Raw genomic sequence first — 72089 nt, 5'->3', positions numbered from 1 at the left:
ACAGCCGGACGTTTAGTTCAGCTCTCTGGTGTGAGTAAGAGTCTTGCTTGCAGCTCTGTACGCCGCCGCCCTCTCTCCCCGGTGGACATACACACTCATTCATGCACCACTTTCTGCTCCTGCAACTACCCCCCTTTATGCTGCTGCTTTGCAATGTACAGTTCCTCTACCTGCCTAAACAAACACAACAAAATGAAATGTCTGAAGCCCCAGCAGTCACCCTGCGAAGATGGAATGCTTTTTTTTTTTTATATACATCGGAAAACAAAATCACTACGTGGATGTAAATGAACTGACAACTTTAAGATTCTTACTAAAGGTGGAGCAGAAATGTAAAAGTTTGACCTGAGGTCGGCTTGTCAGGCTCAGCTCGACAATTTCAGATCTTTCGTATTAATAGTTTACATGCAATGATTCATAATAGAGTTCTTTTGGCGTTATGTTTAAACCCCCAGCCATTAGACAGCAGTGGTGTAATCGATCTTCAAGCATATGATGTAGCGCAGCACATAGCAACGAAAACTGGGGCAGAAAGTAGCGTATACCATGAGTTTTCTATTTTGTTTAAATTCCCTGATATAGCCTTGCTTACAGATTTGCAATATATTGAAAGCAGAGACTGTATCTCTGGATGTAGTTTCTAGGTCCAAAAAGAGACGCTTATGTGGAAGTGCCTTAATGTGCAATACAACCAAAGGCCACTAGGGGCGGGCTCCAAAAAGCCTCTCGCTCTATAGACTTCCATTCAAAAAGCATCAACTTCTCTCCACCATAAGGTAATTTTTTTCTACAAGTCACTATGGTGTCATTTGCTAAATTCATTCCTTTTGATCAGTGTTCTGGAGGTCCTTCAGAAAATAATTCCATAATTAATTAGATATTTGGCATCAAAAAGCATCATGTTTAGGGGGGGGGGTGCCTGGTTTGATTAACTTGCTGAGTGTGCAGTCAGGTTTCCCCTATAGGTATGGAGTGCATAGTGTCCTCAAGTTATCAGTCAGACTGAATCAGATCAACCTCTTGCTCCTGCCAAGTTCATTCAAATACAGTCACTTCTGCCTTAAAAAAGATAAGATGTTCGACAGCTAAGTGGAGGCCTAAAAACGGCAGCTCACAAACCAACGCGGGATTGTGATACGTATTGTGCTTCCAAATTTTCTTGAGCAAGAGACGGAGCACAGAACAACAGCTCAACAGCAGAACTGGGTGATTTCTCATAACAGCCCATGTTGATCCACTTAAGACAGATATCTCCTCCACATCCCTGCTGTGGGCAATATCTCCAGTGTTTCCGTTTGCAGTTGGAATATTATTACTGTTTATCTCCAGCACAACTGTAATTAATCACAGCGATTACGGGAGCAGATCTGTGTCTAGGAATTGAAGATTAACGGATGAAAACTGTGTTATGAAGTTATAAATTCATCTCTGCAGTGAAGTGTGTGTGTGTGTGTGTGTGTGTGTGTGTGTGTGTGTGTGTGTGTGTGTGTGTGTGTGTGTGTGTGTGTGTGTGTGTGTGTGTGTGTGTGTGTGTGTGTGTGTGAGTGTGTGTTTTAGTGCAGCGTGTTGAAATGCCTCCACAGTTACAACACACACACACTCAAACACAAAGAAGAGCGGTGACGAGCAGATGAGGACCCTTGTTGTATTCATGATTGTTCATGGAAATGTAATAAAGGATGCCACCGGTTACTCTTACGTAACCACCCAGCCGGCCCTGATGCTAAGTCGTCGCCACGGCAACGGGAATTAGCTAAGCTTTTCTGTCTCTCTCTCCCCCCCTACCTCTGCCTTTTTCTCTGTTTTATTATCCCCTGTCCTCACCTTTGTTCTCTCCTTACTTTTAATTCAACCTAAATGAGCTTCACTGAAATGAAGTATGAAAGTAGACTCTCGCCCCTCTCTTCCTCCTCTCCAACTCTGCTGCTTTCCTGACATCCAAATGTTGTCTCTCCTCCTCACCCTCTCCTCCCCCATTTCTCATTCCCCTGGGTGTCTTTCATCTTCTCTCTCGCTCTCTCCCACATCCGCCCACCGTGTCTCTCCACCACTCATTCCTCGTCCTCCTCTCTCACTGTCTGATCCCCTCCCTGTCAATCCATCCGTCTTTGAACAAAAGCTTAATTAACAGATTAATTATTTCTAACAGTCTCTCTCTCTCTGCCCCATCACTGTCGATACATTTAAGGCTGAACGCTAAATATTTTCTCCGCGTGATTTTTTTTTTCATTCTTTCTCCACTTCCATCCCTTCTTCCTCTCCCTCTGTCTCACACTTCCACCCACCATCCCCTCTGGTTTGTTGTCTTGCTATTAGTCTCTGCAGGAGCTCTAATCTCTCTGAGTAGACTCCCTCGTTCCTCTTTCCCTTTACCAATACATCAATCTTGGACAAGTTAATATATAAGAAATGATTTTCCTCCTTTTCCTTTTTTTGTGCTGCTCTGTGCCCCCCAGACTTCTGTCAATCCCAAGTCTCTCTAACTGTGGGCTGATTATCATTCAATTTAATTTCTCATTTTCTTGCAGCCGTTCATGCGACCTTTACCTTCGAGCTTCAAGAAGTAGATGTCTGATGGCAGAGTGTGCGAGCAGTACTGAACGGGATGTATTGTTGGTATGTATGCACATTGGGAGGAATAACTAAGTCCTTTTTTCCCCCCACTTTTCTCCCACTGCTCGTCTTTGACTGACTGCGCTGATTTACTTCAATACTCTTGTTCCTTTTTGCTCTTTTTAATTCGGAAGTTTGCTCTGCTCGCCGCTGCTCTCTGCTCCTTTACAGAAAACTAGGCATCAGAGAATTTTTTTTTAAAAAGCAGGGAAAAGCAGATTGTGTGTCCAGTATAGTGTGAAATTTCAAGAAAGACAGCAAATAGAGCCTTTTTAGGGAAATGTATAAAATCCAAATACAACTGATCTAGCGCATTTACAAAGCTTATAATGTTCAGTTTTTGTTTAAACTTTATGTGTGTTTATTACTGAGGTCACAACAAGCAGCAACTAACATTATATTGGTTTGAAAACAGCCATTATGAAGCCTCGAGTTCGGATTTTGAATGTTGCTATCTAGCTAGTTTGGAGGGGTTTGCAGACGAGTTTGACCATATTTGGGCGATGTGACTCGATCTAATTGGAAACCCGATAATACCAAGTCCCGACCACCTGACTGCACCACAGGTCTGTCGATCAAACAGACACGCCCCCAAAACCACAGCTTTTTTATGCTTTTTTTTTTTTTCTCAACGATGGGATTATTTTTAGATCAACTGCCAGAAAACTAATAAGAATGAGTGACTTTAGTGAATGACACTGTTATGACTTGTGGAAAAAAATTACTGACTTCGTATTGCTTTTTGAAGCCCTCTAGTGGCACTCGGTGGTATTGCATTTTAAGACACTCCACATCGGCCTCATTTTCCAGACCCAGAAGCTATGCATCCACTTTTATATACAGTCTATGGGTCACAGTTAGTTGTGGTGTTGTACACTGCTGCATCATATTGAAATATTCTGCCCCGGTTGTGCTTGTAAATGAGGCTAGAGAATGAAGCAGATCCACGTCACATCCTTAATAATAAACACAGCTGAATTAATACATTTCTGTCAGTTTCAATTATACTCACCATTATTCTTGTTGCTGGATAATTAACAAGGTGGTGATGGAGACATTTATAAATAATATATTGTACTTATAAATGATAAAATAGGAACAAAGCTACAATAATCTAAATTCCAGAAGATCAAAGAATGAAGGATTGTCTCCTGATAGCTTCATGATGACAAAAACTCCTCTTTAGGGATATTTTTACATAAAGGAACAAGTCTGCACCAGTTTCGAACGGTAAAGAGGTTTTCACGGTCGTTAGCCTGCATGGCCTTCTTCAGCAGCTAGAAGGTGTTACAGCATTATTGGCAAAATGACACTAAAGAAAAGTCTCAGTGAGCGACCTTCTTACAGTCTGTCAACAGATATGTCTAGTAGACAGTCTCACCATCTCTAAGTAGTGATATATGTGGGGAATCTACATTCAAACATACAGAGAGGAAAAATATGATTACTGTTTTTTTTCCTTTCTTTCGTGGAGTTAAATTGTTGATAACAAGAAAAACAAAAGGTCAACACAAGACATTTCCAAGCTGCAATGTCTTCACCTTCATACACCAGCATTAGTAACAAAGCTATTTAAACCTCTGACGTTTCACAAAAAAAAAAACTGATGTTCACTGCCTGGGAGATGTATTTACGGCTTAATAGCCATACTGAAATAAAGAGAAAACCACAAGAGCTGTGATCGGTCCGTGCAGGCAACAATAAATATGCAGTGAGATGTCGTAAAATGTGGATTTTTTTTTTTTTTTTTTTTTTTTAATTAACAGCTTAAAAAAGTCTGTCTAAAACCAGAGAAACCAAGGCACAAAATCTTCACCACTACAACAATGTACACAATAATATAACAGGACAGACAGTAAGCCAACATCCTTCAGTGATACATTTATACTTTAACACCTTTTTGAAAACTCTTTGGAGAAAGCTGAAGAAACTAAGGCTCCGTAATCTCCATTTTCTCTGAAATAAAAAAAAAAAATTATGTAATGTAAACACGTTGTGTTTAATTGCAAATTTTGTTGTGGTGACTTAACAGTCAACAAGTTAAATTCAATGTTTAACTACAGATCAATTCCTCTGCTGAAAGCATCTGCAGAGAAACCACCATAAACACCTTGACACAGAGGCATGAATCTATCTGAAGCCCCTGAGGCATCCACTGGCAGCAGTACTGGAGGTATTTGGAGTCGGTGAGGTTGGCGTTTCCTCCCCCACTTCAATCCCCTTTCTGTGCATCAATAGTCATCAATATCTTAATGAGTCCAAGTGATTTTAGGTAAATGTCACACACCTTACATAATGCCAGAAGCTCAGAATCTCATTAACAAATCCCCGGTAACTATGGCAATGAGCATCATCGGCGACCCCCAGTGTAACTTATGCTAAAAAGGCCAAGAGGTTGCTATGACAACTGGAAGGAAAACAAGAGAGAGATGTGGGAAGAAAGTTGGAGCTGGTTTCTTGAAGCCTGCGTGAATTCACAGAAACACCTCGAGGCACAGCAACAAAATAACACTAACGGATACAAACTGATGCACGAAAAAAAGAAAAAAAGAAAAAAAAGTCGCAATTAACGAGTTAGCTCCTTACTTCCAGTCCCTCTCAATCCTCATCAGTCTGTGCTCCAGGGCCATCCCTCAGCATGAGTACACCCTCGCTCTCACACACAGGAGGACTTCAGTGACAGCCTGGCTGCAACTTGTTACAGCACATTCACATGAATGCTGATTAACAATAATATGTGACGAGATTATTCTGCTGCGAAACAACCTGCTCGCTCAGACTCTGGAGCATAAAACTTATCTGTTTTCATCTCTCTGTCTTCTCTTTTTATCCCTCTAATAACAGTTTAATGCACTTTATCATATTTACTCAACCAGGCTGGTTTTGTCTGGACGTATCATGGACCATCCAGGAGGCTGCATATTCCCTGTGGCCCATATGTGCCTGAACATCTGACAAGCCTCCTGCCAACCAAGTGTGCTAATTGGGAGATAAAGTAGTGAGGGAAGTGTGTCCCGCTATGTTTTAATAATGGACTGTGAGGGTACAAGGTATTATCTGTTAGAAACCACCAGATCATTAATTGTAACACCCATCAAATGAATGAAACTCTTCATTATGGCAACTTCAGCCTGCTCGAATATGAATCCAAACACGTGTTGTATTGAAATGACTGAAGAGGAAAGTGATTCGCTGCAGAGGAGCACATAAACCAGGCGAGATGCCTCTAATGGAAACAGATGATATTAAATGGAGTGACGTACATTATTTATGGATGGAAAAGAGGATTTAGAAAATGGATGGTTGGATGTACACTAATTGATTAGGTCTCAAATTAAAAGGGTACATGGATAATAGAGAGGTCATATGAAGTGAAAAATCATTAAAGTGTTATTAACATTTATTACCTTTCCTTGTCTTTTTATCTATTCCATAAATTTAACTGCATGCATACTTGACAAAGACGTAGACAGATGCATGTATGAACTGATGACTATGGGACAGCAGCAAATCACTTGCCATTGTTGATTACCCCGCCAATTGTTTCTTTCTAAAACAGAAAATGTGCAGAGCACTTATTCTCAAAATGGTATATTTTCTAATTGTTTTTTCAAGTCAAAAGATATTTAAAGATACTCAATTTTAACAAAGCATATTAAAAACAGACAAACGCAGCAAATCCTCACATGAAAATCTGGAAGCGGCAACTGATTTGTACTTTGTTTAAAAAAAAAAAAGAAACTATTCACAAAATACTTGATTACTTTTTTGATGAAAGTCTTATTGATGAATCAATTGTCTAGATAAACAAATGGAAAAGACAATCTGTAACCCTCCCTGCAGTTCACCATCACCCTAAATAGCAATTATGGATGGCTAAAGTTTGCAAAAAGGAAAATAAAGAACTTCTAAAACAGTTAATGTGGAAAAACACATGCAAATCTTGTTGTCTGTCATCCAAAGAACTCAAAATACTTTTATTTGCTTTCTTTGAAACCTCATCTTTATCCAATTACAATAACAGAGATAACATGCAAGAGGTGCAGAGTAAACATTCAATTTATTAAACAATGACGGACTCTGTTTAGTCCAGTAAATGTGCATTTGTTAAACTATTTGGAAAAGAATCATTCAAACACACAAACGAACCTGTAACATAACTCAGGTCAGAGACGCTCAAGAACTGTCCCATCTAAAGACGCATATGTATTCATAACACTCTACATTCCCAACAAAAACAAAGTCAATTTCTTGTTATTTGTCAATAGGGTCGTTTTATTTCTGTTTCCTACCAATTATAAAGCCTATAAAGTACCATCAGAGACAGACAGAGAGAGCAGAGCAGAATCAATGAAACACAGAATCCGTTCCCACAGTGATGACGACACACACACACAATCACCCACCACACACACACACGCACGCACTCACACACACACACACACACACACACACACACACACACACACACACACACACACACACACACACACACACACACACACACACACACACACACACACACACACACACACACACACACAACTAATCTTATCAAAGTAGATGCTGCACAGACAAAGATGAGGCAGAATGTCTGATTCTGAATCTTGGCAACAAAAACATAAACTACTGAAAAAACAAAAATCTGGAGGCTGGCATCAAAGTAGGACGGTATAAAAACCTGAGAAAACACACAATGTGTTTGATATTAACAGTGAACACAAGATCTCCCCCCAAATCCTGCTTCTTTACTGTCGCAACAGTCTGTCTCTATTCATTCATTATGTTCCGCAAAAGTTTTAACAGTTTCTAATTAATACAAGTTTGGCCCTGTTATTGTGCTTGTGCACATTCCCTGCAGTTTCATATCTACGAGCAGTGTGTGAGCTGCAGTGCACGAGAGATAATGAGAGAAGAACCAACTGACAGAAGGGCTTGTTAGCTTGACAGAAAATGCTAGTGCTGTAAAATATAAAAAAATTAAAAAAAATCCTTCTGTTTGATTTCTCCCGGACTGCAGGAAGCTTACAAAATGATCCAAAATTCCTTCTGGGCATCAGGGGACCAATGTAGTTGGATCTGGAGGAAATCTTTTACCAGAGTTACGTCTGCTCAGAGGAGATTTTAAACGTCCTCTTTTCACTTTTCATCAGTCAGGTCTCATAAATAATGGGCAGTTTATTTCTTTTGTGTATTCTGTTTGTTATTCTGTTTCTCCCATTTATTTTCTCACTCACTTACTGACTGAATGAAAGATGACATTTTCAAATATAAGCTTATACATAAAACAGATTTCAGGAAAACACATAAACCCAGCAGATAAACTTGAATGTGTTATGTTGACTTCAAAGCAGCTTCCCTCTCTCGGGCCTCCACAAACAGAGAAAAAAAAAAAAATCTATGCACCGATTAATCACAGATTTGTCTAAGTGTTTACACATGTGTAAACACTTAGACAAAGAACAACTTCAAGATCTACAAACACACATTTGGTGTGTGTGTGTGTGTGTGTGTGTGTGTGTGTGTGTGTGTGTGTGTGTGTGTGTGTGTGTGTGTGTGTGTGTGTGTGTGTGTGTGTGTGTGTGTGTGTGAATTTTCCAGAAATAGCACCCCCGTGCCACAGTCAATCACAAAACAATCAGTTAGGCACATGAACACACACACACACACACACACACACACACACGCACACACACACACACACACACACGCACAAGCACGCGCACACACACGCACACGCATACACACACACACACACACACGCACGCACACACGCACACACACACACACACACACATACCTCTTCTCCAAAAATGAGCCCGTTATCTCCTGATCAATCAGAGAAACAACAAAGCTAATCAATCCTATTGATCCTGCTAACAGCATTACTTAATTAGCCAGATCTTCTCACCGGCTGCAGCCAAATTACGCCTGTGATTTTATCACATGAAGCCGCCTTTCCCTCCCGTGAGACGAGACTGGCGGTGTGTTTAAATGAGTCTCCGCCTGACAGGAGTGCCGATGCTGAGATCTGAGTCAACGAGTGTCAAACTGCACCGAGGTCAGAGATACTTCCTGCTTTGCCAAGTAGGAGCAGAGATGTGTTGGCTTCAAATATAAAGCAGCAGTGTGTTGGAGGCTCCTCTGGTGAAGATACCCAACAGGGACTCAACAGCAAACATGACCTGCTTTTGGTTTAAAGCCAGCCTGTTACAAAGTAAACATTTTTGATTTGAACAGTGCCAGCTGCATTTCGATATAAACATTACGATGGTCTGCCTGTTAGTTGGTTGGGAAGAAGAAACGGAAGCTAAACTTGGAAACAAATTTTCCCAGATTACTGTTGTGTATTTGAACTATTTACCACCCACACCCAGATGATGTTTTGCAAATAATTCAGACGGTAAAAAAATACAATCATTACTTGTGTAGCTCCAGTTCTGTGATGCATCTCCCTGATAGCACTGCAGTCTGCAGATGTCAAAGCAACAACAAACTAAAATTTGAAAAACCTCATATAGAAACTAACCTTTACTAATTTTAGAAGAAGCTACTGGACTCAAAAAGAAGAATTAAAACAGTCAAGCACATACACATTCTTTGCAGTCAAATATGGCAGTTCTGTGTTTGTAGCTTGTTTTCACCGTCGCCAGGTGGCCAAAAGAATCTGTTGCTGCAAGTTTAATATGGAGCAAAGTGTCACACGATGGTTTGGTATCGAAGCTTCTGTGTTAAACTGACTTGTCTGTCCTCATTTTGTTGGATCAATAAAGTCAAGGTTGATGCTGTCAGTTCTGTTTTAAAGCGATCGATACCGCCACCAAAGAATGAACAGAAAACAACAAAAGAAACGAGACAGCAGGGAGGTAAGAGAAATAAGAAACCTAGTTTCAACGGGAGAAGGGAACAGCTGCAAAAGTGTGTGCACGCGTTGACGAGGGTTTTATGACAGTGAGCTCAAAAGTCAAAGGTTCAATGATCAAAACATGACTCGAAGGGCCCAAAGCACACACACTCACAGCATGGTAAGCACACAGATTGTATGGTAAACATGAAATTGATAAGGAGAAATATCTTTCCCCATTTTCATGTTTGGAGGACACTGAAGCTCGCTGTAACTCCACACACCATCTCCCTCTTACAAAAACACACACACACACACACACACACACACACACACACACACACACACACACACACACACACACACACACACACACACACACACACACACACACACACAGAGGGTCTGGCCAGTCCAGATAATCTTCTTACCAATCACAAGGTTTGAGTGTTGAAACAGATCAAAGTTCACACCGTCAACAGTTGGTGGCGTTTCCTCCAGTGAGAGAGTCATGACCCAAACAGACAGAAACAAAAAGACAAGAGAAACTTTTTTTCTCTGGACTTCGGCGGTCATTTCTCCCTGTGGAATTATAATCTTCAGCTTCCCTTTGAAATATCTCTCCAACGTCAGGAGTAAAAATCTCGGTGTGACACGCTGACACTGATTGAATTTTAGAAGTTCCTTTTAAGTCTTTCAGTTATGTGACTGCCATCACAGAAGCACTACAATTTCCACTACTGGAGACAATACAACATCAGGAAGGACGACTGTCAGGATAACTATGTCGTAGTCATTGATAATATTTGGCAGCCATTGGAAACTCATTTCCACCTGAGGTCCTTCAAATCTGCATCTTAAGGAACTTGAAAACTGTAAGTAGATATTGTGTATCTGTAGTATCTAAACCATGTGATGCATAATGTATTTTCTAATAATAAAAGGTTTGATTCTTGTTTGGTAAAGGTACTTGTTTATCACCAGTTTTCTACAAGAGCACTCTCCTCTCTTTCTATTTGCTTTATTCCCTCTACATTTTCTTTGCCTTGAGTTTTGTGTCAACAGAGTTCAGTGTGTGCAAAACAGCTCTGATTTCTAGCAGTTTGTGGCAGGAACTATGGTATCATCTATGTAAATACTTGCTAGTTTGGATAATTCTGTCTCACTGCAGACAGGCAGTAAAAGAAACACATTAATAATAAAACCACCAAAACAATGGTTATGTGTCCCTTGAACTTGACTGTCTTTAAATTGTGCCTGGGGATATGGTTAGTGAAAATGAATATATTTTTTGAACCCATTATATCAAAATCAGTGTCAAAATGCATTTTATATTGAGTTCAACTTCAAAAGTAGAGGCTACAGTATCAAGGATGCGTCAATCTGAGAGGCAAACATGAGAAGATTGCAGCATGTCAGTACAAAGCTAAATCTGCACATCATTAGCTGTTAAAGTTACAATTCACCGCCGTCTCAATTTAAATCACATGCTTATCTAAACCTGGGAATCTTAATCATTTGTGGAAAAAAAATGTTCATCCACTTCCAAAAGAAGCAGTGTGTCGGATTTAGTGGCATCTAGTGGTGAGGTGGCTGCGAAAATCAAGAAAAATGCCTTTGGTTTATCCCTTCTGGGCTACCGTAGAGACGTGGTAAAACATGGCAGGCTCCCCATGTACATATTACGGGCTCATTCTAACATGATGAAAACACAACAATTCTTAGTTTCTGGTGATTATACACCATTGAAAACATAATTATAAATATTGTATTTCATATGCCAATAGATCCCCTAAACCAGGGGTGTCAAACTCATTTTAGTTAAGGGGCCACATACTGCCTGCCCACTTTGATCTCAAGTGGGCCAGACCAGTAAAATCATAGCATAATAACGCATACATAACGACAATATTTCTCTATGTTTAAATCATTGGTGAAGGTTTTTGGATGATAAACCCCTATTTTAAGGTATTTCTACAATAAACTAGAAACATAAAGACCAAAAACTCAGACATCAGCCCACTGTTTATCTGCCTGGGCTCTCCTCTGCAGATTCCCTCGCTTTGTGACGCGTTTGACGTCAAACGCGTCACAAAGCGAGCAGCGAGCGCTTCTGCCTCCGGAGCAGACGTCGCATTTACGCTGTTTTTGAAGCAATTACTGGATCGATTTAAAAAAAAATTACTAAATGTTTGTACTCATAAACCTCCATATTCTCATAGAAATGCAATTTATGTCTTTCTGTAATTTTCACACTAAGCAAAGTCATCCGGCGGGCCGAGCTGGACCCCCTGGCGGGCCGAGCTGGAGCCCCTGGTGGGCCGGATCCGGCCCGCGGGCCGTATGTTTGACACCCCTGCCCTAAACCCTCCACACTGGACCTTCAACTTATTGTGAAAACATTGAAATTAGTCACAAAAATGATTTATTTTCCATCTGCTCTTGCTACTACTCTCATCTCCTGTCTGACACATCTCGGGTATGATACTGTCACATCTGTCCTGACGGGCCTCTTGTCTTTAAGGGGTTTCCCCCCCGCCTAGGACTATGGAGGTGCTGAGCGGTCCCTGGGCTGATCTGGCTCTGCTGCTGCGACAGACCTTCGCACAGTCAGACAGAGAGCCAGACAGCTTTCCTCCGGTCTGGCTGTTCGGCCTGCTGCTGTTCCTGTCGGTCTCTCTGCTGCTGCTGCAGCTGATCATCTACCTCAGCTGGAAACTCAGACAGGGTGGGCATCTTATTAACTTTTCATTTCCAGACTGCTTGCTACAATATAATTGCTATGCTGACATGTCGGTAAACTTTAGTCAGATGCCTTTTTTTTTTTTTTTTAGGGCCACACATTCAGTACTATAAATATGTACATTCATCACTCAGTTCAAAGTAAAGACTACATTATGCCATCACCTGCAACCAACCCCCAAAATGTCAAGAAACTTGACTCATTTCATACTCATGGAAAAATATAAAACATGAAGCACAACACTGTTTTTGGAGAAACACACACACAGACCACCAACTGTGTCCTGCGGAAGTCTCACTCACGATGTCTTTTGAACAGAATATGACAACTCACGTCGCCCGCAGGTAGAGTGAAATATCTCTTAGTCTAAACTGATCTGCATCTTAAATAATGAAAAACAGCTAAAATAGGCTACAAGAAGAAAAAAGAAAACTATAAACTTGGCGAAGGGACATTTTGTGAAGATAGTGATCACTAAGACGGTTAGCTATACTGGCTTGGTTTGTGTTTTGTATGTGAATGTGTGAGGAGGACACACTGTCTGTGTGTGTGTGTGTGTGTGTGTGTGTGTGTGTGTGTGTGTGTGTGTGTGTGTGTGTGTGTGTGTGAGACAGGGCTTCTGTCCTCTGTGTGTGCTCTGGTAACAAGTGTTGCTTTGCTGTGTGAACCTGACCCCTTTGTTCTTTGTACCGACAGAAAATACAGACACACACATCCTGAACAGATCACAAGTCCGCTTTCACCAACTGCTCCCACTCTTTGTGAATATACCCTGAAGACCCAGTCTATTTTTTTTTTTATATTTTCATCTGAAAAAAAAAAAAAATTCACAAATTCAGTCAGTAACAGCTGCAAAACGGTGAGGCCAAAATTAACAACTTTGGGCTCTATGGATAGGAAAAACAAGGGAGAATTTAAATATATACGTATTTTTATCCTTTTTATCCAGGCCAAAGTGAAATTTTAAAAACTCAAGCAAACATAGGAAATTTTCCCTCAGCTTGATTAAAAGTTTAAATTAAGAGAGTAAACAGCAGACTGATAACAATGAGTCAGTAAAACTGATGTTAATGAACCTGTTCTAAAAATCTGATGTCCAGAAATAATGACAGAAAACAAATACCAGCCTTTTCAATGAAACTGCTACGCTTGGCTAACTTTGAAAAATGGCACTGGGTCTAGTCCATATCGGTTATAAAAACGCCATGTTTTTTTTTATAACAGATACGGCCTGGAGCCCGGAACGGCGATGTACAGGGTGGAAGTGGTTAAAGTAAGAATTCATTCTATGCGGACCATGCCCACTACAACATCCCACTACGGTCAATAACAGAGCACCAAAAGATGTTAACCCACATCTGAAAATACTGTGGTCATAAATAAATCTACTTTAGTAATGAAAACCGCTGCTCAGCTGTTTTGGGAATTACATTTTTTTTGTTTTAATTCTTTGGTGACTAGTTTTACAATATTTATGTCCTTGGTAGGGATGAATGAGCTCAAATCACTAAATAGGAGAGGAAAGCCAAGAACAGTGCGAGTGTCAGTGTGCGGTGTGCATCGTCTGCTGTTTATTCTGAGGGCAACTACAATCAATTACAGCTAATCTAACACCTGCAGTTTACTGTTTTTCAGTGATACTCAAATTAAAGGAAGCTACTTTCCATTAAATGTTTTAATGATGGAAAGAACTTTGTCTAAATCTCTGCTCAAGAGAGTAAATCACCAGGAGACACATGTTAACTTAGGTTTTACATGGGCAACTGTAAACCAGCACAGTGTGGCACTTCCATATAAACTCACTCAAGTGATGTGAAGGTTCTTGGTGCTTTTTCACTGCTGGTTTCTGTGAGAGACATCTGACCTTCACCAAACCACAAAGGCAATGCTGGAAAATAGTCGAAGCCATTTATTTAGGTTTCTAATGAGACATGTCTATTTCCAGCAACAGAAAGTAAAACATATCAATTCATGAAGTGTCCAAACTTGTACAAGTTAAAAACAATGGGCTATAAACTGACAATGAATGATTCCGGTATGTTTGTAAACATTTGATGAGCTAAATGTAGCTTTAAAATGCTAGAAAATACGTTCAATACTGCTCCTTTTGCGCACGAACGGAGCGCAGCATCGGGACGTGCACGGAGCACGGATGGAGTAACCTCAGGGAGTAAATGCTCCAAGTTTCGTTGCTTGATCAAAATCAGCACCTGAATTACACTTGCTTTTTGTGAGTACTGGTCCGAGTGCGTTGGCGATGTTTTATGCACCTGAAATCTGACCAGAAAGTGCACATCACCACTTACCCATTAGTGTTATACCTTTGTAAAATAGCAGAGGACTGTGGGGCATTTACCGGAAATGATGACTGTACCATTTAAATGCATCACTCAACATAATATCTGGCTTTGTTTGGTCACTTTACTAAAAAAAAAACCTAACATGTCCATGCTCCCTTTTCACGCTCACAATAAACGTACTGATGGCTTTTATCCAACAACAGTATTTTGGTACTTAGTGAGAGGGGGGAAAAAAAAGAACATTTTTGTTTAGCCGTGTGCAACTTGTATTCGTCACCTCGCAGTGTTTGTTTGTTCCGCGTCCTCAGCGTTAATTTAAGAGGTTTTCAAAACAGGTGGGGGCCGCCCCCTCTCCCGCTGCGTAACCAAAATAGTGACCGAAGGTGAAAACTCGCCCTCATTTAATACTTAAATTGCACAAAACATCCAGGTACTGGCAGTGCAATGCATGTTTTTTTTTTTATACGTGTCGGTGTGATGAAGTTATGAATTCAAAATATAGTGCAAGTCGCCTACATAAATGCGCAAAATGAGATACAATAAAGTAAACACAGTAAATACAGCAAATCTCGAAACTTGCAAACAACCTTGCAATCCCTAAATGTGGCAATTTAAACCTGCATTCTAATGAATAGGTAGACAAACCTAAATTAAGGAGTGCTTTTATTAAGTGGCCATGCATATAAGTTGTCCTGTGTTGCTCATCTTCTTCTATTCTACTCATCTTTGCCCTTTTTTTTTTTTCTTTCTTTCATCGACAGCTGACGCTGATCTGTCGGAGTTTCCACAGGACCGAAGCGCCATCTACAGGCAAACACGCAGAAGTACAGACCTGAGGAGGAGAAGTGTCGGGTCTCATTCATACACTTGACAGGACACGCAGACAAACCCGGGCACACACTTCCACACAACTGGAAGAATATAGCATACATACACTTAAGACCGTGCTGTATCCTGGACGACGTGGCCAATATAAACACTGAGGGACACATCTCAGGCTGAACTGAACGGCCGTGCGATGATGGATGCTGAGCAAGAGCAGAAGATCTGTGGAACCCAGGGAACTCTGGAGGCCATCGAAACAGCGGACTCTTGTCTTTTTTGACAATTCATTGTCACAATAAAAAAAAAAAACTGACATCTTTATGAATCAACAAGTATCTGTCACATATTTTTTTTACTTTTCCCCTCTTGTTCAAGCTTGGGATAACATGTGAAATCTGGGATAGTACCATTGGTAAATTGTACCGTACACATTTCATTATCAGACTGCAAGAAGAGAAAGAACACCTCACTCATGTACATTAACATACACTTCACGGTTTTCAATCACATCAACCAAATAACTGATAACTGACCACACAGCTTTCAGAGTATAACAATCCTTTATTTAAACAGTGTTACACAGGGAGAGGAGTGGCTGTGTGTGTGGTGGGGTGGGGTGGGGTGGGGGGGGGGGGGGGGACACACAAGACAGTTAAGCTGCTAGACAGAGAAAAAAAACCTACCAGTGATCACTGGTTAACGAGGAGCAACGTGGCAGCTGGTCGGTTTTCCAAAATGTGTTTCTTTATAAAGTGTTTTCTGATGTGAGTTTTAGTTTGTCAGATAAGATAGAAAACTGTGCTGGTTTCTCATTCGTTTACAGTGCAGTATGGAACAGAGCCTGAGATTTAAGTGTCAAGAACGTACTCCAATTATAATTTGCCTTTTAAAATCTCCCTTTACAGATAGCCATGATGTTATAACGTTGAGATCCCTGACAGTTTGAAAATCAGCTGGCTTTGAATCGTCAGTTGCCACGGTAATCCCAGAAAATGTTCAGTCTGTGCTGCTTTTAATCTTAATAAAAGTTACTGCCGACAAGACATTCATATGTGATACTGTTTTTTTTTTTGTGTTTTTTTTTTAAGAGTTCTAACCTCACAAAAAGTTTCATGAGAAAAAGTGACAAACATTTTGGAAAACCCGACTCTGCAGCCCCAGAGTTCCTGTGATTGGTTAAGAGAGCCCAGGACCCCGAGCAGAGGTCAAACCTGGGGCTAAAAGTACAAAAAGAAAACGGTGGCAGAAATTTGTAGTGGCGTTTCTTCACTGTCAAAAAACACTGACAATATTACAAATATGCATGAGGGGTGGGGGTGGGGGTTGGGGTGGGGTGGGGAAACGATAAATCCCACCTTCCAACGACTAGATCAGTTTCACAGAGAAGATGACAAATTATGAGAAAATCTACAAATATCGTATTGTTGTGATATTACCGATGACTTTTTGAAAAGATGGTTTTTTTTTTTTTTTTTTTTTTGGAACAGTGAAAGCTTCCAAAGCTGCCTAGTGTTGCACGGTTCGCTTCTTTAAATGCTTTTCTGCTGCTTTGTCTCTTTGCAAGAGGGTTAGAGGTTAAAGCTTCCCCCTTGTGGAATGTCATTTAACTGCATAGTAGACGTCAGACCAGTGTTTCCCAATAAAAAGCCTGTCGTTAACTCTCCGTTCACTGGAGATTTTAGGTCAAAAGGATGAGGTCAAATAATAAAGAGGTGTGTACTAACAGACCCAATGTGATGAAGACAAACAATTGGGTCAAAAAGCATCAATTTGATTCAGGTTTTTTTTTCTGAATGCGTGTCAATTTTTCTATATTAAAAACATTATCCTTTTCACTCCCATTTAAAATGTCCGGTCAAAGAGGAGGGTGTGGGTGGATCTCAACAGGTCGAGGTGGAACGTTTTCTATAGTAATCTGTGGCACTTCTTTGCTTACAATCAGGTACATTTCAGGAGAATATGCCTTTATTTTTCACTGCCCACACTGAACATCTGTGTTGCCTGAATGCATTAGACGAAGCACCTTGTTCTAACACATTTAGTGTCAACAGAATTTACACAGTCACAATTTTGTGGAATTCTGCTTACCATTTCCGTAAAAGGAAAACACCAAAATGATATTCCATTTAGGGGTTTGAACTAGCATTTCAAACCCTGTGATACGCGGCCCTTCAAGCTGCATTTCACCGCTGTGTTGTAACTGTTTTTGCCTCCGTTTGTAGTGGAGTGACGGAATCAGAGTGATGTTTTTATTTGTGTGTGTGTGTGTGTGTGTGTGTGTGTGTGTGTGTGTGTGTGTGTGTGTGTGTGTGTGTGTGTGTGTGTGTGTGTGGTGCCGTAATGAGGAACACAGCTGAGTGTGATGTAAAGGAAACATACTGAATCACATTCATGCAGCAAAGTTATCTTTTGGTTGCAGTAAAACAGTTACAACACAGCCAGCGATGTGTCAGATAATATTATCTGGACATACTGTATGCGCTGAGATAATCTGTTATCTACGCACTCTCAAACCAATCAACACAGTAGCATCCTATCTAGACTCGCTCAAGATACTCTTGCGAGATAAAAAATGTGTGAAGACATGCTGAATTTAAAGTCGTATCTGATTATATGTAGCATATTTTCTTGGTATTATCTAGTCTGGCATGAAAATAAGCTGGGAATGAACAGTGCTGAACTATGACGACAAACAGGCTCTGCTGCAGAGTTAGAAAACTCCAAGAAATTGCAATAGTCTGAATTTTGGACAGGACTTGTTTCAAGTTGTCCTCATTTTGGTACCCGTGCTAGTTGTAGCACACAACTCATTTTGAATAATTTAAATTGCAGTATTAATTTTGTACTAAGCACTGTTTTTAGAACATTAAAACAGTTCACTGCAGGATGCTAAATAACATGCTAAAAAGAAAATGTGCCATTACCACAGAGTAAAGCCAACTTGCATTAATAATCAAATTCCTTTTCATTCCCAACTTGTCAGTTGGCACTCTCCCAATCATCCTTCAGCTTTACTGGTCCTCTCTCCCAATCAAAAGTCAGTTTACATCTCCCTTGCTCCCCTGGGGCCCAATAGGAATGGTTAGTGTCGTACAGTGGGCGGGCCCAGGGAGAGCGTTTAGCTAATAAAAAGCTGCTCCCATCAAATAACCTTCTTTTCTTTCTTTCTTTTTTTAATTGTTTTTTTTACTGTACAGCGATGTATACACTAGCTTTTAAAGTCACTTCATTTTCAGTTCAATTTCAATTCAATTTCGCAAAGATTTTTGTCTAAAATGTAAAAAAAACTACAAATAAATCATTCGACATGTAACATTTGGCTTCTCAAATTGAATTCATGTCAATCCCAATTAAAATCTCTTCCATTCTCACTTACTGTTAAAATGTCGTCTCTTCTTGGAGATGAGTAAAACGTGAATTGAACTGAAAGTGAACCCACAAAGCTGCTAGTCACACATGAGGAATGTGGATGAATAAGAACTATACTTACAAGAAAAGAAGAATATCATAAAAAAAATTTAAAACCTGGATGATTGTTTTTTACTGCAATATCTTAAGTTACAGCTCCCACTTTTCTGTTATCATTAGTAAGAACAAGTGATGATGTGACACAGCTGGTTTCTACCATTCACTTGACTGAGTTACAGTGAGTGTGTGTGCGTGTTGGATTTTATTACAAGTTTAAAAAAAAAAAAAAAAAAGACCTCGTGTCACCCGGTTTCCTGCAGTCCTACATCTTATTCATACAGTTTAAAAGTTATTGAGTTATATTATATTACTCTCCATTTACACCAATGTGAAGTTTTTATGAGGGGAGCTGTAATTTAACAAATTACTTTTTTTTTTTTTTTTTTTAAAGGAATGCACCAAAAACACTTTTCCATAAAGATTTCAAGTATAGAAGATAAAAGTTTTCTCTGTTTGATGGTCACCAGCATCTTGTTGTGGATGCGTTTCTCTGAAGGTCACTGATGCTGCCGAAATAATCGAAACGAGTACACGATAATCCTCTTTAGCTTGAATCTCATCAGGAGTGGTTATCAGTGCATCCCTAGTTTTATCTTTGCAATACATAACGGACACACTATTGTCTCTCTTTTGTAAAACAGTTAAAGAAAAAAATTAAAAAAAAACTCATAAAAAAAAATAAAAATAAAAAATAAAAAACAAGCTACAAGTGTTAAGCTAACGAAGTGGTTCTTTTTTGTTCCCTCAGGAAGAGTGAGGATATTAGAATTTATTTTTCTTGGTTTTGCAGAGAGGGATTTAGATGCACCACAGACATGTAAGAAAGACCAAGTGGGAAGAGAGTGGCAACTTCAGTCCATTTGTCTAACCGTCCTCCTGCTGTTCTGTAGCTCCTCCTCTTATCCTCCCATTCTGTCAGTCATGGTTGGTTGTCGTAGGTTGATGAAGGTCGTTCGATGTCAACAGAGAAAACAGTCACGGTGGGCCCTTCAACTCTGGGAAAATAGAGGTGAAGACACTCAGCCTGAGGAGCTGTGATGATTAACACAACATTGGTTTTATCCTCAAAACATTCCCTTTGCACTCGACACACAGAGACCTCCACTGCCTACCCTCTTAATTTTACCCCGCTCTCTTTCCTCAACTGTTTTAGCTCGTGTGATGACGGCCGGCGGTTTTAGCAGCTTCATTTGTTCCGGTTTTTTCTTCAAATCTCTGATGTTGAGTTCTTGTCTTCATCAAATAAACTCCTATATGCACGCCCACTGTTAAAACAAACCAATAATAATAATAATAACGATCTACTATTATTATTATTACCTGAGTTCAGTCAATCCTCCTCCTCAGCCAGCTCAGTTTCTTTATGAACCACCACTCTGGTAACAGACATGTCAGGATGTTGCTCTTTGGCCTCCTTAATGGCCTGGGCCAGTGCCTGCAGTACCGAGGGGCAACCACACAGTGGCAGCACCGAGCACAGCAGGCAGTGGAGGGGAAGGAGGGGAAAATGGTGGTGTTAAATGAAAAATAAAATAAGAAGCAGAAAGAAAAGAAGACAAGAATGCTGGATTTACAGTCAGTGTGCCATTTTACTTCTTTGGGTTAACTGAATGTTAAAATAAGAGGGGTGTAAATCAGATGAAGTAAAATGGCTTTAGATGGAGACATTACTGTGTAAATCCAGCAAATCAGACCAGACAGGCAACTTAAACAAAAAAAAAGTAGAACAAGAGCCATGCAGACTCAGACCTGAGCAAAACACATATTTACTTTTTTAAATGTATGAGATGTTTGGAGGGCGCTACATGCATTTTGACAACACAATCCTCCAGCTTTACTCGTTATAGAGTTTGTGCCATGAGTGAAAGGCACCCGCTAGAAAGTACGAGAGACTCCAATTTGGAAAATAACAATTTATCGCCATCTTTAAAATACATAAATTACCTTTAAACGTCCAACAAACCTATAATTTTACACATCAAATTGTACTGTTTGTATATGTACATGCTTTTTTTAATATTGTTTTTTATATTAAAACATTAATCTGAAGAACAGTGAAGTAATCTGAGCCCATTTTATACCTATTCTTCCAATTTTAGGGCAATGCATAATTGATGATGGCTGAAGGTTCAGTTGGCTCATGAGCTCATTAAAATGTACAGATTCTAAAATTAAAGTGGAAAATCGTCTCATGTAAACTCTAATATACTTGCTGACAGAAAACACAACAAAAAAAACCTCTGTTTCTGTTGTCACTGTGTAAATACATTTGGACTGCACTAACTACGTGTTTCAGTGTAGCTTTAGCATGTAGCACATCATCAATCCCAAAAATGAAAATTTTATTTTGTGCCACTGTGGACATGTGACAATCAAAGACAAAGACAACACATTAAATTAACTGAGACGAGCAACAAAATCAGACACAGAGTGCCAAAAAAAACAAAAAACAAAAAACATCAAAAAAGTTCTGACACCATTTTCTAGATGCAAGGATGAATGAGCAACAAGGCAACAGTAGCAGATCACAGCCGATGAGCTGAATCTGGGTGAAACTGATGGCTTGTGGGTTTGTCTAATAAACAATTCACAAATAAAATTTTGCATTCAGGTGGTAAGCAACACGATGGACATGTCACCAGATATCTGTCTCTTCCCTCAAGTTTAAACAATCACAGAAAACTATTTCCCTGTCAACGTCAACCAATTCCGCTGCAAAAGATGAAAAATCTAAGACTTGGACTGTGCACCTAGATTACACTTTTACAACAAAATGATTCTTAGAAATCCTTTCCCACCATCCTCATGTAAATACAGCAAAGCATCAACCATGCTGCTGAAACACCAGGTGAGGCAGATGGATAAGCTGTGTGACTAAAAACTGACCTGGTCGTGGTCGATGTCACAGTCGCCGGTAATGACGATGCGTTTTTCAATCCTTGTCTCTGATAGGCCTCCCTTTAACGTCTGGAACACAAACAACAACAACACTTTGATGAGTGTCAAAGGTGGTTATTTATGACTGTTAAGGCTCAGCTGGGTGCTGGTGTGATACAAGCTCAGTGGCAAACATTGTCCTGACAGTCAGACAGATGAAAGTATGATCAAATGTCAAGTAACAGATTGTCGGCTTCACTAATGTCAATCTGGACACGCAACACAAAGTAGAAACCCTACTGCATTAGGGTACCGTGAAATCACATGTACGGTTGCCACGGAGATATAATATACAAGGCATGTATCATCGTAAAATAAGAAATAGCAGTATCGACATGATTTTGTCGGCGGTTTTTAGAGCGATGTGTGCGGTATCTAAATTACATAAGAAATAAGCCCTCGTGTATTATGTAATGTCATAATGACAGTGGCCCAACCGATATGGATGTGCGTGTGTCTGTCTGTACCTTGGTAATGTGTGTGGTTGTAGTGGTACACAAAGATTCAGAGGTGATTGTCTGAGCAGTCATCAGCACTCCGGGCTCACCGTCCCCGTTACCGTCCAACTGATAACAGAGAGAGAGATGATTAGCCGCACATTAACACCACAATATCCCCGTTTGATATTTGATGATTGAAATGAACTCTCGTCTAAAACAACTGTTTCCCTCTAGGTGAAGGGATGAATGATGACGTCATGCACAGCCGATAGGAAGGAAGCTCTTTGGACTATTAGCATTAATGAGCTCTAAAATAAACATAAATCTAAACGTTTTACACAAGTACTTTATGAATCATAAATGCTGACACGTTAGGATAATAGAAAGAAAGAAAGATCCCCGTTTTTGTTAAGTGTGCACCTGTGCGGCCTCGTATGTGATGGTCTTGGTTTCCGTATGTACGATGGGCACTTCTTTTGTAGCTATCTCAGTTTTCTGGGCAGCAAACGTGTCTGATATAGTCACCATTTCTGTCTTTACCACAGGGGGCTGGGGGGAGGAGAGAGAGGAGTGAGGGGGAGGAAAGAGGGTTAATATGTTAAAACCTGAAACAACAGATTGGAAACGAAGAAATATATTTGTATCTTTGTGCTTGCTTTCGGTTCAAATTCACCTCCAAGTCAGTTTATATATCATTTTGTCATTGTTTAACTACGAAAAGAAATGAAAACAATAGGGCTTTCGCACCGATGCTCGGTGCTTGGGCCGTAAAAACAGTCCATGTGGTTTACTTATTATCAAATTAACCGCAGATTTCAATTACAGTAGAATTTATAGTTCTGAAAGGAAGTGATTTAGTGTCGTACACACTGGTACATGCAGCAGTAGCTGTATAAACGCAGCACATGCAGCAAAATTCATGCAAAAAAAAAAAAACAGCAAGAGCTCCCAAACTCAAATGGGTCGACATCATGACACACAGGATATGACAACGGCTACTCAATGGGACGTGATAGAATAAGCTACGGTAGCGGCACAACGACAGAAATCTCTTTGGCGTCAACATGCAACTCAACGTATGACACAGCACAAACATGTATAAAACATGAGGCGATAAAACAAGCGGTACTCAGAACGACTTGCGAACAAAACGGTAATTGAAATGGAAAAAGGATGCAAAGATGATATTCAGGTGAGCGGGCAGCATTTCCACTGTGGTTGGCAATGATGATTTCCACACTACCGTTACCATGGTGCCCACAACACGGCAATTACTCACTAACAGAAAGAGAAGCATCACTGCCAAACACATGGAGAACACACAAACATACACCCATGCCAGACGGTAAAATACAGCATGCAGAGCAAAAATATACACCTAAAAGCATCATGCATTCCCCACTTAGGCCCCATTTACTTCACAACACTACAATACACTGCAAAGGAGGCAACAACAGCAACACACCACACTGTGTGAAGCAGGAGGAGACTAGCCATGTTGATAATGGTATGAAGTACAGTAGATAACTGGGAAACTAAAATGTATGAATATGTTGATGACATTAAAATAAAGGCTGAAATTCATTATGTAGGGGATGGTAACTTGACACCAACACACCAAAACAAAGGTGGTGAATTGAAGCACTCTTCTGTTTGTTTTAAGGGAGATTTAACCGTACTTTTCATTTTAGCCTTAGAAGAGTTTTCACAGGACAGAAAATGAGCAGAGGATGTACATGGGGCTTAAATATATTCACGCAAGCAGGAAGGAAACCGGCACTGTGATAGGCGGGAAGGAAAACAAAAAGAAGTGGATGTTTCTACGGTTGGTAGGAGGGATCAAAGCCCGGGGAAGCTCTGCAGTCGGCCCAGTGAAGACTTTACCTCAGAGCAACAAATAACCTGTGGCCGGGGTTCGGCTTCAGTCAGTGAAGCTTCTCCGTTCACTTTAGGCTCCGCAGCTTCCTCTGCAGGAGCAGCCATCCCTGTCACACTCCCCTCGGGCAGTGGGAGGCCGTTAGGCGCTTCATCGGGTGTCACCATTGGCTCATCGGTGCTTTCCTGTGTCTCAAACTCCCGTGATTTCTCCCCTGCGTGCTTCTTCTCTGCCTCCGTGTCTTCTTTTATGGTCTCCTTCTTTTCTCGGCTCGTTTCGTCTGCAGGCTGGCTGACTTCAGCTGGAAGGAAAGCAGCAGCTGGAGCTGACACGTCCTGCTCAACCTTCTTCTCCTCCTCTTTCTTCTCCTGCTCTTCCTCCTCCTCCTCCTTCTCCTCTAGTATTTGTGCGTGAGAGATGGGTATGGACACGTTTGGATGGTACTCCGCTTCCTCTTCACTCTCGCTCTCAGATGAAATGCTCTCCTGCTTGCTCGGCTTTACTTCCTCCACTACCACCTCTTCCACTTCCACTTCCTGTTTGCTCGTTTCCTGGGGGCCAGCGGGAACAGCGGTTGTTACTGAGACAAGTCCAGGTTTGGCTGCTTTGGAAACTTCCCGGATGACAACAGTTTCTTCGATTTCAACTTCGGTTGTCTATAAACACGCACATACACAAGCACGCATGTACACATAGCTCACGCACGCGCACGCACACGCACACACACACACACACACACACAGAATGAGGTGCGCACACACACACACACACACACACAACGCATGGGGACAAAAACAAAAGCATAACATGATCATTGAACATAAATGAAAAAAATGTAACCAAGTTTACTGAAAATAAATGAATATCAAATCAGGGAAAAAGATGAAGTTGTACTGTGGACAAAAAGGTATTAAAAAGTTTGAGGAACAAGTAGGAAGACAAATGAATGATCAAAGAGCAGATGGAGGAACACAAAGTTTCAAGCAGCCAGTGGGAAATGAATGAAGGCATGAAGGAAACGATGGATGAGAAGTGTCATGAATGGAAGGCTGGATGGATTAATAGAAGAAAGTTAGGACCACCTTTGCAGGTTCTTTGGTATCAGAGATCGTGTTATCAGCTGTTGCTGCTTCTGTTTGGGGCACATTGACCTGCGTGAAAGAGAAGTTACCAAGACATCATCAATCACACACCAGCAGTGACATCATCATTGTTAGCAGTTAGTGTCATCGGGATGCTTGTTATCACAGCATAGGGAAGGGGCTGCTCGTGTCATTTTGTCTTCCTCTCCCTGTCTTTAACTTTCACCATCTCTCACTCTGTCCCTGCTCGGCTGCACTCATGCACCATCAAGTTAATGTCAATACAGTGTAAAGTTCATTGCAGCAGGCAAGAGAGATGGTGTAAAAGTTTTGAAAAGAGAACAGAAAACAAAAAGATGAGAGATGGATTATGAAGAATATCCATCAATAAGCAGAGAGGCTCATCTTCACTAACATAAAAAGACAAAAGGAACATGGTGTTGAAGTCAGCGTCTTTGGGACAACTGCACAAAATACGTCATAGCATGATAAATTTAGGTCAAAATCCACACTTGAAAACGGCTTTTGTGCCACCTTAAAAAAGCCACAAAATGAACCCATTATGTGGTTGTCTTTTCATGTTTTTTAGCATAATTTAAACTGCTGCTTCAATACCTGCTGCTTTTGGCACAGTATAATTTTTTCCCCAGAAGATGCTGCCGAAGCAAAGATCACAGAATGAAGCCGATTTGCATCCACACACATATTTACCATCACAAAGACAGACAGATGACAACCTAAAATCCATGGCATTCACAGATGTTAGTTGATTTTGATAACATTTATCAGAGCACTTATGTATCACCAATTCATTCAGGATGAATGGTCCCAGACAGAAAATAAACCTGACAACCATTCATCCAGCATCCGCAGCAGGCATCAGAGCATATAACCACCTCTTCAGTTACATCTGGCAAGCATTACAGGGTATCAGTTTACTTTCAAGGTGACCACCCAATTGGTTAGCCAATGAACTGGTTGATCTTGAATGAATTGTGCATAATTTGGAATGAAAGTAAATTGACTCCTGAACATTCAGTAGTAGCAGAAGCACCTCAGCGGCAGAGAGTGGAGAAGTTGAGGGAATAAGAGGCCTTTGTGGTGCAGAAGAGCTGCCGACAGCAGTGGGAGCAGTAGAAGTGGCTGCTGAACATGTGGTTATAACAGCATCTAGTGTTGGTTCAGGAATACCGCAGGCAGCCTCGGCAGCTGAATAAAATCCAGTGCCAGTGTGTCTGCTGAAAAGTACAGAAGCTATCTCCTCTTCAAGACTCTATAGCAACAGACACACACCAAAAACAAGACAGCGAGAAGACAGACACAGAGGCAGGGAAAGAAGAGAGACAATTTGAGAGAAGACTGAAAGACAAGAAATCCCCCGAAGCTGATTAACATGGAAAGACACATAAACATAACATACATACAGACACATACAGATAAAATAAAGGACAGTCATGCTTTGCATCTGCTGTAATGATTACATAAACTAGAGCAGAGAGAGTGTGCAGAACAGAGTGGAGACAACGAAGAAAGCACAATAAAACCCATGTGCTGCAAAATGTCCAGCTGAAAAAGGGAAGGTTGTGGCAGTTATGTGAGTTTTGTAGGAAGAATTCCTCCAGAAAAAGAAACATGCACATCGTCCATCAAGCAATCAACTGGTCATTAAAACCCTCTTGTAAGCAAAAGAAAGAAAGCCTACAAAACTGGCAAAAGGTTGGAACCAACTCCAAGAAACCATGAAAGAAGATAATAAGGAAACAGTGGCTGTAGTGATGCAGATTTAGGAGACGAGCCGGGAGGACTTTGAGTTTTATATCAGGTCAAAACAAACACATGATGATGTGCTCGTCTTGCTCCAAAGACTGCATTGTTGTTTCTCTGCAGTGAATAAAAACACTTCCTGGAATCACTGCAATCCTGTGCAAAGCACTTTTTCACCTGGACAATGTTTGTGGACAAAATGCCTGCAATTCATGTGTCTCGCCGAGACAAAAACATCCAGACAGACGTACCACTTGTTGCTGCTGAAAACGTATCGTTGGAGCAGGAGAAGAGGTGAGGCGTTTCTCCCACTGGTTGGGCTGAGGAGGAGAGGGAGGTGGCGCCTCCATAAAGGAGCGTTTTAGCTGGCTAATGCTAGCTTGGTGTTTCAGAACATCATCTTGGGTCTTATCATGGTCCTAATGGTTGAGTGGAGGGGAGAGGATGGGAGAAAAGGGGGAAAGAGGAGGGGAAGGCGGAGAGTAAATGAGATGAGTAAGTGTGAATGAGGGGCAAAGATGGAGGAAGGGAAAAGAAAAGCAAAGGAAAGAAAGAAGAAAGAAAAAAAGAAAGGATTTAGGTTAGAAAAAGGGGGAGGTTTAAAGGAGGGAGGACAGGTTCAAGAAGACAGAAATGTAATGGGAAAAGAAAAACAGAAATGAGTAAGATGGAAAGAAATGGAGAGGGGTAAGAAGGGGTGGATAAAGGGAGAGAAGGATGGGGAGGGATACAAATTTGGTCACAATCTGGAGGGAAACAGGATAACAAGATGGATGCCATGCCTCACTGGAGCCTCATTTAAAGAGTACATTGGTCAAGTGTGTGTGTGTGTGTGTGTGTTTGCGTGTGTGTTTAAGCAGGCTGCAGTGAAACAGGGCCATTCATCTTGTTGAGGAGTTTTTTCCTAAAATCAGGCCAGGAACAGCAGGGCAGACTGCAGAACATGGAGCTGGTAGTGGTGTTCCCTTTTGTCTGTCCTTCACTTTTGTTCGCTTTCTCACGTTACCTTGATATCATTTTCATTTTTCTCACTGTCTTTTTCACAGCTAGTGTCTCTGCCTGTCCAATTTACCAAAATCAGTTTTTCAGCATCTTTAATCTCAAACATTAGTCCTAAACAAAGACTAATATTACAGAGGGATGCAAGTAAATTCAGTAGTTAGATAAATGGGACAATTAATGTAACGAGGCAGTGAATCTAATCAGAAATTGACTGATTGCTTATACATTTAAGGAAGAACAATTATTCTGTATGCAATGAAGGTCCTGGTTTGTCTTCTAACCACATTAGCTAACACAGAGTACTTTGTAGACTACTCGACTGCAACCTGGCAATGTATCACTATCAGCCCCACGCTGCACAAACAGCTGTTGTTGTTGTTGTTTTAGTAAGTTAACAAACCACAAATCCATCAGCGTTGGCAACCAATCACCAAAAAAACAGGAAGAAAGCTCCTCGTGTGGGTTAGGGAGGCCGGATTAGTCAGGTTAGACTCAGCTGCCTGGCAATAATTACACTTTTTGACCAATCAAGGTTTGAAAATACAGCAGGATAAAACAGTCACAAAACAGCATTCAACATGCACAGGGCATGCATTAAAGTCACGCTGACACACCACCAGTCCTATTCACAAAGCAGCCAATGTGAACACTAGGCCTGGGGAATTTTCTGATAGAGCATGTTTGTATTGTTCATAAGTTCAACACTGAAAACATCTCAGTTCTCTTCTGCCAGTACACTTGATACAACACTTTAGTTTGGGGATTTTATCCTGGCAAGACCGACTTCAACCGCATTTGGTCCCTCTGGGAACTTTAGTTACATTAATATCCACCACCTAACTTTCCTGATTTGATCAATTCCAGCAGTTGATGCGGTTGTATTTCAGAGGACTGCTACAAATCTAATAACTGGTAAGTGCAGCAGATATTTCTTATTAATGTATTTAAAGCTGCCTTCATTTCATTTTGTCATAATCCACAAGTTGAAAAAAAGTTGTGGTCGTGTAAAGTTGATATGGCTAAGGTGTTACATTAGCCTTCATTGTACCATGTTTCTGACAGTTTGACTCAAGTTTGTCCAACATTTATTCTTCATGTAGCTCTATTCTCCACTAACTCTTGAAGGAAATATTCAGCTACATGCTATATTTATCTAAATGCTCCACAATGCTATTCGCTGCCTTTGTCTGTCTGCCATTTGCTGCTGGGCAGGTAAGGAACAGTGGGTTTATCAGAAGGTGAACCAGTGAAGTTAGGTTTTTGCCATGAAACCAAAACAATAAGCTGAAAGCCGCTAAAATCTTTCCACACGTGAGGGGTAGCGCAAAATAAGATTATGATTATCCGAGGCTTTGTCACAATGAGCAACCCCATGTCAAATCCATTGTTCACCTAAAAATATTGATTACTGAAGCTATAAGTGAAATTTGCTTTATATTTCATACATGACAACATTTCAGTTAAATTTCCAAACCCAGCTGTTCAAAGTAGCTGCCGTGTGAATCAGGACAAATAGCACCGAAACGATCGCATAGAAAACTTTTTCAAGAACACAAGAATTACTGAAAATTAGGGAATAGCTGGAATTGAGTGTAAACTTAATGAACAAATTTCCACACACATAAACACACACAGGCATGCACACAGAGCCTGAGAGTGCGAGAGGGCAGCAGTCTTGTACAGTGTAGTACAGAGGAAGTTGTAGTTCTGATGGCGTCAGAGTACACAGAAAACATGTAGGTCTTATTTTCAGCCATCAGACGATGCCAGTACCAACCTCCAACATTAAATTACTGTGCCTCACATAAATATTGTCCCCATGCACTCTCATTGGACTCTGGAAGGCAGACATACAGCACAAATGAAGAAAATTAATAAAAATTTGTTTTTTAAAAGAAATCAATTTGATGAATGGCACTACAAAATATAACAAAAATAATCTAATACATAAGAAATCATACAAAACAAACACTTCAAAATAAAACTAAATTTATCTAATATGAAATCATAAAAAAAATTAAAATAATAAAGTAATTAAAAACAAAAGAAATGAACTCAGATGTAGGCAGGTGGTGACAGCAAAAATATCCCAAACTGTGAGCAACGCTGGAAGATGGGTAAAAGCACAGATTAACATTTTGGTATGAATGTCATGATGCTGGTACTCGTACCCATGTTATCACATGCAAAATCCAAAGCATTCAAAATACCACAAAACCAACAGACATTTACACAAACCGACAAACCCCAATGTGCTTACAACCGAATCCAACAAAAATGTTAAGACCCACAGACGTGAACCAGAAACCAAACTGAAACAGTGAAACTGTAAACCACAGCAGAGCATTTGAAAGTGAAAATACTGAGTGAACCTGCCCATTTAGGATCAGTTTTTACAGGCAGACCCAATTTGCAATCCCAATGTAAAGCAATGAATATCATTATGAATAAATCTATAAATCAATATTCTCTGTTGTCAGTGTTTTTTTATACAAATTCCAGATTGGGTCTTCATTAGATAAGAAATTTAAAAACTGACTCCATAACGTCATGTCAGGGCAACTTCACCCTAAAAGCATGAACCCAACGAACAAATCAAATGGGCATAGGAAATTATTGACAGACCACTACACAACCAAATAACCAATGACAGTTTATGAACCTGAGAGAGGGTAAGCTCACTGCATCCAGGTGACTGCTGGTGGGGTGAAGTCAGAGAGAGAGTAAGGACAGGTTAGGATTACTGCCTGTTCACTCCACTATACCATGAAACCAGTTCTATTCAATATTCAAAACCATCTTTATTTTAGTTCTTAGCAACAAAATATAATATTTTATATCGCCAATGTTATTTTCTTTTGAATTTGCAAAGCATGCTGGGTAAGACAGGCCTTACAGACCTGGGAGGGCATGGCTTCCACATCGCCAGGGTTTAAGTCCACCTCCTTAACCTTCAATGTTGTAGTCATGGTGATGGTAGACATGACAAAATGAAGGGGTTAGGGGCACGAAGAAAAAAAAAAAAAAAGAGTGAAATGGATGATGGGAAAAAGCTATTTTCTTCCCCAGCAACTTCAATGTTAGGGAGAACTGCTGGTCATGTGACTTTTACACCAAACCCACTGGAACAGTAACATGAAAGGACTCTGAGATGGTCAATAAATGGAGGCAGCAGGTGTTAATCACTGCTGTCATCCTGTATATATATATATATATAAAAAAAGGTTTACAGTTTGTGTTCAAGTATATGTCTATTATATGCAATAAAGAATTTTATATTTTTCTTAAACAATTAATATATACAGCATTTCTTCCTGGAAAACAGCACATGTTGTTAACTGCACTATACATAAATGAGTACAAAGTACTTTCTTTTTATCCACAAGTACAATTCTAGAATTACAACTACCACTAGATCCTCTTCATCTTTTTGTGACTTTTTATTCAAACGGGGAGGTTGTGGAAATATTGTTTTTGCCATGATGATTTTCTCCCCCAGACACCAACTTTTCTCTCTATTTACTCTGGCAATGAGCCAAATACGCCAGTCTTCTTTCCAGCCTATCTTTTGCTTGAAAATCTGGTATTTTTGCATCTGCAGCTTCATTACATCATCAAAACGCCAAATGGCCACCACAAAACTTATTTAAAACAACGCAAACAGCAGAGAGAGGTTGAGGACAGGATGCTGAGTAGGGGTGAGTGTAACACTGTTGACTATTAACATTCATTAGCAATAATATACAAATGCAATATGCTTTAAGTTCTATGGGTTAGAGGGGATAACAGCATGTATCCTGTGTGTGTATGTACAATAGTTTTTCAGTGGCACCCTCTCTCTTCACTGCAAAGGCAAACTGGAGCAACGAGAAACCGTTCGACAATAAATATTGCAAATTGCAAACACTGTATATATTTCACATTACCAATCACTACCACCATGTCACTTCATTTGATGAGTGTGACGAGAACCTGCTCAATATTACACAAAGCAACGACACAATGACGCCTTTATGAGCACGACAACTAATAATGTCTGAAACGCATGACGTGTTCATCGCCTCACTAAATGTTATTGTTGCCTTTTCAAGTCGAATCTTGCAAACGTCTCCTTCACTCAGACTTTATACAGTATTTAAAACTCTTAATATACTTATCTTATCTCTATATTAACAATATGTATCATTATTTCAATATTATTTCTCTGTTTTAACTCTTCTAAATGTCAAAACTTTTACTACTTATTCTTTGTTCTTTATAAACAATGCAGTGGGGTTGGCAGGGTGCAGGGATGGTAAGAGGAAAGACACTTTTAGGTAAAGGAAGTGCTGGTGGCAGGGATAAACAAAAGAAGGTGACATTCAGAAACATACATCATACACATTCACTCAAGGTCAAACGCAGGGAGTGGAACATAGAGCAGGATGGGAGATCTGCATATATGAATTGGTGTGTGTGTGTGTGTGTGTGTGTGTGTGTGTGTGTGTGTGTGTGTGTGTGTGTGTGTGTGTGTGTGTGTGTGTGTGTGTGTGTGTGTGTGTGTGTGTGTGTGTGTGTGTGTTTATGCTGCTGGATCACACATCTCTTGCGTCCACATAGCCCCTGTGTGGTGCCTAATGCGAGCAGGTGTGTGGGTCGGTGTGAGAGGAGAAGCATGCGCGTTAAAACCAGAACTTAGCTGATTCTCAGACTGATCATTCGCCTGGTCATTGATAAACATCGGCAAGACTGTTTTTCTATGACTGGAGACCACGTTCTCTAAGTAACACAGGGTGAGGCCGAGGGGTGTGGCTAAAATCAGGGCGAGGACCAAAGACTGGCTTGCTGTCAGCATCACGACCAAGAGGAAGACAACTAACAGGCAGGGCAAGAAGAGAGGGGAGGGATTCAGGAGGTAGCGATGTACAGATGTGGTTAGATTAGAGCGAGAGAAGGTTGCAGGAAGAGAGGAGCGAGAGGGAAAAGAAGAGACGATTTGAGGCCAAGTCAAAGATGATGCTGTCGGCAAACATAGCTGTGTAGGGTGCGAAGGAACGTCAGCGACTAAATTAACAAACTTAGGAGGAAGATATCGGGAACAAAATGCCACAAATTTAGACCACTTAAATGCCACACTGTTAAAAACTTGATGTAATTTGGATGTGATCATGTTAGAAATTACATATTTATGGGCAGTGATGGCAAAAGCCTTAAGTTTAGCTACTGACTTGGACATTTGCTTGAACAACGTGGGAGTTAAAGTGTTCAGTTTCTTTGTTAATCCTGAAAATAGCTTTGTGGGCTGACACCTGTTTCCATGCTTTCTCGATATGGAGAGGAAACACAAGATGAAGGAGACATATTTAACCACACCCTTCATAAAGAACCAGCTCCGCCAATTTAGTAGACCAGCTGTTGTTCTGGTTTCAGCCTGGCAGCCCTCCTCAAATTTCAAAAGCTCTGAGCTGTGTGTTTGGGAGGCAGTGACTGGGTGGGAGGATGGAGGGTGTTCAAGATCAGACAGCTGCTGATCACAGAAAAAGGAGACGGTGTTTGAGGGAAGGCTCCACAGAGTGTGTATGGTGTCTGTGTTGTCGTCGATGCGGTCATCATCCTCGGAGATGTCTGATAGACCGTGGTCAAACTCGGAGATAGAGTCGAGGGAAGGCGGGATGGATGAGAGTGAGGATGACGAGGAGAAGGAGAGAGGAAACATGAAGATTGACTAATGGGAGCAAATTGAAAGAGAGAAAAACATACAAGGGGAGGGGCGGAAAAAGGAGGGAATGAGTGAGGACACAATATGATAGAGGGGGGGGAGCAGATAGACAGGGAAGATGTGGGCGGGAACAGAAAGGAAAGAACCACGATCACACACACGCACAAAGTGAAGAAGCAAGCCGTGAAGAAGTAAAGATTAACGACAAACCAAAACAACCGACGTCATGTGCATAAAATTAAAAAAAAAAAAATAAATTTCAATTCCATGAAATAATGGCAAAAAGTGGGATCATGCAAGAGGAATGCAAAGAAAGCAAAAACAAAAGGGGAGTGTGTGTGAAGGAAAAAAAGAGAGAGGGAAAGAGACATAACATTAGTCAGTGATCAACACACCACAACAGCTTAAAAGTGAACATAGCAGGGCAGAGCAGGAGTGCAGAGTACAGTAGGCACAGGTGTTCGCAGAAACAGTGTCGACAAGGTGTCACCACTAACAGAGGCTTACACACAGGTCAAATCCAAGGTGCTGGGAGGTGAGCGAGGGTTAGGAGGAGGAAGGGCGCAGTGAGGAGGAACAGGAGGCATGCACAGCATACAGTATGACTCTGTAGTTACTCCTGAACTGTAGGGACACACTGACTTGGTTGGTGGTGGGCATTGCCCCACCAGTGGACAGAGGTCCTTAGTAGCAGCTGGGCCCGAAGATGTAAAGTGAACGAATGGCTACCTGTAATAGCTGCTCTGGTAAAGACCCGCTGAAGTCGTGAACAAAAGCATTACAGTGAAGATTTAGGACATTTTTCAACTTCAAAAGAAGATGTGAAAAGTTTTCTGTCTGTCTTGTTGGTTTTTCTACATCTCTCACTCACGCGTATAATCACAGCCTGACCGGACAAAAGAGTAGCGGCCTCCTGTTCCTAGATGAGCTCAAGTTATTTATCTATAATATTCTTTGAAAACTTAAATGACATGAGCAAGTCTCTGTAGCAACCAGATAAAAACAGTGTCAGCCTCCTATTAATTCACACAGTCAGCTATAATTCTATCATTTCATACTGATCAATCAAGAGCTTGAGACCATTTTTGGTTGTAAATGGCAGAAAAAAATTGAAGTTACTGTTGACAAAGCTATGACTATAGGCTTCAGTTATCTAACCTCTGTTGTTCAAGCACTCCTTGTGCTCTGAGAAGAACCTTTATGAGGTGTTGGGATGGTGCTGAAATAACATCAAACTTTGCTCACCATTTCATTGATCCCACCCTGATCTGAGGATGGTTGTCCTCAGAGATACTGTATACTCCAAATATACAGTGTGGATTAGACTAACACCACATTATCAACAGTGATCAATGGATCCTCATGTTACCAATATTATAGTGTATCAAACAATGAAAAAGACATACAAATTGTGACACAAAAATAAAAACTCAAGTGTGCAACATGAAGCTAGCAGATGCTTCTATATTATAATAGTTATGACCAGAAAAAGTCCATGTCTCAGCTAAAAACTGATTCCCCCCCATACATTCAGTCTCTCTATTTGACACACAAACACATAAAAAGGTTCAAATGGGACAATATGGACTCAAAGCAATAATATCCCAAAAAATAAACAAGTAGACTCGCTCTTTAACACTAATTTGATACCTTTTCTTTCCGTTTTGTTTTTATCTCCTTTGTTGCACGTACAACTGCTATGTATGATCGGTACAGTATGCACATACACACCTTTGAGTCAGAGTGGAGCTCCAGGTGAGGCTCGCGTCCGTTCTCAGCCGTGTCCCTGCCGGCTTCAGTTATGCTGATCATTGGTGCTGAGGATTGAGAAACAGCAGAAATGGTCCACTTCTTCTACTCACAGTTGTGTTATGTATTAAATGACAAATTCAAGATCACTGGTTTGCTTTTGTGCAGCGATATAAATCCATTTGTACACATTAATGTCAGACCTGACTCCAAATTCAATCCCAAACAGAAGTAAACCAAACTGTTTGTAATTTAAAAGTCAAGGATTGCAGCCAGAGGGCTGACCTCAACAATTATAATGATGATTTGCAGTGAATTTAATTCTCTACTGAATAATTTGCTATTCTTGTACTGTCAACTTTTGGCTGGATAGGACACAAATGTTCAAGCTATCACTGACACTTTAATTTTTCACACACTGCAGTTTTAACTTGTAATAAAGTAGAAGTTAAATAAAAAGATGTAAATACATTTTTTTTTAAAAGTTAAGCAAAGTGCAGTATATTGTTAGGTATAACGTGACGTCAGCCTGCAGTAGCCTGATGTGTCCAGCAGGGGACGATGTAAGATAGTGAAATATCCTAACATATAAATTGCATAAAGTAGGATCTGTGAGCTAAATCCAGAAAATCACCAAAAAAACATTGTGTACTGGTTTTCTACAAAATACATATTTGGTGAAAATGGCTTATCAGAAATGAACCTCTGGGTCTTATAGAAATTAAGAAAATATTAGCGCTAGTTATAGTTCTATATAAAATCACTGCACAGTCCGAAGCCAATGCAACCGTCTTAATTGTTGTGTTAAATCTGCAGAATTTGGTGACCCATGTTGTTCTCTGTCATGACATGTGACTGACGTGGAAGTTCCCGCACACAATGTGCTGCAGCTACATGTTGTATTTCATCATGCTGAGGGCCTCTTTCTTTTGGACACACAGAACATTCTTTCTTCTCATCTCTTTCTGTCTCTCAGGGTGACAGGAAACATATGCTGCAGCTATTTCCTGTATCTGGTCAGACACCGAGCATTTTACATCCGTACAAACACACAACTCTGTGCGATCCCTAAATCCACGACCCCACCTCCAGCTGCCCTTCATTCTTCCCATTCCTCTTTTTATCCGTCTGTCCATTCATTAAATATTGTTCAGGATGAAGATGTCAACTATTTGCCTCACTTTGTGATTGCCGTTTTGAGTCTTATTCGTGTGTTACCTCCATCCAAACTGCGGCTGATGCGTTTCGATGATGTGCGTTCAAAGTTGGGTGCAGGTCGGTCTATGAGGGAGCTGGCCATGCGGGACTGGGCCTGAGTTCGCCCGCTGTAGCGGAACTTGGAGCCCAGAGTCAAGAAGCGGGCCTTCGCAGGAGGCTCTGGTGCGTTTAACCTTGCGACAAAGGACAGGAGTGGTGGTGGAGAACATGAATTTTAAAAACGTATACAGAGTGATTTATTTTGCAATAAGTTTCAACAGTCAGTTATATGTGCATGTGTGCGGGAGGCAAAAAGATTCCAGGCAAGTCTTCCTTGAACAGGATATTAAAGCTTATTCCTCTAATATGCAGAAACATTCAAATGTGCAGACACAGCACACACTCACAGCAACCACAAACGCAGCATCACGGGTACCTGGCTTATCTTTGTGTGTGCGTATTAGTGTGTATCTGTTGCCTGGGGCATCAGACTTCACAACTATGCGATATTCTCTGTCCACTCTCATTACAGCAGGAAACAGCCTTTTGTTGAGCCCAATAAAGTTTGTTTCTCCTCTGAACGAAATCTAATAAACTATTTCTGTAGCCTTCACCCCAGACTGTAAATCTCTGAAATCCAGATGTACAGCACACGTGTGTGTGTGTGTGTGTGTGTGTGTGTGTGTGTGTGTGTGTGTGTGTGTGTGTGTGTGTGTGTGTGTGTGTGTGTGTGTGTGTGTGTGTGTGTGTGTGTGTGTGTGTGTGTGTGTGTGTGTGTGTGTGTGTGTGTGTGTGTTTCTACCTGAAGAAGCTGTGATTCTCCACACAGACTTTCCACAGCCTTTTGGCAGATCGATGATTCTGGAGTTTGAATCCCACCGTGCTCTCAAACTGCTCCGTCTGTCAAAGAAACAAAAAGGCATCAACCACAGATTTAAAAAAAAAAAAATGTCCACAGAAGAGGGGGTACTGTTCAAAATATGTATAGTATGTGTCCTCTTCTTTGTCCAGAGTAAGTTTGTGTTGAATTTTTAGTAGATGTCAGTATTTATAGCCTGGGAGTGCCTGCGTCTGTATACATACCTCTCCTGGTCTGATCTTAATGTAGAAGTTGTTCCTCTTGTATGAAATCTTGAGTATTTTAGGCCAAGCAAAACGATTTATCCGAAGTCTGTCCTTGTAGACCAAGAGTCCGTTGGCACACACACCTAGCATGATGTCCACACCCTCTGAATCCTGAGATAGTCAGGATAAAAATGCACAAAAAAAATTAATTTTTATAATAACATTATTAATGAATCCCTGTTAAATATATGTATATGCCACCCATTTGTCCAAATCAGATCATACTGTGCATCAATTGATTTTTAAAGTAGTCTGCTTAAGGTCAACAGAAATTCAATTAGCACACGCACGCACAAACACTGTCATTCAGTACAACTGTAACACAGTTAGCTGGCAGACTAACTCACTAACAAAGCTTTTAAATTCAAGGCCATCTGGTAATGGTCAGGGAGGTATTGATTACAGTCGTGAATTAACAGGGGAAAAATCAGTGGACAGTTTTACTGGGAAACGCATACACAAATCACAGGGCCCTGCCATGGTATTATCTGGTCATCGATCTCTGTCCATGTGCTGCAACTACAGAAACATTTTAGCAGTTTGGCTGACTGTACTGACAGAATGGATGTTACAGGAAACACTTTTCAATTAGCTTTTTATGTGACTCAACAATGACGACGAAGTGACGTCATGAAGCATATAACGTTCGATGCTTCTTATTATTATTAGTATTATTATTCAGTCACTCACTCTGGAAGAGTGTCTCACTTTTGAAAGTAGTGCAAAAGACCATGATTGTTGAGTCTCCTTATATTTCATATGAATTAACATTTGGTTTAAATGTAAGATAGTAATGAGCTGTGACACATTCTGAAGAAATAAATAATATAAAAAAAATTAATAAATGAAAGATAAAATATTTATGAAACTTCAACCTTAGAAAATGTATGGTGTCAAACACACGTGTAATTCTTTTTTAGTTTTAGTAAAGTTTTTTGTCTCTTTTTTTCTTTGCACTATTCTTGTCTAAATACACTTAACAGTTACAATTTACAGTTGGTGCAGATGTTTTTTCTTTGTACAGTGGGTGTGATTAGAACAGTGTAACGTGTCTATACTGTGCAAACTTGCCCACGTCGGGTCAATATAAGATTTGTTGTCTCAGTATGAAACTGCACTGTCTAAATCCATTTCACTAATATCAGGAATTATTCTTACAGTTTATGGCTGCAACTTTGCTATTAAAACAGATTAAAAACAGATACTAAATTGATTTATCCTCACACTATTGTTCAGTGCAAAATGGTGAATCTCAGTCATCATCATTTTATTATTTAAAAATGCTTTGCTGTCAAACACTGCTGTGTCCCAACACGTGATGTGAATAAATCTGAGTTTAAAAAAAGAAGAAGAAAAGAGTAAAGCCAATGTTGCCCTATAACACTCCAGCATAGAATTGTTTAGTAATTGGTACACTATACATGTCACTATAACTAGTGTTATTTTCAAATTTATAATCATGTGATTCTAGTTTTCTCAAAATGGTTCAAATATGTCAAAATTTACTTCTATTTAACACACAAAAGTGCATTTGTGTTTTTGCTCGATGTGATTGAGATGATCTTTAAATTTAACAGAGTATCAAATGGTTATTTTGTGGGTTAAGAAACTTGCACAACACATTAATGGCAAAGGAGAGGAATGGATCAACGCTTTGAAATCCCACAACTTGTGGCTTGTTATAAGAAAAAAAAGGCTTTCAGCATTTGAAACACTCTGTTTCTACTCTCATCTTTCCCCCCGGTTCTCTCTGTGTTGCAAACAAGTGGAGCATGCCCTTAAAGGGGACTCGCCTCTTTCTCTCTTTCAAGGATCTGTCCTCATCTCACTCTAACCTTATCTTTAGTACCCATTTCTTTCTCCTTCTCAATCTCGCATCCTCTCTTTCTGCCCTCTCTCTCTCTCATGCATATTTCTCCCATTTAGTCTGCCCATCTTGCACAAATACACACAAACATGTTCAGACACACACACACACACACACACACACACACACACACACACACACACACACACACACACACACACACACACACACACACACACACACACACACACACACACACACACACACACACACACACACACACACAGGAGCATGCACGCAGTCTGCTGATGACCTGCTATCCCAGTGAGACTGACTGCCTGTTCCCATGGCAATGGCCTCCGAGTGTTTGTACAGCTGACACACACACAGATACAGTGACACAAACATGCAGACACACAGGCACACTCTCCCCACATCAAAGAAACTGTGTTAATCCCCAGATGTCAACAAGAGAGGGAGAGGGAGAGGGAGCGGGAGAGAGGGAGAGGGGACCTTTTTTTTTTAAAATTATTTAATCAGCCCTTTATTTGTCAAATTCTTCAAATCACAAAAAAACAAGAAATGTTTAACACATACTTACATATATTACTACATTACATTTCATTTAGCTGAAGCTTTTATCCAAAGCGACTTACAATAAGTGCATTTCAACCATGATAGTACAAAACCCAGAACAACAAGAATCAAGAAAATACAATTTCTTCAAGAAAGCCAAACTACAAAGTGCTAAAAGTAAGTGCCATTTTAAGCGCTACTAAAGTTCACCTATTCAAGGTAAAGTCAGAAGAGGTGTGTTTTTAGTTAGCGGCGGAAGATGTACAGAGTTTCAGCTGTCCTGATGTCACCCTTGCATGATATCACTCGACTCACACCAACAAAGAAAGATAAATGACAGGGTTGTTGTCCTTTTCAAAAACTCAAATAAGCAAATCATGATCTACACAGGACAAAACATCACCAACACCCCAGATTGAAATAAACTCCAAACCCATCTAAAACACAAACTCTATTTTGAGGCGTGCAGCCACCAAGCCTTTAAACATTACTTCCACATCAACTAACCCTCTTCCCTTCATTTTGTTGTTTCTCGTGGGCCAAATGCAAATTTTTGCTTGACCCAACAAGAAGTTAGTCAAACAAATAGACCTGCGCCGAGCTGCAGAGTATCTGGGACCAAAGATAATGCTCTCGAATGTGTACCGCCCAGCCACCGCTGCAACAACATGAAGAGCGGAGCCAGCCCGCTCGCCTGCACCGCCACCGGCAGCCCGCTCTTTATGTGGGCAGGATGATTGTTTGTGCCCAACATCACCACACTCAAAGCATTTCATGCTACCAGAACTAGCATAGACCGCATAGTACCCGTTTTCAAACTTTACCTTAAAAAGACACTTCCAGGACCTGTCGGGATCATCCAGGTACATGAAAGCCGGTCTTCGTAGCGATTGAACGTGCTGAAGTCTGGCGTCTTTACAGCCAAGACGAACTGTTCTGAACCCGCTGGAGAACTTACCAAAACGGGCCAGTTCTTTTTCCAGCAGTGTATTGGGGATTAAAGAGGGGACGCCTGACACGGTGATCCGTGTAGATGGTACGAGCAGCGGTGAGACGGCTACAAACAGGTCGTCCAACACCAAACCCCTCTCGACCAACAGGTGGACTAAACGTTCCTCTCGGAGAAAGGCCACTACGGCCTTATTCATCCGAGAGACATACGTGATGTTATCATGGCCGATCTGTTCTCCTACAGCCAGGAGAACCTGTTCCACAGTGAACCTGGGAGCCGTCATTACTCGGACCCCGTGTTTGACAGATGGGGGAGGGCGAACCCTCCCCAGAGAGGGATGCCATGACACAGAAAAAAGACTCACCATTACTTACTTATTATTATTACTTACTCTACATATGAATTACTCTTTTTACCTTCTTACAGAGTACAACATTAAATATTGAAAGTCTTGCAGGAGACAGTCCAAACGTCCCAGACCCACTCAACTCCACAAGCTCCATTGCCACTCACACACCCAAACTCCCAGCATGCAGTGCGAGGAGGACAGGAGAGGATTCGTTCATTTATTCATACCTTAGCATGGTGCAGGTCCACCCCGTACATGGACAGTTTCTTGGCATTTTCTAGAAACTGGGCGTCGGCCTGTGCTGGTGTCATTCCCCTAAAAACACAGAAAATGCACTTTTCATTCCAAAAACTCAGATTAATGACAGTACAGAGATATTCTGATAATGTTCATCTTGCACATAAAGACTGCTTTTATTGAGAAGAACTTCCTGACTACATTTGACTACATCACCCTGTCCTCTCTGACCTGTGGGACTTGTGGAGTTCAAAAATCTTCTCCTCCATCTCTTTGTTCTGATTGGGTGCAAAGGTCAGCTGACCGATGTAGTCCAGGGGGCGAGGCTGGTCCGGTTCAAAGTCACCAAACTCTGCCTGTAAACCAATAACAAAAAAAAAAAAAAAACCACCCATTTCATACATAATGATACAGACACACTGTCACATGTCAACGCTGTGCGCACGCTACATACATGTACACACAAACACAGAAATAACCTAAATAAGCACATCTAAAGTACATAAGCACACGTGCTGTACCTGCAATGTGTATGAGCCCAGGAGAGCGTGAGTGACAAACGAGCAAGGCAGTCGTCCAGAAGCCACATCTTCACGGAGCTGCAGACACAAAAGGTACCTACAAAAGAGGACAACGGGACAACAGGGACTGATTTTTTTTTGCTTGGAACAAAGTCAAATCAAAAAAAGAGAAAGAAAAAAAAAAAAAACTCTTTCAAAGCCTTTTCTTTGCTTTTCTTTGAACCTGCTCCATTGTTCAGGATAGTAAAAAAAAAAGAAAAAAAAAAGCGATCTGTGTAGCCAAAGTGCCTCGACTCCCTCTGCTCCGGCACGGGGTCAGCTGGTGCGGATTAAGTGCCTTTGTTGGAGCTGTGTTTGTTGTACAATTTTCTTAGTGCGCTGGTACACTGGTTGATTTGGATAGCCTTATGTCTAATCCTCACCATGACATACCCAAACTCAGTTGCATAACAACATCAATGTTTGAAGTGAGTGGATTGTGCAGAGGTTGTGTGGATTTACAGCAGTGAAAGCTGTCCTCTGAATGAATTCATTATCTGAATGAAACGTCCGTGTGAGTGACTAAATCTCTAAACCCTCAGGGCGCTGATAAGTAATTCTGGCTACTGACAATGTCTCTCAAAGTCACTTTAGCAGGACGGATACTTGCTAACATGGATGCTTTAACCTGTCATCCCGTTACAGGGCTTTTAAAAAAAAATGTATTTATTTTTTTATTAATGAGGCCATTATATTGCCCCTGGACAATATTCTGTTTTACCATTTTAATGTGGGTAATTGGAGGATGAAATATATTCATTGATAAAGCATGATAGAGCAGTCTGTGTAAAACAGCTGAGGCTGCACTGACGAGCAGTCTGGCTATTAAAACTTAACAAAAGACAAGTTGACCAATTTACACACCTACATTGCTGAATTAGCACTTTTTGTAGCAGATCATGCAGGTAAGTTCCTGGTGTGTGTTTGTGTGTCCTCGTTTAGCCTTCAGCTGCAACCATCAGAGAAGTTGTTCGCTCCATTAGACATACGCTTCACCTTAAATGCTGTGTGCTTGAAGCATGCCTTTGTGTGTGTGTGTGTGTGTGTGTGTGTGTGTGTGTGTGTGTGTGTGTGTGTGTGTGTGTGTGTGTGTGTGTGTGTGTGTGTGTGTGTGTGTGCATATAAATACAAATGAATGAACAATTTGCACAATGCCAACTTGTGTTTGTTTTACATTTGCTCTGTATTGTAGCCATTAGTGTGTGTTAGTGTAATGTAGAGCAGGGGCACTTTAAGTAAGAAACTCAACTCTGCAGTTCCACTTTGCTGTATGCAGACTTCTTAAAATAAATTATTTGATGTTATCACCCAAATCTTTCATTTTTTGGCTCACTGCTCTTATCGCTCTCAATTCCAGCCACTGGCGGCAGATGTTTTCAGGAACAAAGAGGCGACGACCAATGAGAAATCAAAGATGGCAAAATGTAAGGGATCATTTAGCTGCAAAATAGCCAAACATTTTTCTCAGTGTGTGTGTGTGTGTGTGTGTGTGTGTGTGTGTGTGTGTGTGTGTGTAAACCTTGTAATGTCTTCAGTGAGCAGCGAGGGGTCAGGAGGGTAGAACTTGACGTTGAATGCGAACTGCCAGTTGTTACCTGGAGAAGATTATAGTTCAGAGTGCAACATTAGATGCGTAGAATAAGTACACGAGAGGATGCGTACAAGAGAACCAGTAAAACCTAGCTGAATATGAGAATGGATTTGATTTTTGGATCAGTGATATGAAGGGGGTGGTCTGCATGGGTCCATCACACCCATCTGTGTTTGTTACGAGAGAAGCAGATGAGAGTGAGGGTAACTAATGCTGAACAGCTTGTTGACAGCATTAAGCCTGGTACATCATGTACATACGCACACAGCAGATCTGGTATTGCATAACCTCATTCTAGCTTCACCAAATGCCATACTGTAATCTTTATCTTTATCATGATCAAAAAACAAACAAAGACACAGCTATCATCACCAACATCTTCATCAGTGTCATAATGTGGTTTCCTTCTGGAGAGCACTAATTTCATTTCAGTCCCATTTTCTATTCTCATTCCCGCAAGACGCCAAGTTGCCGGACACACACACACACACGCAATAAAACATGGGGATCACGTCATCTGGAAAATTCAATCTGAGAAAAACCTGACATCACAGAGAAACCATTTCCTCGTCCAAGGTCATACTCGCACACACTTATGCACACATGTGCGAAAACACACACACACACACACACACACACACACACACACACACACACACACACACACACACACACACACACACACACACACACACACACACACACACAGATGTACAGAAACAGAACACAGACCCTTCACAGCTGCATCCCAGAGGAAAAGGAAGAATGGGGCATGGTGAAGTGACACGAGGAAACTCAACAATGACACTCTCACTGACATCAGCTGAGAAGACGCAACACACGAGGTGAAAACCTGGTGAGAGATTTGTGGTGTTTCTTTTATTTTTTTCCACTGACAACCATTTTTGTTGCTTACAGTACAACAATAAAAAGTGCTGATTGCTGACATTCCTGTTTCCTGTTTCATTTGTATGTGTGTGTGTGTGTGTGTGTGTGTGTGTGTGTGTGTGTGTGTGTGTGTGTGTGTGTGTGTGTGTGTGTGTGTGTGTGTGTGTGTGTGTGTCTAATGGTGTGTGAATAGCAATGTGGGTGAGTGTATGACCAATGTCTGCAAGCGAGATTAAGTTGAAATGGGAGTCTCTTTTGACTATTGCATCTTTTGACAAAATCGTGCGACAGCCACCAGCCCTCTGTATGATTCAAAGAATACACATGTACTCGCACATATACAGTATATATCTCTGCATACAGTACATCATAGCTCTCCCAGGTTCTAGCATCTAGCATGAATTCAGTCTTTTGTAGGTGAGCTATTCCTTTAAAGGATATTTTTTTTAATAAAATAAAGACAACCTGCATAAAGTTGTGGGAATCTAAAGTGATTTGACAGTATATCATAAAACAAAACAAAATTAACCTTATGATTTGTATTTGCTCACATTCCAGTAATGCTTGTGCAGCAATATCCGGAGAATCACAACATTGATTTCAATTTAACTTTCCTAAATCCATTTAAAGCTGCCAGAATATCATCCAGATCAACCCACACATATTTAAAATGCACCTATTGGTTCTCGTCATAGAGATCGAACTTAACTGGCTCCAAATGTACAATGACACGGTGTCGTATCAACAGAGTGAGGCCCCTAAACTACACAGGTTAGTTTGATTATGCAGAAAACCAGAAAGTTGCTGTTAATGTTTAACAGCAGCCACACGCACAGCAGAGGTCCACTGACTGGACTGAATCCAGACTTGTGCTCTCTGCTTGGCCTTCAGTGAGATTCAGTCTTACATTAAAAGTGAGACCAACTCTTGTTGTCCTTATCTGTCAAAGGGAAATCTAAGAAGGAGCTAGATTAGATTTTAGATTTAGGTTTTGACTTTATTAATCCCAAAGTGGGGAAATTCGGGCGTCACAGCAGCAAAAAAAAAAATAAGTGCACACAATATGAAATAATGTACAAATATGTATAAGATATAAGAAATAAGATGGATAAAAAAAATAATTATTTTAGAAAAAAAATAAGGGCAATGACACATACACAGACTGTATGCATAAAAAAACTAATGAAATAAAATAAAAATAAATAAATACAGTTCAGCTCAGCTGCATGGAAATAACTTTCAGTAGTGCTCACTTTAAACTTGAGGACCGACAGTCTCATTACTAAATTTTCACTTGTGCTATTTGTTACAGTGGAAATCTTCTTACTTCAGACATTGGACTTCAGCCAGAGACATTTTTTGGGGATGACATTTGGTTTTTATTGGCTCTGTTTAACACTGATACCCGATACCTCAGCTATTTGGAGTAAAATTACTTTAGTTTTTTCCTTCCTTTTTTTAGGTGCCGTCTTAAAGAGATTATACAATATACATTGTTTCAGCCTTCACTTCACCCTTCTATCTATGATGTGGAATACTTGGTTGGACTTTTTTACATTGTTGCATTTCTCTATTTTTGTATCCCATCATTAAACTAGACTGTCAGAGACATAAAGAACCAAGTCCACCCAAACAGCTTTAACTATAGTAACCCGCACTGTAGGCAGCATCCCCTTCAGATTTTGACCTTAACGTAGAGTTTTATACCCACTAAACAGAAGCCCAATGAATCCTGTACAGCAAACATGTGTCCCGAGATATTTTAACTTTTAAAATGCCTTATCATAGACTAAAATGTTAAAATGTTTATGTCAATGAAGTACTCCTCTTACAGGTGATACTTACAACACCTCTTTTTTTTATATTCACTTCAAAGCACAGAACAGGCAGCAGCTTTCATCTTTCCCAAATAATTCAAGCACTCGTAAAAAAAAGTTTCAATTACAAATGTTTATGTCCCAGCCCGGCATGTAGTGACGCAGATTTGTGACAGCCGAGTGTAAACTGATGGCAGTTTAGAGCAGAACGGCGTCGACCCTGTCATTTGTGCGGTGGTGTGTGCACACATGCACACAGGCAGTGTGAGGATGTACCTTACATGAACCTGAGTCCACATAGTACAATCTCTGTCACGCTGAAAACACTCACACACACACACACACACAGGAAAAATGTACACAAACTAACACATGCAGCCAGATGCGTAGCACTCGTCCATGAACCACATACACACACTGTGTGACACCGCCACAAAAACACAGGCGTGCATGCTCACCACACACTGTGATGCTCACACATACACATGAAACCGCACACATTCTGCACACACCCAGACGTGACAACCTCACATATACCGACTCAAAAAAAACATTTTATGAGCCAAAATTATATGTTTTTACTCTAAAAAGTGCAATTTGAAGTTTTAGACTTGATGTTAAAGCCTGTTTTGACTTATATTGTAAAAGGAGAAGCAAGAGACGAACAGCGAAAATACATCAAGCCTCTCTGACATTCATGACTGTCAGTCAGTCATGTACGAGTTATGATTTAAGAGCATATTCTTCAAGAAGCCACAGAAGAATCAGAATACGAGAATATAACGAATAACAAACACCAGAAAAATAACAAAACATCAAATTAAATCAAATTCAATGACAAACTGTAGCAACTGTAACTTGATGAAGCCAAACTCAGCAACAACCTGTTTGTCATTGTACTTACAAACTAAAAAAAACTAGATGTTGTCACTGAGGAAACCTTTTCTGTTGTTACAGACATGTTGTGCCCACACCACACTCAGTCAATAAATGATGTGATGCCACACCTCATTCTCCATTTATAAATTTACAAAAGGTAATAAAGGAGTCAATAAATAATCAAGCAGGGTGATCACGCCCTATGAACTTCTTCCACGCTGCCAGACTGCTACCATTTGGTTTCAGATGTCTCTGTTCTTTTTGTTTGACTTAATTACAATGCTGTTTTTCCTGTGACATGAAGCTTACCCTCTTTTATTAATTTAATATTTATATTTTATTCATTGTCTTTTGGCTGAGAGTAAAGCCTTTTAAAAAAGTGTTAAAACACCTTGTACTGTTGAGGCAGAGTGAAGGACATAGGGGTGGATGGTCTTGCAAATCTTCCATCAACATCCAGAAAAAACAAAAGTGTATTTGAAAAGTAAAACTTACTGCGTATCTGTCTCTTAATTTCTTTGGTGGGATCCAACCAACACTGGAGTGAGGAAGTAAGAGGAGGAGACAGAGCACAAGAAGACAGTCAACCTCCGTCATGTAATAATGTAAAACACGATGCAGGCATCTATGTATGGAGTTTCTGCGTGTGTACATGATTGACCTATATGGCAAATGTTACATGTGTGTAAGGATACATACCTTCTGTTCATGGCTATCTGTGTATGTCAGACCAAAGTAGTCTTTTTCCATCAGATTAAGGTGGTCACACACCTTAAAGAATAAGTACTGACCCTTCGCACGTTTCTGCAGACACACAATAAAAAAAAATAGAGTTTTAATCACAAAACATTTCAATTTGCATATTTATTTTACCTATAGTTGGAAAAAAAATATTAAAAGCAAATATGTAATATTTCTAAAAGCTTCCCAAATGTCATTTCATAGCTTGAGAAATATCATAGAAAGACAAGGTCCCCTTAAATTAGTATAAAAACGAGTTTTGTACAGTCTAGTGACACATAGAAATTCCTGTTCATATCTTCCTCTTAGTTCTCTCTGTTTCTTCACTCCTGTTCTATTATTTCTTTTCTTACTCACTCAGACTCTCCATCTGACTCTGGGCAACACATTCCCTCATCAGCCTGATAGGAATTTTAGCCATAAAATCCTCCAGACTGTGCTATGAAAATGACATTTAGCACACATCCGTGCACGCGTGAATGAATGCGCACACACAAACAAACACACGCACACACAAGGGCATCCTTTAGACAGGCAGAAGGTCAGACGGACGGACAGGGAGGGGGGAGAACCGTTGAGAAAGAACGAAATAATGCTCATTTCTATTCATGTTAGTCAGCACAGCCTCGGCCTCACACTGGTGTACAGACAGAGTGGCATTACGCAGACGGCCGTACAGACGGGGCAGAGAGCGTGGTGAAAGTGGAAGGAAAAGGATGAAAGAGTTCCTTTTTCTTCTTGTCCTGGGACAGCTCAAAACATCTGCGGTATTTTCCTATACTTGGTCAAACACACGCACATCACACACACACACACACACTCGCAGTGTAGCTGAAAGCCCAAAGAATGTGAGAATGTGACCTTTTGGAGTTTCTGTGTCTGCGCCAGTGTGCCTCCAAGCAAGGCACTACCTAGGGACAATTGTCTAACGTCTGCAGGCAGCTATTGAGATCTGGACTATTAAAAAGCATGAGAGAAACATTCATCCACACATTTTTAGATTCATGACGGTACAATGCGAGTCGTTTCCTCATGCGTGTGGTTTGCCACGTCATGTAGAATATTTGCTGGTTTTACAGCTTGTATCCTAATTGACATAAATGAAAAACTGAATCAGGTTTGAATTTTTACATCAAACTGCTAGAATTGTGAGATTCATAGGAATAACTAATATAAAGGTAATAAAGCTGGAGATAAAGTGCTTGCCTGTGTCCTGCTTTTTTGTGAAAGTATATGTCAAATTGATCGTGTCAAACTCAAAGCAACTATGTGAAATATCTGAAACCTAATGAATTCCTATGCAACGGTACTTAAACCATAAAACTAAAATCCTGCTGTAACCGATACTAATGAAATTCTTCGAAACAGCATTAAGACCATGTGACACTAAGACTCTCCTTTGAGTCAGAAAATGTCTGCGCAGATTTTTCACCCAAAGCACCGCAACTAATAAAATTTGTATTAAGTTATTACACTGGAATAAATTTGATACCATGAGTTAATAACTAGGGCAGATGATGATGGAAGAATGGACGGGGAGTTTAGAGTAGAAGGTCTGTGTGTGTGTGTGTGTGTGTGTGTGTGTGTGTGTGTGTGTGTGTGTGTGTGTGTGTGTGTGTGTGTGTGTGTGTGTGTGTGTGTGTGTGTGTGTGTGTGTGTTATTGTGTGTTATTGTGTTTGTTGGAGGCCTGCTGGGCAAAACAGAAAATTTAATCTCTGGAATGCATTGTGCATCTCTCCCTCTTGCGATCCTAGTGTGGATGGATGGATGGATGGATGTGTGTGTGTGTGTGTGTGTGTGTGTGTGTGTGTGTGTGTGTGTGTGTGTGTGTGTGTGTGTGTGTGTGTGTGTGTGTGTGTGTGTGTGTGTGTGTGTGTGTGTGTGTACTATAGGACAATAGGGGTTAGTTGCGGTATCAGCATTATCTGTTGCGAGACAAAGCAGCTGCTGTTCACTCTCACAGGCACGCTGTTGGGCGTTGGCATACTGTAGATTAGGAAGTTGGTTTGCCACAGTTAAATTGCCGGTGCAAATCCTAAAACCAAATTTTATAAAAAATCTTGCCTGGGTAAATGGTCAGTATTCTGGTCAGCCAGAGATTTAAGTGTTAACAGCTCCAGTGGACCTGCACTTTGGCTATTCTGGGCAGCTTCCCACTGAATGTGAGCGAGTGTGGGAATGTGAGGAGGGCTATGGCTAAAAATGTGCATGCTTCATGGGAAACAAGTATTTAACCGTAATATATGGTTTTAATAAGAAAAACACACATGTAAAACGACTGTTAGACAAATAAACACCAGTGAAGAGCATCAAGTTATTAATTATTCTTACACAAAATTTGTAACATCTAATGAAAAAAAAAAAAAAAATCTAAATTCAAAGAATTCTCACTTACAGAAATTACAGATACTAACTTGATATAGTTTTAATTTAAAAAAAAAAAAAGTGCCTTGAATAGATCGTTCAAAAAAGAGTCTGTGACAGCAGCATGAAGCACATGTGATGTTGTCGGTATCTGTAGGAGCAGGTCTGAGTGTGTGGAGGGGTCTGGGGCACGTGATTGTTCGGGAGCAACAGATGCAGGAAACTAATCTGGTGAGACCCCCATAATCCGCTGGGTGTGTGTGTGTGCGTGAGTGTGAGTGTGTGTTCTAGTCACCAGACAAGCCCCTGCAGCGTGCTCTGCTTTGCACTGCATTTATCCCCTAAACTACACCCCAAACAATGAGTGTGGGTGCTTCTGCCCTAACTACCACTAACCACTTTGAGTCAGAAAGTTAAATACCCCCACCCCACCCCCAACCTAACCCTCCTCCTCCCCCCGGTGCTTATACACACACACACACACACACACACACACACACACACACACACACACACACACACACACACACACACACACACACACACACACACACACACACACACACACACACACACACCTGATCCTATTAGTCATTACATCATTTACACGCCTGTACTCACGTTTGTCCAATTGACCGGTAAAAGAAGGTAAGACGACGTGTCGAAGCTTTCTGTGAGTAACTAAGAGAAACGCCTTACGCAAGCCAAACAGACAACTTTTTGAACAATGCTGACGGTGTGCAGTCGAATAGCAAAGTGCTAATAGTCATAGGGACTGTTTCATCCTGCTTCATGATGCATTTAAAGCTCCAAACATTCTCCCAAGTCCTGTTCTGCAGTGGTTTTATAAAAGGTGATCAGAACAGACGACACGAAAACGACAACATCTCAACAAAATAAGTCCCTCACCTGCCTTCCAAGGCATTTCATTTACATAATAATAGGAGACATTTAAAAACTACAGAATGGATTGTGTCCTCTTCCCTGTGTTTTCCTCCACACCCATCTTCATGTTCCCCGTGTACACTGTGTCACCGTCTTACCTCCACCTCACAGGTGAAGTCGGTCCCGTCCATGAGGGTCACGTGACACACCACCAGCTTCATCTTGTTCTTCCTCACCAGACGAAGAGGAGACTGGAAAATGGAGGTCTGGCCTTCTCCTCCCTCCCCTTCAGCCTCCGCCTCTCCTTCCTGCTCCTTCTTCTCCTCCTCTGCTCTTTCTCCCTCGGTTGTCTTCTTGGTGTCCTCTGAAGTTTTCTCTGCACTCTCTTCCAACTTCTCTTCCTTGGCAGGCTGTTTGAAAGATGCGATAAAAAGGGAGAAATATGATGTCAAAGCAGAGTTACACACAGAGTAGCTCACTGTGGCTGCCATATACAAACTTTCAATCTTCTTTTAAAAGATAGAATTTCTTCATTAGCATGTAGAGAAACCAAAGTATTTGTCCAAACTAAATAAGAGGGACTCTCTGTGTTGCTCTCCTTGTGTGTAAATCCCCCTTTGGTCTGAACGTAATCTTAGAAAATGCAGGCGTTTCTTTTGGCCTGATCACTGAAATGCTGATGTCACTGGGTGGGCCTGAGTAGCTTGATGTGATCACTGGACAGAAGAGTTCATGTGTGCATGTGCATGAGGAAGAATGGCTTTATGACTCTTTCTTTCTTTCTTTCTTTCTTTCTTTCTTTCTTTCTTTCTTTCTTTCTTTCTTTCTTTCTTTCATTTTTCTTTCTTTCTTTCTTTCTTTCTTTCTTTCTTTCTTTCTTTCTTTCTTTCATTGGCTGAATAGCAGTTTTTAACAATCTGAAAGTCCTGCTGTAAATTGTCAGTTCACCTTTACACTGTTAAAACATTGAGACAAATGATTTCCAACCACCTGTCAACACATCTGATCTCTGGGTTTCTTCTTTAGTGCACAAGAAATAAGTAACAATGAGGTCTGTGTCTACCACCATATGACCTCAGAAAGTAGGAGAGTTGTTTCGGCAAAATATTTTTTACACGAGTACTGTTGGGGGACACATTAGATGGTGGTTTCACCTCTGTGACCACTAAGTAATCTGTAGCAGGGTATAATAGCCACATTGACGCATGACATTTTACACTCACATTTGCCTTCCAGGTCTCAGTGTAGTGTTTCCATCACAGAAATCCAATATTGCCATTGAAAAAGGAAAACTATGACACCTTATCACACACAAGCAGAAACCAAATACTCCATTTACAACAAGAACCTGAATTGTGAACAATAAAATGTGGGAATGTTTTCTGGAAAGCAGTGCAGTTATCAGCAGATACTACGGTATACTTTCCCTGGCAGTACTTGCCTTGGCTCAGAGCATTAACTTCCATTATTGTCAGCTAGTTGCCTGGCAACCTAATACTGATGACGACAACACCATCTCTGTCCGTCGTTTTCATACTAAGCCGAGCTCAGCTGGAGTCTTTGCATCCAACTCTCAGCAATAAAGCAATACAAATATTGAACACTGAACTGACGCTTTCGGGGCAACTAGTTGTGGTGTGGAGAACAACAGCGCTGCTGATGAGCAGTACCTCAGTGTCTGCGCTGGCGTTGGAATGAGATTCTGCTTCCTTTTCCTTCACTTGATCGGACTTTACTTCCTCCTTCTCTTCCACCTCGTCTGCGTGACCGTTCACTTCTGGGACAGGCTCCTCTTCTTCTTGTGTCACCTTGCTAACGGCTTCTTCTGTGGGTGGGACCTCCTTCGTCGGGGAGGTCTTGAGGGGTCAGGAAAGAAAACTGACTTTTAAAGCCCAACTAAGAAGTCCTTTAAGTTATTAGCAGTTATGATGAAGCGATAAAACATAAATATATTTCTACTCGATCATGTCAACATAACACAACAACAGTATGTATTGGCTTTACCTGGCTTTGAGACTTCTGCTTCTTGAGCCATGTTGGGAGGTATCGAGATATCCCTTTGCCTTCTTTCCCCTCCTTTTCCTTCACCTTCTCTTTTTCCTTCTCCTCTCCCTCAGCGTTTGCTACTTCCTGGGAGTCTTCAGTGGCTTTCTCTGATTGGTCCGGCGGAGCAGCTGACTCCTCTGCTTTCTCCTTCACCTCTGTCTCAGAGCCTGCTTCTGTTGTCATGGTGACACGTCAACCTGCAGAGAAAAACAAAGAGGAGCGATGAAAGGGCGTTGGATTCGATTTTAAATTGTAGCTCATTGACCGAACAACACAGAATAAATATTTTTTATATGTAAAAGTACATGATGAATATATGTTATCTGAGGTTCATTTCATTGGATCATCATCTTTAAAAACATGCCAAAAAAACAACATGATTTTTCTGTGATATTGATACCTTGAATAATGATTTTTATGTTACAGAGATTGAAAAAAATCTGACTCTTCCAGTGATTTTTGCTAAAATATAAATTTTTTATGACAACGAATTAGTCTGGAGTATGTTTTATAAATGAGCCCCATGGCTGCATGTTTTCTTTCTTTAAGAGTGATCCACAGTTCTTCTACATTGGCAGTAGACAGAATGAAAAAAAAATATAAAGCCATTATGTACTTTAGACATGTCACGGAGGAAACAAAACACCAAAATTAAAAATATTAGGGTTATATAAATTGGCTAAATTTTAAACCTTGATCTCACAACTGCTAGCAAATGAGCTCATACCAGTTTGAAACATTAGATTGTGGATTTCCTTCTATCTGACACCCTAAACACAATAGAACAGGATGTCATTATGGCACACAACGAGTCTCATCTGGGTCAACAGCTGGTTACTAACACGCACGCAGACACACAAAGAAAAAGGGTAAATTACTCAATTCCTAACATGTGCGTCACTGGTTTTTTACCCTGCAGCTGTGGTCAGCACACACAAACTCTTCAACCCAAATATGTTTGGCAGCACTGTCCACATATACACCATATCACCACAACAGACACTTTTATTCAGTATGACACTAATTTGTTGATTACACTACATAACTATGACATTGGTCTTGAGGGGAAGCTGAGGTCAGAAATGTGAAAACCTACCCACTGAGGGTGTCTACCGGGATACAATGCCTCTTGTATTTGTGTGTGTGTGCGTGTGTGTGAGACAGATTGTACACAAGCAGTGTCAGGCTTCAGGCTAAACATGAATCATGCCCTGATGGGTCATTGTCATTCACTCTCCTTTCAATTGTTCAGAATTTTTCTCTGCCTGTTTTTTCTGCGTCACCCTGTCTACATCTTCCTGGTGCCTTGCCTCTCGATTCTATTATTCATGACCTCGTCTGCATTTTACTTCCTGACCATCTCACCAGTTCTCTGACTTTCTCTTCTCTTCCCCGCCACCTTCAATAAGAGAGAGCACACACACACACACACACACACACACACACACAAACACATGGTGTAGCAGTGGTGTGTAGGGAGAGGGCAGAGTAAAAATAGAACATCCTTACGCATGATCGGCTAATGAGGTAGGGACGGGGGAGGAGGAGAGATAGCTGGAGGAAGGTGTATATGCAAATGTCAGAGGCAATATACTCTATGTACCTGTGGAGATAAGTCTAATAAATACTCCACCAAAAAAAAAAAAAAAAAAAAAAAAAAAGAACAAGGAAACCGAGCTCTTCTTAAGAAAGAAGAATCCCAGCGAGGGCTGCACGATTCTGGATAACATGAGAATCACTTTTTTACTATTTTTTTTAGATCACAATTCTCTTTTTCATATAAATCTTTGTTGCATTCATTTACTGATAGAGAAGGAAACTCAACCAAAAATATGATGTCTGATAGGGGGCCGGTGTTATGCAGAGTTCGGCCTGCCTGATAAGAATTTCCCACTGTGAGGTTGATCGTTTTGGTTTTGATGAAAATGCCTTCAATTAATCAAACTTTATTGATATGGCACCTTTTAAACAAATCAAATGGAACTCGGGAAGATTGACAAATCGTATGTTAAAAACGGATGAGAGACCAATGTGGAGGCAACTCGGATGCTAGAGTGGGTTGCCTCCGACTAATCATAAGGTTGGCAATTCGATCCCCGGGTGTGAGAGGGTAAATGGCTGGCAAACTTTGGGTCAGTGCTTTCAGACCGCTGAGGTGATAAAGAACTATATAAGTGCAGACCATTTACCATGTATTTACCAATGCACACCAAAACAATCGAAAACCTCCCAAACACATTAGTATGGACAACTATTGGGTGGACTGCTGTGTAATTTGATACCAGTTACCCTAAAAATGAATTTAGTTGCTTGATTCTCACAGCTTCAGCTGCACATTATGTTTAGTGTGAGTGTAATCATATTAACACGCTGAACTAAGATTATGATTAACTCTGAATGAGTAAATAACAAATAATGTCTAATTTACAAAAGTTACAGTGTTCAGTTTGAGTAGAGGGGAAAAAAAAGTCAGTGTAACAAAAGTGTAAACTGAAATGTCAATTTGGATGGAATAAGTAACATCTTTGACATAAATGAGCAAAGTATCTTTCAGTTTAAGTCAAGAAATCAAACAGTTGAACCTTTTTTTGTTATACGACTGGGGAAAAGTTATTTCCGGTATGTTCAGTGTCACCGGGCTGAGCTGAGAAAACAATATGGCCATAATATATTGTAAACACATGTTGCTGATTGGTCTACAAGTGCAACTGTGTACCATGCAGACATGATGACACTGTAAGACAGACTTTAAACCAATTTGAGCCATTTCTGTCAGCGTGTATGAGGCCGTAGATTTGGTCCATGTGTTCTTTCATTCACCAAACCCTCAAGCAGAGTCATCAAAACAACTCTGTTACTACTTTACTGCAATTCCCACTCCTTGGAGACACTGTGTTTCTCGACGGACTATCTCGCTGTGTGTCTGTGTGAGTTGGCATCAGAGAGGAGCTTCGTCACGGCCACTTAGGCCTGCTTCAAACTCAACTCTCTTTCTCTACAAACGCTTAACACCGGCAACCTTGTTCTAACTCTCTCACAACTTTCTAACTCACCCTGCCCTCCTCTCGGTCCGTCTCTCTCTCTCTCTCCAGCCTCTTTCTCTTTTTTGCTAAATCTCTGCACTCATCTCTCTCTTCTCTTCCTGGGCCCCCTTTCAATCCCCTCCAATCGCCCACTCGCATGATCTCCCTATAAACCCCTCCTCTTTCTCTCTTCTTCCCACAGTCTATATAAACAATACCAGTGACAGTATTACAGCCTCTCTTCATATATACACATATTAACACACTGTACAGTTTATGGTAGGAAAACAGGCCTTTATAGCATCTAACGTGAGTGTTAGGAGGCTGGTATTTATCACGAGTATTCTTGTACGTGGCAGAACTTTCATAAAAATGGGGTCAAATGAGGGTTAAACCTCGAGTCATAAACTCATCTCCTGTATGAGCTGCTGTCAGAAGTTGTGTGCTTTGTTTTGTCCATCACAGACGATTATATCTTCAGAGAATTTGTCTAGAGGCTCGTACTGTACTGCCTCGTACTGACGGTACATTTTATTCTACTATTTCACAGTCAATTAGTGTCGTTCAAGGAGCCCTGTTGTCTTAATAGGCACAAAAATATCCAGCGGATTGACAATAAACACAAACTCGGAGACACAGCGAGTGCCGTCAGAGGAATTAGACAAGGTATTTTTGTGTTTGTGCGCACACTTATGGGAATCATGGTTTTCTGATTCAAGAACGTCTCTCTCTAACATTCACGTAGCATATCTCAGCTCATTTCATCATTAGCCACGCGCTTGAAAATTTGCTGGCTACTTGCTGTTGAGAGCTCATCAGCGTGTATCTTTAAAGGTAACATTAATCTTCGTTTTGTTTCACTCCTCATATATTTACTGTGGTCTGCATTCTGTGACTGGATGTTGCGCAACACAATCACAGCAGCAGATTACTACCAAAGATGAAAGATGAACTTTTTACAGTGCAATGACACTGGTTCGACCCTTAAAGCTTTACTGCAGTAGCCTTTACAGCTGTGCCTGACAACACAGTAAATCCATACGTTCTCAACCTGTAACACCCGCCCTGTTAGTTTATTTTTCAAATGAATGGTTAAATGAACTGATGAACTTGTGTCCTTACCTACTGTTGTTTCTGTTGCTCTCCTTTCCCCTGTCCTTTCGCCTCTTCCTTTTACACCTCCTCTTTGCCCTTTGCTGTTCGTTTTTCCCCCTCTCTGCCTACACCTTTCTGTTTTCTTTCTTTCCTTCACTTTCGCTTCCCACCTCTTAGCAAATGCCTGCCCTACAAACTGTCATTCCCATTTTCTCTCCTCCATCCTCTCCTCTCTCTCCCTCCTCGTTCTGCTTTCCCCCGGGACTTTCGCTCGGAGAAACGAGGGCAGAAAATGAGAGAGAACATTGAGGGAGGGGGGGGGGGCCATGTTGCAGCAAAGTGTGTGAGATAAGTGGCAAGAGAGAGATGATGAGAGGATGCATGCAGGAGAAACCAGGGAGAGAGAGAGACGAGACGGAGGGAGAGAGGGGGGGGGAGAGAGAGAGAGAGAGAGAGAGAGAGAGAGAGAGAGAGAGAGAGAGACCACATGCCTCCTGTGTCAGATTACTAATGTACGTTAACATGCAAATTATACGCCCTCATACAGTTCTCTGCACGGCCGCTACTTCATCACATCATCGAGTAAGAAAATCAAACCTCTTTCAACATCTTATTTTCAATCAATCCACAATCTCTTTATTCTTTCAGAGTATTTGTCAATTATAGGAAATTTAGCACCTTTGTTTTCCCATTTATAATCCCTGAGGCCTGTTATTACATAATCACGGTTGCTTGAGCCGATAGCAATCATTTTTCAATACGGTTAGAATCCTTTCTAGTAATCTGAAAAAAAAAAAATCAATTTAGTATAAATAATACATATAGCTGTTTATAATAAGAAAAGTTTATAATATAAACAGTTGGATGAAACTAACTGAAATGTCATATTTCCATGTCAACATCATAGAGTTTCACTCTTTTAATGACATCATCTTGTTGCTCCGCCTTCTTCTGCTGTGGTTTAACAGAGCATGAGTGGAGAATCAGCGCCGGCAGCTGTTTATCTCGAGGTGTTTAACATCTAAAGTTCGACCGGCTGCTTTTTAATTAGCACCTACTAACATTAACATCATGGACGTAGGTTGCAAGGTCAATCCCAGCCAATGAATGGCTCTTCATCATGAAGTGGATGTTGAATGTGACTGGAGTTTCCTCTAATAGTGGCATAAAAGAAACAGATTAAAAACATTGAACTGTCATCTAAATGTTCATGATTGTGACAGCCCTGTACTTCCCGTTCTTGGACTGAAAAACGTAGCAACCACATTTTACATCCTATGGAAAGGAAAACAAAAAACCAAAAAAAACAGTTATAAACAGAATGGCTTTCTGACAATAACACTGTGGAAAATGCTCGGTCCACAAGATTTTTCTGTTTTGCCTTTAAATCCCTGTAACTTTTATATCCGCCATTACCGACCAGATTCCTCATTTCCACATTTAGGGAATTGCTCGTTTTACGCCTCAGACGCCATATTGCAGTCGCATGAGTAAGACACTCATACAACAGCTCCTCCACTTACAACTTTATTGCTGTCTGACTGGGTTTTAGGGTTGTCATCATAGCAACGACTATTTCCTGGCCTGGCATGTGGCCAAGAGATACAAATTTATGACAAACCGCCACAGGAGTGAGCACGAAAGTATTCAAATAAAAAAGAAAATCCAGTGTTAACTTACTGGCTGTAGTGATTGTCACATTTATGTTATTTAATCTTTTAATACAGTTGATACGACAACTCTGTCTAATATAAAAACATATACATAACCACTCACTTCCCGATTCTATGGGGTATGGTGGGGGGAAGAGAGGGAGGGACTGGTTTCCCTGGCAATGGCATTCACGGACAATAAATCCCCATGGAGACAAGAGATTACCACAGCAAAAAAAAAATACAGATTAATGGACGAGTGCATACGTGACAATGGAGATTATGGCCGTGTCTAAACCCATTTCAAACCACATAAGATTTACACCTGATGTTTCATGCTGGATGTACACTAACTGCAGCAGCTACTTTTCACTTCCTCCTCACAGCTTCACTAATGCACCACGTCCAACACAAGAGAGTACTTGATGCACAACAGATCTTTATCGATGTGTCTCTAAATGTTGATTCTGCTGTTCCAGCGATACTGATTATATTTGCATCCATCCGCTTCATGTCGTTTTCAGTCTACCTGGAGAATACTTCCGCTGCAGGTTATAGCACATATGAACTGACATGACATTTTTCCCTTAATTTGCAAGAGCAAAGACAAGTTTATTTACAACAAGACATGGCATGTAGCTGAAGATGTTACTACTTGCTCTAAATGTAGTAACAAACCTCAGAGTAACATTGGAAATCTTAATTTCACACACATAAAGCAAGGCATGATTCTCTAAGGCCTTCACTAACATCGCTAAATTTCTGGGTGGATATATTTTATTTTAATGTTTTTTCAAAATGTTCAGTCAATCCATCAAGGAGAGGTCATTCACTGCATAATTCACAATTTGGCCTGTTCATGGTGTTGCGAAAAGTTAGAGACCACCAAAGTCCTTGGGATGCATTTTCGGACATTTTAAAAGACCAAACAGGTGATGGATTGATCGAGAAAATAATTGACAGGCTATTTGATGATGAAAATAATTGTTATTTGTAGCCTAAGTGGTGGACAAACAGACGAACCAACACATCAACAAACCAGCATTGCAGTACTGACTGAGTCAAAGCACTCGCGGTCCTTTCCATCTTTCTGACTTGTTCTGATTCCACAAGGGACCCAAAAACTGCAAACTGCAAACTTCAACAGCACTTTGAGGTGTTACTCCCCTTTAAAACTATGTTTGCGTAGATGCAAGACAACTACTTTATCCCCAAAGCTGCGTTACTTGCTACTTGTTTGTGTCACTCCACGGTTCACTTGCTGTTCATTAAAAAACAGTTGCAGTGTTTCAGTTGGGCTACAAAGGTTGTTTCTGACAGCTGGAGTCCAGTAAACAAAGCACTGGACATCGACTGGCCTTCATACAGCCGAGTCAAATGAATTAAAAATCCAATCCTGCAGCTCACACCGGGACATCCCGAACGCTGAACACTGAGGCAACGAGCGAACAGCTTTTCAAGCGAGTCCACCGGCTGACAGCGACGGAGCCCCAGTTTGGTTGTGAAATAACCGTTCACATACAGAGGGCACAATCCTAATCTGTGCTGTTCTCTTGTACGATCTGTCCATCTGTCACGCCATGGCCCATAAATACCCACACAGATATGCCAAATACATAGATATGCGCGCACACACTTAAACGGATTCTGAAACGTACGCGAACGCGTACCCACTGAATCTCTGAAGAATTCAGTGGCTGATCTCGACCACATGCAGAGACATCCTCTCTCTCTCTCTTGCACGCGCGCGCACACACACACACACACACACACACACACACACACACACACACACACACACACACACACACACACACACACACACACACACACACACACACACACACACACACAGCTGGTGTGAAAATTCTGAACATGCCTGTCCCATTACACTGCACTCTGACCCTCAAACTGAGGATTACACAGAGGATAATCTCTGTGTGTGTTTGTGTGTCGGTCGGTCGGCCCATTCATCCCTTCATCCAATTCTCCAGCTCCACTTCCATCTACACCTGATTTCCACCTTTCACAGCCCTGAAACGACACCAGCATGGACACACTCGCTCCCTATTGTCGCTTTGCTCTCAGTCTTAGCTCTGCAAATGAAAGTTCAGCTCCTACAGCCATTGATTCTTAGATGACCAATACTATGTCATTACTGTTGTCACTGTATTATTACTGTCAACTCATAACTACTATTGTCTGTGGCAGAAGTCTCCTCTTCAACAACACAACACCAGTAACAACACTGCAGGTCTAATCTTGTGTATGGACACTGTGCTATTCTTAGTGATCATTTACTTTGACAATTGATTATTGTCTCATACTTTATCCTTTCAATTTCAGTTTGCTTTATTGACATGAGGCATAATGGCTAATGACATTTTCATTCATCAACAGTGAAAATAAACAATGCTGATTATATTACAGGCTGCTGATGCAAGACCATGAGCATATTAGAAATGAAAATTAAATAAATGGAAAATATTTCCATGTATCAAGTCTTCTGGTGTTCAATGTGAGTTTCTCTTTCTGTGTGTGTGTGTGTGTGTGTGTGTGTGTGTGTGTGTGTGTGTGTGTGTGTGTGTGTGTGTGTGTGTGTGTGTGTGTGTGTGTGTGTGTGTGTGTGTGTGTGAGAATAATGGGTCAGCTCTTAACTACTATTGTTAACTGCTAAACTCCCCTATTCAGCGATTAAAGCAGTGAGGCGCAAAGTTCCCTGTCTGTGTGAATGTGTGTGTGACTGTGTGTGTGCATGAGAGACAAAGGGAGAAAGTATGGGTGGGTCACACGAGTGCACATGAGAGGGGCTACAGTTTACCGTGTGAGGGAGCGGAAAAAGATGGAAGAGAGGAAGAAAGCCGGCGTCAGCCGGGAGGTGAGAAAGAACGAGTGAAAGAAGGATAAAGAAAGCCGGCGAAACTCGTGGTGAAACTGCACAGCTCAACAAGTGGGTGTGGGGTTACTATGGCGATTTACATCCCATAGAGGGTGGTAAGAACCGGTGCAAGAGGGAAAACCAATGACGGCATTGGGCATCAAGGCTGCAGTTGATGCAGATGGAGTGAAAAACAACCAATTCCTCTGGCACGGAGGGGAGAGTAGATGTGTGGGTCATTAAGTATTGATGAGAATAGACTGAAAGCTTTGCAATCTGCCTGCAAACTGTCAAAACATGGCAACAGCAAAGTCAATACCAGAATCATTCAAAGTCTGATATCATCTCCAAGATACAACATACATATACAGATCAACAAATGTCGGATTACCCATTTCTAATCTAACGAGAGAAAAAACCTATAGTTGTGTTGGTCGGACAAACAAGCCTTTGAAAAAGTCACCTTGGGGAAATTGTGATGTGAAATTTTCACTATTTTCTGACCATATGCACATTAAATAATTAAGTCTGAAATGAGGATTGTTCAGATGCATGTTCTCATGTCTTGTAACGATGAAAATGCAACACACTCTGAACACATGCTCACATCTCTTAACTCACAGCTGCCTGCCATTAGTTTCTAACTGCTAACCTTAACCCCCGAGCTCTAAAATTAGACACTCCCCTCGAGAACACTGTAAGATGTCCTCATTTTTCAGAAAATCATGCTTTTTTTTTTTCTCAATTACGACAAGGGCATGTTGACTTTAACGTCCGGACACACACTCGCACATCCTTATGTGAAAAATGTTGCAGAGACCAGCTCTTCTGACGCAGGCAAAGGACATGATCAGACAGATTATTTAGACTTCCAGTATCAACTAATCCCAGGTCAGTGACCTCCAACCCCTAACCAAGAAACAGGAAGTAACCCTCCTCCTGTTTCTCCCCCAGCTGATCTCCCATCCCTCCATTCTGTGTCCATCTTTATCATCACTTTTCATGTTTAGCTACACATGTCTCCGTATCAGTGTCTCTGTATCTCTTGTGTCAGAAACCTGTCAACAGAAAAACAGGAAATGACACGGAGCAAAACATCCGTACAATCATGTTATTCTGCGTCTGTTGAGTTGTGTCACTGATCATAAATAAAACTCACACAACCCTCCGTCTGTCACTAGCAGGCTGTGCGAGTGCAGTGCATTAAGTTTCCCTCTGAAAGCTGGCCTCTGTTTGACTAACTCCTGTAACTCTTCTCATGAGGGCAGCGTCTTCACGTCTGCATTACGGGCACAAAATCTACTTCTGTGCTGGACTGTAAAAACTGAGCACTACGTCATCTTTGAAAGCTTTAGATTCATGAAATACAGTAAGAAGTTGTCTTTTGAATATCTGAGAACAACTTTCAAAAACACTTGGCAGGTGATTGGATGAACCATCTGTCTATCAATGTTTATCACATTCAGCTGCCTTGCAAAGTAAATACAGAGACACAGCAGCAAATATCATATGGAAGACTTTTACATTTACAGGCACTGGCTGGTCTAGTTTTAGGAAGAGCCGTAGCTGCAGGTAGGGAGCTAGTGGAAAAGACTGGTGCTCAGTATGATCTACTAATTTTGCCCGGGGATGATAGGAATAGAAAAATGTTAAACGGGTCCCAAGACAAAGAAAATACAAAATATATGACTTTCCAGCAGTTAAATAAACATATTACGCTTTTTTTTTTTTTTTTTTTAAATGATCTATTAATACATTGCTGAACAGGGCTTTATTTGTGACTCTTACAACATGTTGTCATATTCAGGGCTTCATATCCCCACTTCCTGCCACAAGTTCTTTTGACCTGTGGGAAAAACAACAGCTGACCCTATTTTCTGCCTCAGTCTGCGTCTTTCACAGACAGTTCACAGTTCACAGGGTTCTTTACGCTCCTTCCAAAATGTTTTACAAACTCTGGAGCATCTCAATAGCTACTAATGAGAACAAGTTAGCAGGGCTGCCCGCCCATTCAGCCTTCCTGCTCCAGACACTCCTCCTCTCACTTCCTTTTCCTCCCCTCATCTCTCTGTGCTGCACATCATCTTCCCTCCCCGACTTTTATTTTGACACACAAAATACATAGTCAGCACATGATGAATGAATCAAATGAATGAATGAAGGGAGGAATCATTCAATCACTCAATAAAGGAATGAATGAAAGAATCAAATGAATGACTAATATTGCTGTCATTCCTTAACTGACTAACTGGTATTTAAACGAACATTAGCCATCACCTAAATATTAAAAATGCATGTCAACCAGGGATATTAAATTCACTTCTATGGTTAAAACAAACGGACTAACCTTTAAAACGTATCGTTAGAGTCATTTCAGTATCAGTGTTGCTGCATGTTTGTGGCCGAATGTAGAACTGGCTATAAAATATTGCAGCTTTATTTATTACTACATTACTATTTAGATCCATTTCCCCTTCTGCCGCTTTTTCTTGCCTCTAATAATCTTAGTCAAAGGTATTTTCATGATTACACAACAACTGGTGAACCCTGAGAAAATGTACTTTGTTGATCAAAAGCACAGAAATAAGTAATTTTTGCCATGTCTCGTGTTATATCTGAACGTGATAAATTTGAGTGAGCAATCCAGTGACTTTCCACAAGATCAGACATGAGTATTAGGAGCACAATGTTATCTTGTATGGCTGATGCAAACTTCGGTGCCAAGATTTCCTTGTGTTGCTCCCTAAGTTTTGGCCTTCAGGAGATGAAGGGGCCGTCCTGCCCTGGTCTGTTCTGTCTCTCACTGTGAGAACGTGACCCTATGCTGATTAATCTCTTTTTAACTATGTTTGGCTTCATGCCAAAGCCACAGGCCAACGCGTTTTCTCTGTTTTTTTATTCTATCGTTTCTTTCAGAGCTGGATACTTGCTGGGGAAGGCGGTTTGCCCTCTTTTTCCCTTTCTGATGTAAAATGTTACCCTTCAAAACAATGACTTGCTATTCTTCTCTAATAGACCCTCTCATTTAAGAAAAAAATATGACTCCACTATTGTAAAACTCTATTCTGTTTAACCCAATTAAGTCCGTTGGTTCAACACAATTAAGATAAGACTGTATTCTTACTCATAGCTATTACCACAAATGTTTTTTACTATTCTGGTTTTTTTCACACGTGCATTTTTTTTTTGCCCGGCGTTGAGATGATCCTCTTCTCCGAAGAAACTTACCCTCCCTCCTTCTCCAATTTTGTCCGCTCCATCAAACACGCCCACTACATCTCCATCCCTCTTTCACTCTCCCCACCTCACCCTTTCACCTTCCCGGCTCCACTCAGTGTCTCCATAGCGGTAATAAGCTGAACACTGCATCACAGTTTCCATTCATCCGTGCCTCTCTGATCTTCTCTCTGTGAATCGGGAGTCCCGTGGTGCCCGCTGGCCGTGCAACCCTGAAAGCTGGAGGCTAATACTTGCCCATCACGGCTGACTGCTACACTGTAGAATATGTCCACCTTAATAATTGTTGTGACCGTCCCCGTGTCACTACAATCGTGGAGGGGATGAAAGCCTTAAATTGTGCTTTGTGGTTACAGGAGCGCCCACTTTTACAGACTGGAATGGGTAAAAAAAAAAAAAAAAGATTCAAGTGAATTTGTGACACTGCGCAGGAGGAATGAATTTTTATTTCTCTACGTGCTACTTTCCTAAAAATACAGTCAGTGCTTTTGATTCGAACCGATGTGAGACAGCCGGACTATCTGTGTGTGTCTGAGTTGATGTGACGTGTTTTGCTCCTGTTGAACCGACAAGGTCAGGATGAAAACACACATACGCGCACTAACACACACACAGGGATGTTCCCATAGCCTTTCCGAATGGTTAAGCAATATCTTTCCCTCTCTCTGTCGCGCTCACTCAGTCTCTTTCTTCTCTTGTGCCTGAATCTTACTCACTTCCTCTCTGCGTTTCTTCCTCTCTCTCCTTTTGTCACTCTATCTCTACGCCCCTATTTTTATCTCGTGTCTCTCCGACTTGCCCTCCTGCCCGAGCCAGGGGAAGAAAAGAAAAAAAAAAAAGATCAAATGAAGTATCAGTACGTTTGTAGTGTTTGTCTTCTTTTAATACAGGAGTGACAATACATCAGTTACTGTTAGGCAGCTATAAAGGATTAACAAATGTAATACATAGATCACTCTGTCATCTTCCTGTCCTCCACAGCAAAGTGCCAAACCAGTGCTCTTATCACAAAAGATAAATCATCATCAATGAATCTGTTGCAGCCTGAAAGTAATACCTGTGCTGCTATCATCTTGCTCCTCAGGTGTTTTATGCTACTTCCTTTTAATTTCAACGTACAACGCACCGACAGCCTGCGTTGTGATACTGGGAAGAAACAAGCCACTGGAAATACGTTTAAAAAGCATCACTTCACAAACTCCAAAGCCCCAAAATGACTGGAAATATAAAGTTTGTGCATGACAGCGGCAATATTGAGCTAAAAAACACAATCGTGCACTCATTCCCGCAAAGGCCAGAGTAAGTCCATCTACATTTAATGAGCAGATTCTCCCACCAGAACAACCAATTAAGGCTTCTCATTAGTGGGTTTGACAGAGCTGCCACTGTTCTGCACATCCTGAGAGTCTGAGAATGAACATGGCACTGATGATTATAGATAAACTATACACACAGTGAGGGGTCTGGCAGGAAAAACACACCCGAGAGACAGACGTGCTCACTGCGAGCTTCCCCTTATAGCTCCAATCAAGAAGCCTTCCTGCTTTAAACCAGCTTCATTTGGAATCAGCACTAAAATATGTCCCAGTGAATATTCCTTATATTTCTGTGTATCTGGTAATGGTGAAAGCTTTAACCTATACTGAAGTGGTTTCTCTTGTACTTAACTGTAAGTGCATAACACTTGTGCTGCTGACCTTCATAACCTGAAAACTTGAAATGCAAAACCACACACTGCTTTTTGAAGCATGACATATTCATCTTGTGATAGTTTTAACACAATGGCAGCAGTCGAGTCTTTAGATTGTGCTGTAGTTATCCTGGGTTCGTTTACACAGTACAGTACTGCACAGTATAGTCCAGGTGTTGCTGTTATTCTGCTAATTTTTAATCAGTTTTAAAGCCGAGGAGAAGAGGCTGGACTTCTGTTCCTACTCTCAAACAATAGTAACACATTTGTAATGCCAACACAAAAATGACTGGCTGGGTCACTCCAAAACTCTCTTGATGATGTGTCCATTTGGCTGGACGTTGACTCTGTTTTGCAATTTGTATAATTCACAGGGTTTCCACTCAGCTCTCGAGGTTTAGGTGCTGTCAAGTGTGTGCAGAAAGATTACAGTCTTGTCTTCCCTACTCAAACACAGATAGAGATGTGTTAACATTGGGAACAAAGTTTGCGATGGAGAGAATTTAGCATGACGTGTATGGAAAATCACCTGCAGTCTCATTTCTGCCAATCATATGAGGAAAAAATGGTTACGTAAAAGTAAACGGGGTCGGGGATGTTCAGCAGACAGGCACATGCGCTCTATCACTCGCTGATTGCTTTTTACTTAAAACAGCATCATTATTCATGGAGATCAACCAAATATAACAATTCCAATGGCACACAATAAAGCATGACGAGACATATTGCCTCGTGCGTAAGCCCCACATACGACACATATAAATGAGAAAAACGATTTTTAACCAGCTTGCCAAGTAGTGCGTCCATTTCCAAATTACAGCCCCATTGGCTACCTGGATAGAAAAAAAAAAAAAAACTGTTGCAAATATGGAAAATAAATCAATTTATTTTTTTGAAAAACCAATAGTCATCTCTGTGACCCAGATATATGCCGATACACGAGAGCCACAGACTGAGGCTATCTACCGTCCAAGACGATACCCCAGTCCTGGGAAATGCATTAGTACTTAACAAGACATACTAAAGCACATAATTACAGTAGGATTTAAGGGTGACTGGTGGAAACACATGAGTAGGTGTCCTAATGAGTCTGTCTGTGCTGTTTTCTGTACTTCTGCAGAACATATGGAACTGCACAAAAAAAAAAACACCCATCGCAGTTATTGTTCAAGTCAGGTATGTTTGATCAAAAAGTGACAAATATAAGGGGAAATTGTATGGTACTGTCGTACTATACGTATTTGTCTAATGAATTTGAATTATATAAAGTTCATACTAGGGCCGCACTGATTGGTTGATTAATCAATTTAGCAAATGAATCGCCAACTATTTAGTAAACCGATTAATCCTCTCAAGTAATTTCTTATTTACAAAAAGCTTAACTTCTAAATCCAGCAGCTTAAATGTGATTATTTTCTAGTTTAGTACCTAATGATCATAAGCAGAATTTCTTTTGGTTGTGGACATGTTGGTCGGGGGGAAAAACAAGACATTTCAGGCTGCACCTTGGGCTTTGGGAAACACCGGTCCACACTTTTCACCATTTACTAACATTTTAAAAGACCAAACAGCTAATCGAGTAATCAAAAAAAAATTTAAAAACAATAATACATTATAAAAACGAATTGCTACTTGCAGCCTTAGTTCATAAAATAGATAAATGTGCCTGTTGCCACTGACTTTTTTCAAGTCAGCACAATCTCAGCTCAGTGCAGTCGGTCTGTGAACTAGTTGAGCCCTGGCCATCTGTCAAACTAACCATGACTTCTATGTCTGTCTGGGAAACACAGATAAGTTAAGAACTATATATACAGCCATGCCAGCAGACAAATAGTAAGACTATCATGATGTTTCACCACTTCCTTATTTTCCAAATAACTAATAACAACCAAAGTAAACAAACTGCTAATGGCTGATAATGCAACAGGAACAGTGCTGTGTCTTAAATCTGTTGGGGGCTCTGAGTAAGTATCTGGGTCGCCACGGTTCCTTTTTTTAAATTTTTTTTTAATTTACCACTTCATCAAGGGAAGAGACCCATCTTTTAAACCCAGCAAACAAACGCCAAACGAATGGGACTGCATTTCCCAGGTGTTACCCCACCTCCCAACGTGAAACCACAGGAAACAAATATCACTTATTTGAAAACAGTGGATAAATAAATTTAAAAATTTAAAAAAAATTAAAAAAAAAAACTAGGTTTCTGCTGGAAGCCCACTCGAGAAATAAAAAAATAAAAAAACACCCGAAAAAAACAACGCTGTCCTAAAACAAAGCAAACCGTTCAAAATGAAACGCTGTTGTTGAAAGCAGCGTGGTGGTTTTTTTTGTTGTTGTTGTTGTTGTTGTTGTTTTTTTACACGAGCAGCTACAACTTGTTCAACTTTAGCGGCAGGAAGCAGCAACGTGAAATGTCCCACAACCACGGAGCCGGATGTTTAGCACGATCTACCTCAACCGGGAAATACGACCAGCACAGGAAAAACAAAAGCGTATTCATTTGGACAACGACTTTTAGTCCGGCCGCTTTTTTACCTGAGCTAAAAAAAAAATAAAAAAAAAATAAAAAAGGTTTCAACCACCGAGAAGCAGCAGCAGCAGCTGAAGGTAGTTGAGGTGATGAGACCAGGGATAACATGGAAGAAGATAGGCGCCATGAAGCGCCCCACGCCGAAGGTATGAACTCCAGATAACGGGTTTGTTCAACCATTTTTTTTTTTTTTAAAGAAAGCTGCTTCTTGTTTTGTGTTTTGAGAAAGTTACCTGTACGTGAACGGCCACAAAACCGACTATATTACACGCGATATATCTAAAAAAAAAAAAAGAAGAAGCAATGAACCAGCCGCAGTAGCTGATGCATAAATCACGTGACTTAATGGAGGTGAAATTAAACGTTACCTGTTGTAATTTCCAAACGACGTGTATGGGAGACGTTTCGAAACGTGGACTCCGCGCACTCTGTTGTCCTCCACACACACACACAAAAAAATACCGTACGTCCCCACTACCTCAGCCTCCAAAAATCTCAACTGCACAGTCCACACACGAAAGATCTGGCCAGGGCTCAACGCAGACGTGTCCATCATCCACAGGACCCGCCCCGTACAGTGGAAAACATCTTTTCGCGGTCTCTCATTGGCTAAGGGGGATTACTGTATTAGATCTTGAGATGTGATTGGTCGCTCGTGTTGTCCATCCGCGTTGTAGGGACGTTCGCATCGGATGTGGCAGTGCTCGTTTAGCGAGACAGCTCCCTCTAGGGGACGGTTAAAGTCACTGCAATATCTTTCTTTCTTTCTTTCTTTCTTTCTTTCTTTCTTTCTTTCTTTCTTTCTTTCTTTCTTTCTTTCTTTCTTTCTTTCTTTCTTTCTTTCTTTCTTTTACACATGGATTTTCAGTAAAGCAATATTTACAGGCTATGTTTTTAATTTTTTTATTCAAGCTATAATTTAGGCCTACTTGTTTTGCTTAGTGATAGAACAAAATTAATCTTGCCCACTTTTTTGTATGTTTTTGTTCCCTGTATACTTTCCTGATAATTGTTTCCCAGCTCAGCAAATTCAGAAATTTGATACAATTCAAATAGGGCACATTAGCTGAAGCAACTTATTCTTAACCCAGCTTTTGAGAAACACTGCAGGGCAGGTTGCTTTTGGTGTTCCATAAGTCTCAATATAGAAAGATTTGAATCTTTGAACGCTCATTAAATTAAGACAATTAAACGCTATAATAATATAGTAATGTAAATATGATATAGGCCTAAACAAGAAGAAAACCTGATGCATTGATTGTATGTGCACTGTGCACAGGCTTTTGTCAAGTACTTTAATATCATGTAAATTATCAACCAACAGAGTAGACATCGTTAATGATGATGGCCATATTGACTGATTATTTTATTATGTTCACTCAGTTATTCTTCCTCCTCTCAGATCATTCTTCCTCACAGAGACACACACACACAAGGGACAAACTGGTTATTGCATAACACAAGGCATGGCTACTGCCACTGCACACACACACCCTCACATATACACCAGCACCGACACCCTGATTAAACAAGCTCACGTAATTGGCTTATAGTGGGAGGCAGCATGCAGATTTGACATCTACAAAAGAGGATGAGTAAACAGCCACACATAGACAACAGTCATGTACAGCAGAGTAATATAAACTAGAAAGATGAATGAGTCAAACACTGATAACTAAACAAAAGATTTTGTGACAAAAACCCTCAACAAAAAGGGGACAGTTTGACAGTCAGTCATCACATTATTTCACATTTGCCTTCCAGTTATTGAGAGGTATGTGGAGTGTGGTTCAATGGACTCACCATCAGTAAAGCAGCACCATGGATCCAGCAGCGAAGCCGACCAAAGCAGGCCAGAGGAGCGTGTGCACACAGACACAGAGGAATGGAGAGCATGAGTACAGAAAATCGGACATCGCTTTGAACCCCAGGCCTTATTTCACATCACATCAAGCTGCAGCTGCATGTCTCATCTGGATGTGCTTTAAAAATCAAGGTCAAGAAATGAGGGAGTATAATATATTTTCATGCAATTGCATTACCTAGATAAAGCAGATTTCACTGGCTCTTTGTGTAGTTATATTTTCATGATCCCGATACATTTTGATGCGAGTAAGAGGGAGGCTAAAAATAATCCAGTTTTATTTTGTCTGCTCATCAGTGAAAGTGACACAACAGATTCCTGACCAGCCACGAGAAAAAGATAAGGCACAGCAGATCTCCTCTCTGGTTTGGCAGCAAACAATCTTGTATCAATCTAATTTTGTTTACATAATGTTAGCAGAGTAAAATGGGACACATCCACACAGGAACATTTAAGCAAATAATAAAGGGCTATGTGAATTAAAGTCACCTCCCTCTGTGTCCGAAGCCTTCAAACCTTTAAGGCTAGCAGCCCTGAAATAGATTTGCTCAAAAGTTTTTTTTTAAATTCATATATCTACATAAACATACCTCAAGAGAATTGGTATTATCTCTAAGACAGTAAGTCCACCACAAAAGTTTGTCTAGGTTCTGTTTGTTTTACATGTCTAAGTGAGCTCTCGTGTCGGAAAATAACAAACACAGGGTTCTATGATTAGCTAGTCATCCAGGCTTTTCTCGACCTCTAAAGAAATTTTTAAAAAG

The 72089-nt window shown here is 40.7% G+C and overlaps 1 protein-coding gene across 20 annotated transcripts; it reads right to left on the bottom strand.

The window, feature by feature from the left end:
* Nucleotides 1–17641: 17641 nt before the first annotated feature.
* epb41l2 (erythrocyte membrane protein band 4.1 like 2) lies at nucleotides 17642–70049 on the bottom strand. 20 transcript variants are annotated; one of them, XM_069714418.1, is made up of 25 exons: nucleotides 69830–70049; nucleotides 53315–53553; nucleotides 52981–53166; nucleotides 51469–51720; nucleotides 48019–48123; nucleotides 47815–47857; nucleotides 43664–43739; nucleotides 42106–42202; nucleotides 41816–41940; nucleotides 41575–41662; nucleotides 37622–37774; nucleotides 37341–37438; nucleotides 36560–36732; nucleotides 35324–35409; nucleotides 30795–30845; nucleotides 30557–30592; nucleotides 27144–27311; nucleotides 26183–26401; nucleotides 25129–25197; nucleotides 24055–24702; nucleotides 22591–22719; nucleotides 22198–22296; nucleotides 21680–21760; nucleotides 20114–20228; nucleotides 17642–19788 (listed from the first exon to the last, which is right to left on the bottom strand). In XM_069714418.1, the coding sequence occupies exons 2-24, from the start codon at nucleotides 53537–53539 to the stop codon at nucleotides 20124–20126; spliced, it is 3312 nt and encodes a 1103-aa protein (XP_069570519.1). In that variant the 5' UTR covers nucleotides 53540–53553; nucleotides 69830–70049; the 3' UTR covers nucleotides 17642–19788; nucleotides 20114–20123. The 20 variants fall into 20 exon arrangements, 18 of the variants coding, with proteins under 18 accessions (XP_069570519.1, XP_069570518.1, XP_069570521.1 ...); XM_069714417.1 differs by lacking the exon at nucleotides 69830–70049 and adding an exon at nucleotides 57502–57747; XM_069714420.1 differs by lacking the exon at nucleotides 69830–70049 and adding an exon at nucleotides 57502–57747 and having other exon boundaries at nucleotides 30557–30589.
* Between the last annotated feature and the right edge of the window lie 2040 nt (nucleotides 70050–72089).

This window comes from Brachyistius frenatus, unplaced genomic scaffold (genome assembly GCF_029030835.1).
Source record: "Brachyistius frenatus isolate BFR_SWC_R1_liver_20210118 unplaced genomic scaffold, ASM2903083v1 Contig_130, whole genome shotgun sequence".
NCBI classification, from domain to species: Eukaryota; Metazoa; Chordata; class Actinopteri; family Embiotocidae; genus Brachyistius; species Brachyistius frenatus.
Note: the sequence above shows the minus strand (reverse complement) of the source record. Positions and strands in the feature narration are given on the sequence as shown.

What these genes read in the sequence shown, in the direction of transcription:
- epb41l2 (XM_069714418.1), bottom strand. Translation starts at nt 53,539, where the DNA reads ATGACAACAGAAGCAGGCTCTGAGACAGAGGTGAAGGAGAAAGCAGAG. An exon ending in TGGGCTCATACACATTGCAG is followed by an intron (nt 41,941 to 42,105) that starts GTACAGCACGTG and finishes ATTGGTTTACAG; the next exon opens with GCAGAGTTTGGTGACTTTGA. An exon ending in TGGACCTGCACCATGCTAAG is followed by an intron (nt 37,775 to 41,574) that starts GTATGAATAAAT and finishes TGACTATCTCAG; the next exon opens with GATTCAGAGGGTGTGGACAT.